The sequence below is a fragment of the Hevea brasiliensis genome, chromosome 18, assembly GCF_030052815.1.
Source record: "Hevea brasiliensis isolate MT/VB/25A 57/8 chromosome 18, ASM3005281v1, whole genome shotgun sequence".
NCBI lineage: Eukaryota > Viridiplantae > Streptophyta > Magnoliopsida > Malpighiales > Euphorbiaceae > Hevea > Hevea brasiliensis.
This window is the reverse complement of record NC_079510.1, coordinates 41,879,682-41,951,770: the sequence shown is the minus strand read 5'-3', so window position 1 is coordinate 41,951,770 and position 72,089 is coordinate 41,879,682. Positions and strand designations below refer to the sequence as shown.

At 33.6% G+C, this 72,089-nt stretch overlaps 3 protein-coding genes and 1 non-coding gene across 4 annotated transcripts; all 4 read right to left on the bottom strand.

Annotated features, from left to right (window-relative positions):
* Positions 1-52,162: 52,162 nt before the first annotated feature.
* Positions 52,163-52,974, bottom strand: LOC110636063 (CASP-like protein 4D1). Its single transcript, XM_058140462.1, has 3 exons — positions 52,731-52,974; positions 52,562-52,617; positions 52,163-52,432 (listed from the first exon to the last, which is right to left on the bottom strand). The coding sequence occupies exons 1-3, from the start codon at positions 52,972-52,974 to the stop codon at positions 52,178-52,180; spliced, it is 555 nt and encodes a 184-aa protein (XP_057996445.1). The 3' UTR covers positions 52,163-52,177.
* Positions 52,975-53,797: 823 nt separating this feature from the next.
* On the bottom strand, positions 53,798-54,520 carry LOC110636064 (CASP-like protein 4D1). The gene is made up of 3 exons (XM_021785593.2): positions 54,375-54,520; positions 54,153-54,288; positions 53,798-54,058 (listed from the first exon to the last, which is right to left on the bottom strand). The coding sequence occupies exons 1-3, from the start codon at positions 54,518-54,520 to the stop codon at positions 53,798-53,800; spliced, it is 543 nt and encodes a 180-aa protein (XP_021641285.2).
* A 1,374-nt stretch (positions 54,521-55,894) lies between these two features.
* Positions 55,895-59,668, bottom strand: LOC110636056 (serine/threonine-protein kinase BRI1-like 2). Its single transcript, XM_021785583.2, has one exon. It carries the CDS (start codon positions 59,487-59,489, stop codon positions 56,082-56,084), a length of 3,408 nt encoding a protein of 1,135 aa, XP_021641275.2. The 5' UTR covers positions 59,490-59,668; the 3' UTR covers positions 55,895-56,081.
* An 11,728-nt stretch (positions 59,669-71,396) lies between these two features.
* Positions 71,397-71,504, bottom strand: LOC131176180 (small nucleolar RNA R71). The gene has a single exon (XR_009146305.1). It is a non-coding gene; the product is annotated as a small nucleolar RNA R71 (small nucleolar RNA).
* Positions 71,505-72,089: the final 585 nt, after the last annotated feature.

The window sequence follows — 72,089 nt, the reverse complement described above, 5'->3', positions numbered from 1 at the left end:
GATGTATGTGAATGTATGCAAGTATATGATATATGCATGCCAATTGGATAATGTGCAAAGTGAGACCATAATAATAATTAAGTCGACCACAAAATCTTCCAAACAAATGATTAAGTTGGAAATGGTATAATTAAGGTAATTATATCATGGCCCTCCATTGAGGTAATTATTTTAAGAAATTTTAAATTCTTGCATGTGATGTATTTATTTAAGAGTTTTTGTTAAGAATAATTGTTAAGCATAAGATGTTATAAATATATAAATAGTTGGTGGCCAATAATGGATGTGCCTGAGGACATTAATATTATTTGCATATTTACTGGCTCAATGGGATCAACTTAACTAATGCATGATAAATCAATAATGGATGTGCCAGAGATTTTGAGCATTAGGGGCTAAATAAATGATTGAACCTCACATAAGATGTGATGGGCAAGGAGTTGCTCACTTATAGTTTATTGTGATTCCAATAATGGATGTGGCTGAGGATAATCAATAAGACTATAAGAATTCAATCACCCACTAGAAATCCATCCAACTAGGATTTTCGTTTTCCTACTTTGGAAGTGTAGGATTCGCCAAGTTAGTGGGAGGACCAATTTGATTAAAAGACCATAATCATTTTGGTTAATTACTTGATACATTTACTAATTAATCTAGTTATTTTCTGCAGTTAATTTTCTGATAATAATGAGTACACAACCATCACCACCATCCAATATCCTTGCGAGCATACTTGATCACAATAGGTTGACGGGACCTAATCTTTCTGATTGGCTAAGAAATTTAAAACTTGTATTGAACCTAGAACGTATCGGATATGTTTTAGACTCAAAGGTTCCTGATCCCTTACCTCTAGAGGCCACTCAAGAGGAACTAGATACTTTGGATAAGTGGAAGGAGCATGATATGAGAGCCAAATGTTACATGCTTGCTTCTATGACTAATGAGTTACAGAAGCAGCATGAAAATATGCATAATGCAAGCGAGATCCTACTTCACCTATAAGAGTTGTATGGTGAGCATAGCAGGAATACTAGGTATGAGATATCTAAACAGCTATTCTGCATGAGAATGTCTGAGGGACAGAATGTAGGAGATCATGTCCATAAGGTGATTTGGCTTATTAAGCAACTGGAACATCTTGACTTTCACATGGATTTCCAACTGCAGACGGATCTGATCTTTCAGTCCCTGCCTGAGTCATTTGGTAATTTTGTAATAAATTTCCATATGACAAAGCAAGAGTGTACTTTGGCTGGGTTGCTTAACATACTGGTTATTGCCCAAAAGACTATGCCGGGCAATAAAGGAAAAGAGGTGGCTTTGATAGCATCTTCTTCTTCTGTTTGAAAGTCTAAAAAGAAGAAGGGCAATAAGAATAAGAAACCTCAAATTCCTAGACCTTCCAAGAAGATAGTCAAATAGAAGGGCAAGATCGAAGTTGACAAAGGCAAGGGAAAGTGTTTCCACTACCAGAAGGATGGGCACTAGAAAAGGAACTGCCTAGAGTATCTTGCTTCTCTGAAGGACAAGAAGGATAAACCTTTAGAAGGTATGTCTGTGTCTTGTTATTTAGATTCTGATGATACTCATAGTTCATTTACAGCTTGGGTTTTAGATATTAGTGCTAGTTCTCATATTACTTTTGATATGCAGGAACTAGTAAGTAGTAGCAGCTTGCAGTCACGAGATATTAGACTCCGGGTTGACAATGGCTCAACTGTTGAAGCTTTAGTCATAGGATCTAAATCTTTATACATGTATGAACATGTTTTTGAAGGAGCAGAAGCGTGAAAAACACAAGTTTATACCATTGAATTCAAAAATTTTCACCTAGGGTCACATGCACCATGCAAAATTTATTTTTATCTATTTGATTTCAATGATAAACAACATATTAAAACTCTTTTAATATGTTTTTGGATCTGTATTTGCCATTTAAGATTTTAAAATTAATCAGATTAATTTTAGAACCCTAGATTAAATCAAGAACGATTACACTAACCTCTTGATGTGCCGCGTGTCCGCGCTTTGAGATTCGTCTTGAGGACACCGATGTTGTCCTCTAGCTTGTCCACACCAAGAACACCTATGGTAGCCCTTGAACAGCTTCTAAAGCCTTTTCTATTAATTAGAAATTCAAGTTCTGCCTTTTAAGAGATTAGAGATGTAAACAGGACACTAGAAACAATTTCTAGTGTTCTTAATTCAAGAGATTGATGGCTAATCTCTTTGAATTGATGAGAGATGAAGAGAAATAGCTGGAGAGGCTCAAAGTGGCGTGACAATTGAGAGGAGAGGCTGCTGGTTATGTTTTCTTTTAATAACCACAATTAAATAGCTAGTTTAACAAATTAAACCCTAGCCACATGTCACCTTTTGATTAGCTCTAGGTTTAAGTGACCCAATCACATTGTGCCAAGTGTCAAACCTATATTTAATCTTGATTTTAATCATCTTACATGATTAAAAACATTTGGCAAGCTTATGTGTTATGCCATGTGTCACCATCTCATGGTGCCACGTGTCACACCGTGAAATGACCAAAATGCCTCGTGTCTTAATTTTGAGTTCTTAACCCAAAATAATTATTTTCTTCTTCTAATTAATTTATATCAAATATAAATTAATTAATTAATCTCTATTAATTAATTTCTCATCAATTAAATTCATATTTAAACACTTTAAATATAAATTTAATTTATACTACACATCCAATAATCTAGATTTGGTTTCAAGTCATGCTAGGACTTTGCAATTTAATTGCAAGCCAAATCTATTTAATTAATCAATTAAACTCTTTAATTAATTAATTAAATCATATTTAAATAGGTGATAACTTGTGTATGTGTGTGACTTACTAGGCTCATCACTAATTGGCAATGAGACATGATATCAACTCTTAATATCATCGAACTCTTTCTTACCATAAATGATTTCTCTAAATCATTTTATGAACCTCATAGACCATGGTTAACACCTAGCATAGCATGCCATGGCCACCCAATTAGTAATAAGATTTACCTTAAATGAACCTATAATCATATGTTACCATGCACTAGAATCTCTCTGTTACAAAATCCCAACTCAAGCTGGAGTCATGGTTAATGTCAAACTCCATTTGCTATGAATATTATGTTCTCTTTTAATTCCAGTTCTTGATTAAAAGATTTTTCTCATCGTAAACTCTTTCTCAATAAATCTATCTGTCTCTGCCAGAACTTGAAACATCAAGAACAATTAAATGAACATAGGATTTTATCTCTATTTACTTAGAGGAACAGATTCCATCTTGATCAACACCTACCTCCATATATAACTAGTAGGAGCCAACACATGCCCATATACCCATACATAGTACAAGTATGAAAGCAAAGATCAAACTCAAACTACATATATACAAGATAACTGTGCTATCTCAGGTCTAAAGATTATATGCACTGATATGATTTATGACAAAACATTGACAAGAGTAAACTCCATGTGCTTGTCATAAGTGTCACTGGTTCGGCCTACTTATCATTTATAAGTGCCTATCATGTTTGTTATATGGCATGAGACTCACCATTCCATCTTATTTATATCTCATATAAATAATTTGGGAACAAACATGAATACAATCTTTCTGGATAAGTCATGTCCTTATTATGAAGTATCCTCGATTGTGAACCTATTTATAATACTTTGTGCTAGAAATATTGTCACTCATATTCTTAACAACTTAAGAATAATATTTCTAACAAAATATCAATGGACCTTTTCTATTACACATAAATATATTATGTAAACGGAAAAGTGGAAATGCCTTTTATTATGAAAATTATGTACAAGATACATACTAAATGATATGCTTTAGGGCATACTACTAACAATCTCCCACTAGCACTAGAGCCATTCATTACAATATCTTAGACCTATCTTCTCAAGATGTCGGTCTAACTGAGTCTGTGACATAGGCTTAGTGAATGGATCAGCTGGATTTTCAGCTGATGCTAATTTCTGCATGGCTACATCGCCTCGCCCAACTATTTCTCTGATAATGTGGTAGCGCCTTTCTATGTGTTTGGATTTCTGGTGAGACCTTGGTTCCTTAGCTCAGATGATCGCTGCTCCATTGTTGTCACAAAGGTAATGGAACCGCTGACTAAATGGAAGGAACTAATGTAAGTTCTCACGAACTTCTTTATCCAAATGACTTCTTTTGCAAAGATTCGATGCAGAATATACTCACCTCGAGAGTGGAATCTGCAATGTGCTCGCTTGGAACTCTTCCAACCGATCGCACCTCCATTACAAATGAACACATATCCAGAGGTAGACTTTCTATCATTGATATCCGATTGGAAATCGAATCGATAACCATCCAATTGCAAGTCTCCACCTCCATAAATCAAGAATAAATCCTAGTTCTTCTCAAGTACTTAAGGATATTCTTGATGACTATCGATGTTCCAAACACGGATTGGATTGATACCGCTAGTCAAACTAACAAAGATATGCGATATCCGGCCTAGTACACAACATTGCATACATTAAACTTCCAATAGCCAAGCATATGGAATCTGGCCATCTTATCTCTTTCTTCAGGTGTCTTTGGAGACATCTCTTTAGAAAGGTGGATACCATGTCTCACTGGTAACAATCCTCTCTTGGAATCAAGCATGTTAAACCTCTTTAACTCCTTTTCCAAGTATAGACTTTGGGATAAACCAATTATTCTTTTCGCTCTATCTCTATAGATGCGAATCCCAAGAATATAGGTTGCCTCCCCTAAGTCTTTCATGGAGAATGTATTTGACAACCATACCTTTATAGTCGTCAACATACCCGTATCATTACCCATCAACGATGTCATCCACATATAAGACAAGGAAAGTGATAGCATCACTAACCTTCTTATATACATATGGCTCATCCTCATTTTTGATAAAACCAAAAGATTTAATGGCTTCATCAAAACGGATGTTCCAACTCCTCGAAGCTTGTTTCAACCCATAAATGGATCGCTTTAGCTTGCATACCTTGGAACCATCTTGGGATTCAAATCCCCTAGGTTGTTCCATGAAAATGTTTTCTTCAATGTATCCATTGTGAAAAGTCGCTTTGACATCCATCCGCCAAATCTCATAATCATAGTGTGCAAGTTGCTAATAAAATCCTAATTGATTTAAGCATGGCAACAAAGCAGAAAGTCTCCTCATAGTCTATTCCTTGCCTTTGGCGAAACCCTTTCGCTACTAGCCTTGCTTTATAGGTCTCTACCTTTCCATCGTAACCAATTTTCTTCTTGAAAACCCATTTGTTCCCTATAGGGACAATACCTTCCTGTGGGTCAACAAGATCCCAAACTTGATTCTTATACATGGAATCAATCTCGGATTTCATAGCATCAATCCATTTTGAAGAGTCTATATCTGATATAGCTTCTTCATAGGTAAGTGGATCATCTCCATGATCTACTTCTTCATGAGTAGACAACTCTTGTTCTTCTTCATGAAGAAAACCATATCTCACTGGTGGGTGAGATACCCTGGTTGTTATACGAGGAACAGCTGTAGATGTTTCATCAATGGGTATAGGTTGACTAGATGGATCTATATCCATATGATCTGTTGGTTGGTCAGAATTCTCCAATTCTAACTCTATTTGCCTTCCTTTGCCTCCTTCTTGAACAAACTGTTGTTCAAGAAATGTGGCATCTCTACGTAGCACACCCTTTGGTGAAGTAGGCAAATAAAAATAATAGCCAAAACGATCTTTTGGATATCCAACAAATCGACCTCTTTCTGATATGGTCTCCAATTTATCGGTGTTCACTTTTTGATATGTCGACAACCCCAAATATTAACATGCTTAAGACTTGGTTTTCTTCCATGCCATATCTCATAAGGTGTGGAAGAAAGCGATTTTGATGGAATCCTATTCGAATATATAAAATCGATTCTAATGCAAATCCCCAAAAGGAGATTGGCATATCAAGATAGCTCATCATACTACGTACCATATCCAATAAGGTACGATTTCTCCTTTCAGATACACCATTCATTGTGGCGTTCTGGAGGAGTCACCGAGAAACAATGCCATGCTCTCTCAAGTATTCATCAAATTCAAGACTCAAATATTCACCTCCACGATCCGATCGAAGAGCTTTAATACTTTTTCTGCTTGATTTTCTACTTGATTTAAATTCCTTAAACTTTTCAAAGGATTCATGTTTGTATTTCATCAAATACAAATACCCAAACCTTGATTTATCATCGAAAGGTAATAAAATAATGAAAGCCCTCTAGCCATTTCTTTAAACGGACCACATACATCACTATGTATTAGTTCCAAAATATTTTCACTCTTAGCCCTTGTCCAACAAAGGGTGATCTAGTCATTTTCCTTGAAGGCAAGATTCACAAGTTGGAGTAGGCTCAGAGCCCAATGAGGATAGAATCCCCATTTTCTCCAATTTTGCAATCCTATCTTCTCGCAACATGACATAACCTTAAGTGCCAAATATATTTTGAACTTGAGTTGGTTTTCACCATGGCATTGTATTCTTTTAGATCACTTGCATTCAATTTGTGTTTGTCATTATTATCAAAATAATAAAGACCATCATTCATATAACCCGAACCAACATATTTATTTCCAAAATAAATATTGCAAACATCATCTGTGAATCAAATTCATAGCCATTTCTAGTCAAACTAGATATAGAAATGATGTTCTTAAAAGCATCAGTACATATAAAATATAATCCAAACACAAAAAAAGTCCAAACATGTAAAAAGATTTAGATACTATCGCTAAAGATTCAACAGTTGAGCCATTTCCAATCAGGAATCTAATATCTTTAGAACGCAAGTCGCCATCGCTTTGCTAGTTCTGCATATCATTAGAAATGTGAGAACTGGCACCAGTATCTAAAACCCAAGCTGTAGATGAGCTATAAGTATCATCAGAATCTAAATAACAAGATATGGACAGACCTTCCGAAGGTGTATCCTTCTTGTCCTTCAGAGAAGCAAGATACTGCGGCGGTTCCTTTTCAGTGCCCATCCTTTTGGCAATGGAAACACTTTCCTTGCCTCCATCGCCTTTAGTCTTCCTTTTCTGCTTAGCTATTTTCTTGGAAGGACCAGGAATCTGAGGTTTCTTTTTCTTATTGCCCTTTTTCTTGTTGGACTTTCCAGCAGAATAAGATGCAACCAAAGCTACCTCTTTTCCTTTATTGCCTGGCATATTCTTTTGGGCAATAACCAGCATGTTGAGTAATTCAGCTAAGGTGCATTCTGTTTAGTCATATGGAAATTTGTCACAAAATTCCCAAAAGACTCGTGAAGGGATGAAGGATCAAATCCGTTTGCGCTTGGAAATCCATGTTGAAGTCAAGATATTCCAACCGCTCAATCACCGAATCATCTTGTGGACATGATCCCCAACATTCTGTCCCTCGGACATCCTCATACAGAATAAGCTGTCTAGATATCTCATACCTAGCATTCTCGCTGTGCTCACCATACAACTCTTGTAGGTGAAGGAGGATCTCACTACTCAGCATGTTCTCATGTTGCTTCTGTAACTCATTACTCATAGAAGCAATCATGTAACACTTAGCTCTCATCTCATGCTCCTTCCACTTGTCCAAAGTTTCATTTTCCTCTGGTGTGGCCTCTGGAGGTAAGGGACTAGGACCATTTGAATCTCGAACATATCCTATATGTTCAAGGTTCAGACAAGTTTCAAATTTCTTAGCCAATCGCATGATTAGGTCCTGTCAACTGTTGTGATCAAGTATGCTTGCAAGGATATTGGATGGTGGTGGTTGTTTTGTGCTCATTTTTATCGTAAAATTAATCGCAGAAAATAACAGATTAATTAATAAATGTATCATGTAATTAACCAAAATGATTATGGTCTTTTAATCAAATTGGTCCTCCCACTAACTTAGCGAATCCTACACTTCCAAAGTAGAAACGGAAATCCTAGTTGGATGGATTTCTAGTGGGTGATTGAATTCTTATAATTCTATTGATCATCCTCAGGTACATCCATTATTGGAATTACAATAAACTATAAGTGAGCAACTCCTTGCCCATCACATCTCATGTGAGGTTCAATCCTTTACCTAGCCTCTAATGCTCAAAATCTCAGGTACATCCATTATTGACTTATCTTGCATTAGTTAAGTTGATCCCATTGAGCCAGTAATTATGTAAATAATTTTAATGTCCTCAGGTACATCCAATATTGGCCACCAAACCATTTACATATTTACAACATCTCATGCTTAACAATTATTCTTAAGAAAATCTCTTAAATTAATTGCATCTCATGCAACTATTTAAAATTTCTTAAAATAATTGCCCCAATGGAGGGCTTATGTTATAATTACTTTAATTATAGCATTTCCAACTTAATCATTTGTTTGGAAGATTTTATAGCCATCCTAATTACTATTAAGGTCTCACCTTGCACATTATCCATTTAGCATGCATATATCATATAATTGCATACATTCCCATACATCTCATGCATTCATGGATAAGCAGTAAATATGGTATGATCATGGACTTTCTAAGGGATTCAATTCTGAGCCACCAAGAATTGAATCAGGGCATTCCTAGGTGCATTTCATTCATTAATTTTACAAGAGTTGCTGAAGGAGTACATAATCAACACTTGATATTGAATTCCTCCCACTGGTCCCACCAATGCTCTTGACCTCCTTGAACTTCTTGCAATCCAATATTACATTGTAATCCTTGGCATACCAAGGCGAATTTACAAGAACTTAAATAAATGAAATTACAACCCAAAAATATTACAAACTTAATAATACATGCCCAAAATAAATTAAAATAAATTAATTAATTTACAATTCCAAAGAAACATAAAAGAAATAAATCCAATCACATTGGTCTTTTATAGTCCATGATCATCCAACATGCATATCACTATTTAACAATTAAATAAAACATACATACTTAAATTAAATTGAATATCTCATATTCAACTTAAAAATCCAGATTTGAATATGATTCAAATAAATTTAAAAATTCAGATTTGAATCTCATTCAAACAAATTTAAAAATTCAGATTTGAATCACATTCAAACAACTTCAAAAATTCAGATTTGAATCACATTCAAATATTTTTTAAAAAATCAGATCTGAATTTTATTGAATCAATTTTAAAAAATCAGATTTAAATATGATTCAAACAACTTTAAAAATTCAGATTTGAATCACATTCAAACAACTTTTAAAATTCAGATTTGAATCACATTCAAACAATTTTTAAAATTCTGATTTGAATCATAATTTAATTGTGTGATTAAAACAACTAATTAAACACTTTAATTAGTCAAAGAATAGGCCTTAGATCATACAACAATTGCAGAATTAAAAGCCAAACCTTGAACCACCCAAGGAACCATTGTTGCCGCCACCAATGGTGGCTTCACCATGTGTGACGCCACATCTCATGATCCAACCAGCAATGAATCTCTTGATCACATGATCAAACACACAATTAAATTATATAATCAACAATCTAAATGGCAAATATAGTGGCTCTGATACCAATTGAAGGAGCAGAAGCGTGAAAAACACAAGTTTATACCATTGAATTCAAAAATTTTCACCTAGGGTCACATGCACCATGCAAAATTTATTTTTATCTATTTGATTTCAATGATAAACAACATATTAAAACTCTTTTAATATGTTTTTGGATCTGTATTTGCCATTTAAGATTTTAAAATTAATCAGATTAATTTTAGAACCCTAGATTAAATCAAGAACGATTACACTAACCTCTTGATGTGCTGCAGCGTGTCTGCGCATTTGAGATTCGTCTTCAGGACACCAGATGTTGTCCCTCTAGCTTGTCCACACCAAGAACACCTATGGCAGCCCTTGAACAGCTTCTAAAGCCTTTTCTATTAATTAGAAATTCAAGTTCTGCCTTTTAAGAGATTAGAGATGTAAACAGGACACTAGAAACAATTTCTAGTGTTCTTAATTCAAGAGATTGATGGCTAATCTCTTTGAATTGATGAGAGATGAAGAGAAATAGCTGGAGAGGCTCAAAGTGGCGTGACAATTGAGAGGAGAGGCTGCTGGTTATGTTTTCTTTTCATAACCACACTTAAATAGCTAGGTTAACACATTAAACCCTAGCCACATGTCACCTTTTGATTAGCTCTAGGTTTAAGTGACCCAATCACATTGTGCCAAGTGTCAAACCTATATTTAATCTTGATTTTAATCATCTTACATGATTAAAAAACATTTGGCAAGCTTATGTGTTATGCCATGTGTCACCATCTCATGGTGCCACGTGTCACACTGTGAAATGACCAAAATGCCCTGTGTCTTAATTTTGAGTTCTTAACCCAAAATAATTATTTTCTTCTTCTAATTAATTTATATCAAATATAAATTAATTAATTAATCTCTATTAATTAATTTCTCATCAATTAAATTCATATTTAAACACTTTAAATATAAATTTAATTTATACTACACATCCAATAATCTAGATTTGGTTTCAAGTCATGCTAGGGACTTTGCAATTTAATTGCAAGCCAAATCTATTTAATTAATCAATTAAACTCTTTAATAATTAATTAAATCATATTTAAATAGGTGATAACTTGTGTATGTGTGTGACTTACTAGGCTCATCACTAATTGGCAATGAGACATGATATCAACTCTTAATATCATCAGAACTCTTTCTTACCATAAATGATTTCTCTAAATCATTTTATGAACCTCATAGACCATGGTTAACACCTAGCATAGCATGCCATGGCCACCCAATTAGTAATAAGATTTACCTTAAATGAACCTATAATCATATGTTACCATGCACTAGAATCTCTCTATTACAAAATCCCAACTCAAGCTGGAGTCATGGTTTATGTCAAACTCCATTTGCTATGAATATTATGTTCTCTTTTAATTCCAGTTCTTGATTAAAAAGATTTTTCTCATCAGAAACTCTTTCTGAATAAATCTATCTGTCCTGGCCAAGAACTTGAAACATCAAGAACAATTAAATGAACATAGGATTTTATCTCTATTTACTTAGAGGAACAGATTCCATCTTGATCAACACCTACCTCCATATATAACTAGTAGGAGCCAACACATGCCCATATACCCATACATAGTACAAGTATGAAAGCAGTATCAAACTCAAACTACCTATATACAAGATAACTGTGCTATCTCAGGTCTAAAGATTATATGCACTGATATGATTTATGACAAAACATTGACAAGAGTAAACTCCATGTGCTTGTCATAAGTGTCACCGGTTGACCTACTTATCATTTATAAGTGCCTATCATGTTTGTTATATGGCATGAGACTCACCATTCCATCTTATTTATATCTCATATAAATAACTTGGGAACAAACATGAATACAATCTTTCTGGATAAGTCATGTCCTTATTATGAAGTATCCTCGATTGTGAACCTATTTATAATACTTTGTGCTAGAAATATTGTCACTCATATTCTTAACAACTTAAGAATAATATTTCTAACAAAATATCAATGGACCTTTTCTATTACACATAAATATATTATGTAAACGGAAAAGTGGAAATGCCTTTTATTATGAAAATTATGTACAAGATACATACTAAATGATATGCTTTAGGGCATACTACTAACAGTTTTGTATTTAAATAATATTTTGTATGTACCTGATGCTTTTAAGAACATCATTTTTATATCTAGTTTGACTAAAAATGGCTATGAATTTCAGTTCACAAATGATGTTTGCAATATTTATTTTGGAAATAAATATGTTGGCTCGGGTTATATGCATGATAGACTTTATTATTTAGATAATAATGTTAAATACAAATCTAATGCAAGCAATTTAAATGAATGAAATGCCATGATGAAAATCAACTCAAGTTCAAAATATATTCGGCACTTAAGATTAGGTCATGTTGCAGAAGATAGGATTGCAAAGCTGGAGAAATTGGAGATTTTATCCTCATTAGGTTCTGAACCTACTCCAACTTGTGAATCCTGCCTCCAAGGCAAAATGACTAGATCACCTTTTGTTAGAAGAGGGTTAAGAGCTGAAAATATTTTGGAATTGATACATAGTGATGTATGTGGTCCATTTAAGGAAATGGCTAGAGGCGATTTTCATTACTTTATTACCTTTACTAATGATAAATCAAGGTTTGGGTATTTGTATTTGATGAAATACAAACATGAATCCTTTGAAAAGTTTAAAGAATTTAAATGTGAAGTAGAAAATCAAACAGAAAAAAGTATTAAAACTCTTCGATCAGATCGTGGAGGTGAATACTTAAGTACTGAATTTGATGAATACTTAAAAGAGCATGGCATTGTCTCCCAACTGACTCCTCTAGGAATGCCACAACTGAATGGTATATCTGAAAGGAGAAATCGTACCCTATTAGATATGGTATGCAGTATGATGAGCCATATTGATATGCCAATCTCCTTTTGGAGATTTGCATTAGAATAAGCTTTGCATATTCTGAATAGGATTCCATCAAAATCAGTTTCTTCCACACCTTATGAGATATGGCATTGAAGAAAACTGAGTCTTAAGCATGTTAAGATTTAGGGTTGTCCAGCTTATACTAAAAAGCTGAACACTGATAAATTGGAAACTAGATCAGAAAAAGGTCGATTTGTTGGATATCCAAAAGAAAGTTTTGGATATTATTTTTATTTGCCTACATCACAAAAGGTTGTGGTAAGCAGAGATGCCATATTTCTTGAACAACAGTTTATTCAAGAAGGTGGCAAAGGAAGGCAAATAGAGTTAGAATTGGAGAATTTTGACCAACCAACAGATCAAATGGATATAGATACATCAAGTCAACCTACACCTATTGATGAAACATCTACAGTAATTCCTCGCAGATCGACTGGGATATCTCACCACCAGTGAGATATGGTTTTCTTGGTGAAGATAAACAAGAGTTGTTTACTCATGAAGAAATAGATCATGGAGATAATCCTCTTACCTATGAAGAAGCTATATCAGATATAGATTCTTCAAAATCGATTGAAGCTATGAAATCCAAAATTGATTCCATGCATACGAATCAAGTTTAGGACCTTGTTGACCCACTTGAAGTTATTGTACCTATAGGGAATAAATGGGTTTTCAAGAAGAAAATTGGTTCTGATGGAAAAATAGAGACCTATAAAGCAAGGCTAGCAGTGAAAGGATTTTGCCAAAGACAAGGAATCTACTATGAGGAGACTTTCTCACCTTTTGCCATGCTTAAATCAATTAGGATTCTATTAGCAATAGCTACATACTATGATTATCAGATTTGGCAAATGGATGTCAAAATAGCTTTTCTCAATGGATACATTGATGAAAACATTTTCATGGAATAACCTAGGAGTTTTGAATCCCAAGATAGTTCCAAGGTGTGCAAGCTAAAGAGATCCATTTATGGGTTAAAACAAGCTTCGAGGAGTTGGAATATCCATTTTGATGAAGCCATTAAGTCATTTGGTTTTATAAAAAATGTGGATGAACCATGTGTATATAAGAAGGTTAGTGATAGTGTTGTCACTTTCCTTGTTTTATATGTGGATGACATTCTGTTGATAGGTAATGACATAGGTATGTTGACAACTATCAAGGTATGGTTATCAAATACATTCTCTATAAAAGACTTAGGGGAGGCAACCTATATTATTGGGAATTCGCATCTATAGAGATAGAGCGAAAAGAATAATTAGTTTATCCCAAAGTCTATACTTGGAAAAGGTGTTAAAGAGATGTAACATGCTTGATTCCAAGAGAGGATTGTTACCAGTAAGACATGGTATCCACCTTTCTAAAGAGATGTCTCCAAAGACACCATAAGAAAGAGATAAAATGGTCAGGATTCCATATGCTTCTGCTATTAGAAGTTTAATATATGCAATGTTGTGTACTAAGCCGGATATCACATATATTGTTAGTTTGACTAGCAGGTTTCAATCTAATCCAGGTTTGGAATATTGGATAGCTGTCAAGAATATCCTTAAGTACTTAAGAAGAACTAAGGATTTATTCTTGATTTATGGAGGTGGTGACTTGCAATTGGATGGTTATAGTGATTCTGATTTTTAATCAGATATCGAATATAGAAAGTCTACCTCTGGGTTTGTGTTCATTTGTAATGGAAGTGTAGTTAGTTGGAAAAGTTCCAAACAGAGTATGACTGCTGATTCTACTACAGAGACCGAGTACATTGCTGCATCAAATGCTGCAAAAGAGGCTGTTTGGATAAAGAAGTTCGTGACAGAAATTGCAGTAGTTCCTTCCATTGAGTTAGTAGTTCCTCTCTACTGTGACAACAACGGAGCGTCATACAGGCTAAGGAATCCCGGTCTCACCAGAAATCCAAATACATAGAAAGGCGCTATCACATTATCAGAGAGATAGTTAGGCGAGGCGATGTAGCCATGTAGAAAATAGCATCAGCTGAAAATTCAGCTAATCCATTCACAAAGCCAATGTCACAAACTCAGTTAGACCGACATCTTGAGAAGATGGGTCTAAGATATTGTAATGAATGACTCTAGTGCTAGTGAGAGATTGTTAGTAGTATGTCCTAGAGCATATCATTTTATATGTATCTTGTACATATTTTATTAATAAAAGGCAATTTCACTTTTTCGTTTACATAATATATTTATGTGTAATAGAAAAGGTCCATTAATATTTTGTTAGAAATTCTATTCTTAAGTTGTTAAGAATATGAGTGACAGTATTTCTAGCACAAAGTATCATAAATTGGTTTACAATCGAGGATACTTCATAAAGGACATGACTTATCAAAAAAGATTATAATCGCGTTTGTTCCTAAGGTATTTATATGAGATATAAATAAGATGGAGTGGTGAGTCTCATGCCACATAACAAACATGATAGGCACTTATACATGATAAGTAGGCCGAGCCAGTGACGCTTATGATAAGCACTTGGAGTTTACTCTTATCAATGTATTGTCATATAATCTTTAGACCTGAGATAACACAATTATCTTGTATATAGGTGGTTTGAGTTTGATACTGCTTTCATACTTGTACTGTGTATGGGTATATAGGCATGTGTTGGCTCCTACTAGTTATATATGGAGATAGGTGTTGATCAAGTTGAAATCTGTTACTCTAAGTAAATAGGGATAAAATCCTATGTTCATTTAATTGTTCTTGATGTTTCAAGTTCCTAGCCAGGACAGACAGATTTAGTTAGAAAAGAGTTTCTGACAAAAAAATCTAATTAATGAAGAACTGGAATTAAAACAGAATATAATAGTCATAGCAAATGGGGTTTGACATTAACCATGACTCCAGCTCGAATTGGGATTTTGTAACGGAAAGATTCTAGTGCATGGTAACATTTGATTAAAGGTTCATTTAAGGTATTCCTTATTACTGATTAGGTGGCCATGGCATACTATGCTAGGTGTCAACAATGGTCTATGAGATGCCTAAAATAATTTAGAGAAATCATTTACAGTAAGAAAGAGTTCTAATGATATTAAGAGTTAATATCATTTCTCATTGCCAATAAGTAATGAGCCTAGTTAAGTTACACATCTACACAAGCTAATCACCATTTAAAATATGATTTAATTGATTAATTAAAGAGTTTAATTAATTAATTAAAGAGGTTTGGTTTACAATAAGATTACAAAGTCCCTAGGATGACTTGAAACCAAATCTAGGTTATTGGATGTATAGTATAAATTAAATTTGTATTTAATTTGATTAAATATGAATTTAATTATAAGAAATTAATTAATAGAGATTAATTAATTAAGTAATTTATATTTGATATAAATTGATTTAAAAAGGAGAAATTATAATTTTGGGTTGAGAACTCAAATTAAAAAGTAAGGGCAAATTGGTCTTTTCACATGATGACATGTGGCACCATAAGATGGTGACACATTGCACCATATGATATTGCTACTTGTCTTCCTATGATGGAAGACCACATATCATGATTTAAATGGAGCTTGACACTTGGCTTCATAGGATTAAATCAAATAATAACTAGATGGGATCTTGTGATGACATGTGGCAAGTGTCATACCCTACTCTTCGTAAGGCATAACATATTCCCATACTACACCTAATAAATTACCGTACTTTGCCTACCGGTAACCCATTAAATATACTACAAGGGATTTTAAAACAATTTCCGTTCATTTTTAAGCTGGTGGGTAAATTTTTTACAAATATTAAAAACCTTTAATTGACACTAAGTCACAAATCAAATTTTTGGATATTTAAAACTACCTTAATTTTTATGAAAATTTTTGCAGAGTGACGGCTATATTTTGAGAAAACAGTTCTTCAAAACCTGAAAAGAAACACACTTCCAATTCAATTTTCAAGCCATATATGGGTTTCAAAACTCAAGAGGAAATTTGAATATCATACTTATTAGGATAAAAACATTACTATTACAAAATATATAAGTAAAGAAATTTTCAAATTAAGATTATAATAATTTGATTTCATTACATACCAAAATAATATTAAAAGAGCTTTTGTACAACTGCTCAAACAATTTACATACATATTATTACATGCATACATCAAAATCTAATGTACAAGGGTATACCTCTAATATACCCGAAGCTAATCCCAATGAGTATTCAATGCGCAACTGCTGAAAATCTCACTCAGCTACTTTATCTTTACTTTCACCTGCGACAGCATACAAAGCTATCGCTAAGTGGTGAACTCAGTGGTGTACAACTATAATTTAAAATATAATATACAATACCTTGCCAAAATTTTAGCAAAGAATTTAGAAATCTTGAAATTCAATCAAAATTCTAAAAATCAAAATATTTATTGCCAATAAAATAAATCATTTGTTAAAATGACTCTGCTTAAGAATTTCAATTTATCAAATCATAATTGAATATTTAAAGTAATTTCAGTAATTTATGGAAACAAATCTTAATTTTAATAAAATCAATTATGCATAAATCCTATTTGAAATCACAATTCTTACTATTCAAAACTCATTCTTTATCTCACTAACTATGCAAGACTAATCTGTAAGAGCCATCTTCGGGGCGATTCTAACTCCCTATGGTCGAGAAGGTCGAATAGGGATTCTAACTCCCTATGGTCGGGGAGGTCAAATCATCGTACACAGTACACACCACAATAATGAAACTTCCTGAAAGTGTCAATGAAAAACTTAGATCTCACATCTAATAAGAGGAGAATCTAAGCCTGTGCATGTACCATGGTAGTCAAAACAAAGCTAACTCCATTGTCTCCTCAATAAATGAGCGAGACTGGTAATAATCTAGTCAAGCATCTATAGTGAGATATAAAACAATATCATGAATTTCTTTATCCTTTTTGTGAGCATAAATCACAACATAATTCAATTCAAAGTCAATTCCAATATCCAATAATTTTTATGCTCATCACAATTCAAAACATAAATTTGTATTTTTTCATGCAAATCGCATTTTAATCACAAATTTTTGATGTTGGATTTATTCAATCCATATCAAAAATAAAATCATAACTTAATCATTTTCCCACAACTAAACTCATTTATACCATAACACATTTCAATAATCATTGAAATAAATTCAATAATTGGTAAACATAATACATGAAGAAACTAAAATCTTTTAATCAAATAAAATATGCAAAACTTTACTAATGTAAAACTAGTTGAGCACAAACCTTTTTGTCAACTAGTTTACTCCAATTTTCGGTTTTTCCTCGAAGATCCCTTTCTAGTCGCTTTTTCAACTAAAACACACAGTTTATAGTGTTTCAGTATCATATCTCATAATAAGTCCATTAATTTATTTCATGCCTACTTAATTGTAGCCTTAAATTTACTTAAAAAAGTATTTTTTGAATTTTGTATTTTTGGGTCACTATTCATTGCACTATTCAAGTTAAAATATTGACTTTTTCCTACTAAATAGGTTTATTAATTCTAATTGCACCTATATACCATATTTTGGGTTTCAATTTTGTTGGCATTATTTGCCAATTCAATTTTTAATTTCCCTAGGTGCAAATCCAAAAATTCAGTTTTGGGTCACTGTTTTATACTGTTTTATTAGTCTAGTTATTGTAGGAATTTGGCTAAATGTCCCTTATCAAAGTTGTTCCTTAATGTCTTAACTTTAATTCCCTTTTTGAATCACTCCATTTGGAGTTTTGTAGCCCAAGTTATGCCTATTTTTCTAAGGCTGGCCGGATTGGTCCAAATCCAGAAATTCTGGACAATTTCTGGTTTTGGTAGTTTTGGTGACCCAATTTTGGGTGGCAATTCGACTTGGCTATGGGCAGAATTTGGATTGGTATTCTTCATAAAAGTTGTAGTACTATGTCATATCTTTCCAATGCCACAAAAATCAGGTCATTTGAACCTTCCTAAATCAAGTTGTAGCCAAATGAATAAACACTGTTCATTTGGTTATTTTTGTACAGTGGCAGTATGCCAATTCCGGGTTTGACTTAATTGTTCACTAACTTAGAGTCACTTTCTGTGTCACACCTTACCCCTCTGTAAGGCATAAAATGATCTCATATAATACCTAATGAACTACCAAACGTCACCTACCGATAACTCATTAAGTACCCTACAAGGGATTTTAAAATAATTTTCTTATTTTTGATAAGTGGTGAGCATTTTCTAATAAGCATTTAAAACATTTAGTTAAAATTAAAACTAGTTAATATTTTTTGTCTAATTTATTTTTCCGTAAATTTTATAAAAATTTTGGCAGGGTTCTATCTGTATTTTGAGAAAACAGTTCTTCAAATACCTGTAAAATGCACTTCTAAAAATTTTTCTCAACCACTACTTCAAATTATCAATCAATCTCAAATCTCAAGATTCCACAATCAATATTTCTCAATTTCCAAAATTCAATAATCCTCAAAATACTAGCAATTCATCTCATTCAAATTAAATAAAATAGTTCCACTCATATTTCATTTGAGACAAAATAATTTATATATATACATCATTACAAAATTTACATCAAAGGAAATTCAAACTAAATTTTTATTATAAACTTCATACAAACTTTGTACCAGCTGCTCAAGACCCATTTTACATGTCCATACATTTATGTGCAATACATACATCAAAAGAAATAGTTACAGTTAGGGTATAAATTATACCCGATGACTTCAAGCTGATAGCTCCTCACACCTCAGCAGCTCAGTCTGCTGCTCCTCTAGTCTTTGTATCTGCGACAGCAATAGAAGCTATCGCTGAGTACTAGGACTCAATGGTGCACAACATACTAAAATAATCTTTATGCAAAACTTAAATCACATTTATTCAAAAGTTTGACTGCACATGAGTATTAAATACAAATCATGCATTATGAGATTTTAATCCCAAATAATTTCATTTTAAAGGATCAAATCATATTTCATAAAACCCACAGTTAGTTCATGCCATTTAAAACAAATAGAATCTCAATAGCCAGAGGCTAAAGAGAAATCACATCACAAGGCTAGCTAGCTCAAATATATGGATATCCATTCACATCCTCTTCTACTGGCACACCTCAACACTTCTCCAGAGAAGGAATCAAAATTCGAAACTAATTACCCCCACTAGTAGTGCTAGTGAGGTGTTCATATATATGGTCATGATACTGTGGTTTCAAAATTTATCTTAACAATTTGCTAAACATTGTCATTTCAAATATACACAATAACTTTCAACAATTTCAATTAAAGCATCATAAATAATGTCTCAATTCACTTTTCAAATCATTCAAAATAATATGCAGAAATAATTTACAAAAATTACACGTGCACAAACCTCAAGCGAGTCGTCTCTTGGCCTTGACTGGGTTCCTCGGGTTCTTTCCTGGTATTCTTTTCAACTGAAACACACAATTTCACAATGTTTCAGTACTAGAACTTGACATAAATCCAAAATAAATTTAGCTTCACTTTTACCTAGCTCTAACGTGCTAAACTCGACGTTCTTGAAATTTTGTGTTTCAGGTTACTATTCATTACACTATTCAAGTCAAATTATTGACTTTCTAAGGCTTAATAGGTATGGGAATTCTAACTTCACCCACATACCACATTTTGATCACTAAATTTATTAGTTTTGGTCATTTTCTCAAAACTTAGGTCTTTTAGGCAAAATTGCCAAATTTTTAGTTTTGGTGTCTAAGGTTGCACTGTTCCATTGGTCATCTTTCTGTTGGAATTTGTCAAAACTTTCTTCATAGAAAATGTTCCCTATTGTCTTAAGTTTATTTTCCTTTTTGAATCACTCCAATTGGAGTTTTTTAGCTCAAGTTATAGCCAAAATATAGTTACTATTTATGCTGCAGAATTTAGTTCTGCAGATTTATTACTCCAACTTCGTTCAGCAATTTGATCAAGCTAAGTGCATAATTTGGTCTAATTTTCTTCATATGAAATGTTCTACTATGTCTTAGGTGTCACGACCCAACCTATGGGCCGGACCGGCACTAGGACCTGGGCCAGCCTAAAGCCCCCGAGGCCCGTAGTAAGCCTAACTGTTCATTAACCCAACTCTAAGGCCCATTGGGCCCAAATTCAAGAAAACAAACGGACAGAGTCCGGCCATAAAATGGACTTTCCAACGGGGAGTTTTCGACTCACCCGACCTGTAAACACAATAAACCATCCATTGGGGAGCTCAGCTCACCCTCCACATACTCATCAACATAATAATAAATGGAAGCTCAGCTCCCTCATCCAATCCATCAAAACAGACTTAAAATATTAAGTTTACAGGTCCAACATGAATATAATATTACAGACCAAATTCAAATAATTACTGCTAACACATGCGGAAATTCTAGGAGTAAATAAAATTACACAAATATCGATAAATAACCTGCGAAGTATAAAAGCAGGTTAACCCAGAATAAATATCCTCTGTGGCTGTAAAAATTTTTGAACAGGAGTGAGCGTTCGACTCAGAGAGTAAAATATCAATCTTAACTATAATCTCTATAACTATCTGAACTAATGCACCCTGTAGAGTGAAATGCAACATAAACAACATTTTCACATCATAACATCAAAAAGGTAATTTGGAGCACTCACACACCTGTAGTATCAATCATAACATATGGGAGTGATCCTATCTGACTCTCTTAAATCCAACTGTGCCGAATTACTCAAGCTCGGACTTCCACTTAATAACCAAATCGAGGTCCCGAATTACTCAAGCGTGACTACCCCTCGAAGGAACGGGTCCCAATTACTCAAGCGTGACTACCCGTCCTATCCATAGTCCAAACCACATCACACGCACGCCAACGCACGCTGCTGCTCCAAATTACCACAACAACATCCATGGTACATCAACGATTATGAATGCAACATAAATCGTGCCTAGAGTTTAACTACATAAATATATGCATATAAGTGATGCATGGGCATCTGAACATATAATAATATCGAAATTATAATTAAAATTAATATTTTACTCACGGACTTGACGACAAATTCATGGCGGTGGGCGGAGGAAGAAAGGCATCGGCTCACCGACAATCATATTACATTTATTTAATACAATCGACTCAATACAAATAAAGAAAAAGACCAATTCGTCCTAAGTCGATTAGAAAATCCGCAGAGTCTCCCTATACCTAGGACCTACCCAACTGCAAAAGGGCTAAAACGCACTTCTATACTCACAATCCATACATCAACAGTTCAATCATATCACACAGCCCCTCCCGGCCCATCAAATCAATCATCCATCACAATACGCAAAATTTCAATTTAGTCCTTATTATTGATCATTTTTGCAAAAAGCGCCAAACAAGCTCTAAAAATTATAAAACTTTGCCCCGCGGTCCTTAGCAATATTACTAAGCTATTGCAAAAAGAATCGTAATTTTCTAAGCTACCACGAATATTTTATGGATTTTTAATCCTATTTAAGCACTAGAAAATTACGTAAAAACTAGGTTCGGGTTTACCTTTGCCGATTCCGACTTCGGGGATGCGCTCGGGACGTCTGACAATGGGGGGCTAGCCAAAACCTCGGCCCAATTCGGAGACTTTTCTGCAGTAGGAAATTCACGTCCGGACAACTGTCGAATTTCCGCGAATTGAGGATACCTACACGAAGCCCAATAATAATATATAAAAAAATCAGGGGTGTTACATTCTTCCCCCCTTACAGAAAATTCGTCCTCGAATTTTACACAAGGCAGAATAAATCACATGATTATACATTGAACAGATAAGGGTACTTGCTACGCATGTCCGTTCTAACTCCAGTGCACTCTTCCTGACTACTCCATAAAACCTTCACCATAGGGATCTGTTTTGATCTTAATTGTCTCACTTGGTAGTCCACTATGGCTACAAGTTGCTCCTCAAATGTCAAGTTCTCTTTTAACTCTATTACATCTGGTTATAGTACATGAGAAGGATCTGGAATGTATTTTCTTAGCATGGAGATGTGAAACACGGGATGAACATGAGAAAGGTTGGGTGGTAGCTCCAACCGGTAGGCAACTGCTCCAACTCTATCCGTAACCTCAAAAGGTCCAATATACTGAGGTGCCAACTTGCCTTTTTCCAAATCTCATGACTCCCTTCATTGGAGAAACCTTCAGGAATACATAGTCGCCCACTGCAAACTCCACATCCCTCCGTCTGGGGTCTTCATAACTCTTACGCCTCGAAAGTTGTTTTGATCGTTCACGATTAAAGGAACTACCAAGTGTCTTGCACTAGGTCTACATCATGCACCTTCGCTTCCCCATTTAGTCCAACACAGAGGAGACCTACACTTTCTTCCATATAGTGCCTCATAGGGTGGCATCCCTATGCTGGAGTGATAACTGTTGTAGGCAAACTCCACCAAAGCTAGCTGCTCATCCCATTGACCTCCAAAATCCAAAACACTCATGCGAAGCATGTCTTCCAGTGTTTGGATTGTCCTTTCATTTGTCCGTGCATGCGAGGGTGGAAAGCCGTACTGAAGTTCAACTGTGTGCCAAGTGCCTCCTGCAACTTTCTCCAAAACCGAGAAGTGAACTGGGGCCCTCTGTCAGATATTATGGAAGCCGGAACTCCATGCAATCTGACTATTTCTCGAATGTAGAGCCGGGCATACTGTGCCACAGAATATGTAGTCTTCACAGGCAAGAAGTGAGCTGATTGGTTAGGCGGTCTACAATTACCCATATCGAATCATATCCTCGCGTGGTACGAGGCAGCCCAGTCACAAAATCCATAGAAATCATTTCCCACTTCCATTCTGGGATAGGGAGCTCTTGCAACTTTCCTGACGGTCTCTGGTGTTCAAACTTCACCTTCTGACAAGTCAAGCACTTGGACACAAAGTCTGCTATGTCTCTCTTCATGCCATTCCACCAATAGCTATCTTTCACATCATGGTACATCTTGGTGGAACCTGGATGGACACTGTAAAGTGTGTAGTGTGCCTCTTGCATGATTTCATTTCTGAGATTGTCCACATCGGGCACACATATCCTAGAACCTTGCACTAGGGCGCCATCATTGGCAAATCCAAACTCACCACCTTCGCCTTGCTGTACTCTCTCTATGATCTTCATCAATTGTTGGTCTCTGTGCTGGGAAACTCTAACTCTGTCCCTCAAGTCTGGCCTCACTGAAAAGTGAGCCAACAATACCCCCTCATCTGACAGATCTAGGATTAAACCTTGATCCATCAACTTATGTACCTCCCGAATCAACGGTCTCTTCTCTACTGAAATGTGCGCCAAATCGCGGAAGATTTTACGCTCGAGCATCCGCCACAACATTGGCCTTCCCAGGTGGTACTTGGATGGTGCAATCATAGTCTTCGAAGCTCCATCCATCTCCTCTGTCTTAAGTTTAAATCCCTCTGCTGGAAGATGTACTTCAAACTTTTGTGGTCGGTGTATATCTCGCACACTTCACCATACTGAGATAGTGTCTCCAGTTTTAAGTGCAAAGACTACAACGCCATTTCCAAATCATGGGTGGGGTAGTTACGCTCATGCCTCTTCACCGCCTTGAAGCATAAGCCACTACCTTTCCATTCTGCATCAAAACACACCTAGGCCAACTCGAGGCGTCACGACAGCGTATCCTTCACCACTCACGGTAGTGTCAACACGAGGCGGTGGTTAGACACTCCTTGAGCTCGGAAACTCACCTCACGATCATCTGTCCAAATGAATGGAACATTCTTCTGGTCAACTTAGTTAGGGGCGCTATCCCGGAGAAATCTTGCACAAAACGCTTTGTAGTAGCCTAAACCAGAAAACTTCGCACCTCGGTGATTGTAGGCCTAAGCCAATCGATTCTGACTTCAATTTTCTTGGGATCCACTTGAATGCCGTCACTAGAAACCACGTGTCCCAAGAATGAGATGCTTTCTAGCCAAAATTCACAATTTGAAAATTTGGCATATAAGCGGTGCTCCTCAACGTCGCAACACCATCCTCAAGTGCCACGTGTTCTTCCTCGGTCCGAGAGTATACGAATGTCATCTATGAATACGATGACAAAGCGGTCCAAAAATGGCTTGAACACCTGTTCATCAAGTCCATGAAGGTCTTTGGTGCATTAGTGAGTCCAAAAGACATCACCAAGAACTCATAATGACCATATCTTGTCTCGAAAGCCGTTTTGGACACGTCCTCATTCCCGATTCTCAAGCGATGGTAGCACGATCGCAAGTCTACCTTGGAAAGAATCTAGCTCCTTGAGTGATCAAACAGATCATCGATCAGGAAGTGGATACTTGTTCTTCAGTCACCTTGTTCGGTATGCGTAGTCGATACACAACCTCAATGACCCATCCTTCTTTCTCACAAATAAAGCAGAGCACCCGGTGAAGTGCTCGGACGTATAAAACCCTTGTCCAACGGCTCTGTAGTTGCTCCTTGACTCTTTCAATTCTGCTGGTGCCATCCTGTAAGGTGGCATCGATATGGGGTTTGTACCCGGACAACATCGATGCAAAACTCTATTTCCCTTCTGGTGGCAACCCCGAAGCTCCTGCAGGAAGACATCCATAAATTCTCTGACAACAGGAACATTTTCCATGCTGACACCTTCTACAGATGTATCTCTCACCAATGCCAAATACCCTTGGCATCCACGCCTCAACATTTCTCTAGCACTAATTGCTGACACCAAATTATATGGAGCCACGCTCCTGTCACCATCAAAACTAAACTCTTCCACACCAGGTATGTGGAAATACACCTTTTTGTTCCTGCGTCTAAGGTGGCATAATGAGTTGCCAACCAATCCATCCCGTGATTACATGAAATCCATTCGGTAGAGGAATCAAGTCTGTGGGAGGATCTTTCCATCCACTACCACCTGGGCTACCGGAAAAACCATATCTACTTCTATGTTGTCACTAAGTGGGGTAGCTACTGACAAAGGGCACTCTAAAGTTGTGGGGTTTCTACCCAACCTCATGGCAAACACAGGGGAGACAAATGAGTGCGTAGCACCCGGATCTATCAAAACACGAGCCTCATAAGAATGTAAGAATACCGCCACAACCGCATTGGAAGCTTGAGCATCCCGGTGGGTCGTGGTGAAAACCCGAGCTTGACCCCTACCGAGTGGCGTAACCCGACATCGACTTCTACCTCGACCGCCTCCAAATCCACGCCCCCTTGTCCTCGGCCATCGATCGTCACGCCATGTTGGAAGTACCGGATACAATCGCGAGGAACATTTGCAAACCTCGTGACCCCATCTGTGGCTCGCCGAACATGGGGCATTCTCTAGCAAAGTGACCGGTTGGCCACACCAAGCATACTCGATCCCATCAAACAAGGTCGAATGTCCTCTTCCACACTGCACAAGGTGCCAAGGAGGATCTGAACTGGACCTAACTATCAATCGTTACCACCGCTGATCCGCACTCGTGCAATCCTCGTGGTCGTGTCTCAAACCACTTCTCTTGCTCCTACCCTTTCCTCTGTAATTACCGCCACCACCGTCCGAGTACCCATGGAAGGGACACCGAGGAACCCTCGCCTGCTTTTCTTTGCTCTTCCATTGTCATCCACAAAGATAGCTAATCTCAATCTGTCTGGCTTGATCAACCACCACATCAAAAGACTGATCCGACATTATGGCCAGGTTCGCATACCTCCTGTCAAGCCCCTTTAGGAATCTTTTCACCTTCATAGTCTCTCAGAGATACTTTGTAGGGGCATATCTGCTCAATTCCAGAAATTCTGTAGCATATTCATCTACGGACCTGCCATTCTGTCTTAAGGCCTCAAAGGCCCACTGCTTCTGATCTCTGAAGCTTTCTGGCACAAACCGATTGATAAAAAGTTCCACAAACTGAGCCCATGTCAAACCCTCCATCCGGGGTAACACGTAGTCATTCATCCATTGTCTAGGCATAGGCCCCATGACATGCTGCACACACTCTATCCATCTTCTATCAGCCAATCATTCTGCTCGCCGTCAGAATCTAAACCGATATGCATCGTCTGACACATCATAAGTACCAGGCACCAACTTCTTAAAATTTATGATCTGTTTGTACGGTTCCCCTCTTGGTGCGGTGGACTGCTGCTGCTGTGGAGGGTGGACCATATACTACGCCATCATGTCGATGGTTCTCTGCAGACCAGCTAGAGTAGCTGCCATGGGGTCCATGGGACCCTGTGCCATGAAAGACTATTCCTGAACTGTGGGTAGCTCTTCTACTTGAGCAGCTCTAGGCCTCCTACCCCGCCTCCTCGCGGCGCCTCATCTGTGGCCGACACCTCGTCAGCACATCCGCTCGTGCGATGGCGCCTCTCCGCTTCTACGCATTTTCGAAATTCCGCAAAGATTAGCCCACAAAATTCAAAATTGCACATTGCACACTCTATAGACTCATATTTACACACAATATATGAAGGTAAACTAGAAGCAAAGACGACAATGCAAGACGAATATGGACCCTATTTTTCCGCATGTGACTCCTATTAGACTTTTCCCAACACTTTAGACAACTTTTCCCTAGGAATCTGGAGCCTAAGCTCTGATACCATATTTGTCACGACCCAACCTATGGGCCGGACCGGCACTAGGACCTGGGCCAGCCTAAAGCCCCCGAGGCCCGTAGTAAGCCTAACTGTTCATTAACCCAACTCTAAGGCCCATTGGGCCCAAATTCAAGAACACAAACGGACAGAGTCCGGCCATAAAATGGACTTTCCAACGGGGAGTTTTCGACTCACCCGACCTGTAAACACAATAAACCAGCCATTGGGGAGCTCACTCACCCTCCACATACTCATCAACATAATAATAAATGGGAGCTCACTCTCATCCAATCCATCAAAACAGACTTAAAATATTAAGTTTACAGTCCAACATGAATATAATATTATGGACCAAATTCAAATAATTATCGCTAACACATGCGGAAATTCTAGGAGTAAATAAAATTACACAAATATCGATAAACAACTGCGAAGTATAAAAGCAGTTAACCTGAATAAATATCCTCCGTGGCTGTAAAATTTTTGAACAGAGGAGCGTCGACTCGAGAGTAAAAAATCAATATTAACAATAATATATATAACTATCTGAACTAATGCACACTGAAGAGAGAAAAGCAACATAAAAAAAATTTTCACATAATAACATCAAAAATGTAATATTGAGAACTCACACAACCAGTAGTATCAATCATAACATATGGGAGCTGATCCCTATACACTCTCTCTTAAATCCAACGTGCCGTAATTACTCAAGCTCGGACTTCCACTTAATAACCAAATCGAGGGTCCCAATTACTCAAGCCGTGACTACCCCTCGAAGGAACGGGTCCCAGCGAATTACTCAAGCCGTGACTACCCCGTCCTATCCATAGTCCAAACCACATCACACGCACGCCAACGCACGCACACTGCTCCAAATTACCACAACAACATCTATGGTACATCAACAGTTATGAATGCAATATAAATCGTGCCTAGAGTTTAACTACATAAATATATGCATATAAGTGATGCATGGGCATGCTGAACATATAATAATATCGAAATTATAATTAAAATTAATATTTTACTCACAGACTTGACGACAAATTAGTGGCGGAGGAAGAAGGCATCGGCTCACCTGACAATCATATTACATTTATTTAATACAATCTGACTCAATACAAATAAAGAAAAAGACCAATTACGTCCTAAGTCGTGCCGAAAATCCGGCAGAGTCTCCCCTATACCTAGGACCTACCCAACCTGCAAAAGGGCTAAAAACGCACTTCTATACTCACAATCCATACATCAACAGTTCAATCATATCACACAGCCCCTCCTGGGCCCATCAAATCAATCATCCATCACAATACGCAAAATTTCAATTTAGTCCTTATTATTGATCATTTTTGCAAAAACTGCCCAAACAAGCTCTAAAAATTATAAAACTTTGCCCCGCGGTCCTTAGCAATATTACTAAGCTATTGCAAAAAGAATCGTAATTTTCTAAGCTACCACGAATATTTTATGGATTTTTAATCCTATTTAAGCACTAGAAAATTACGTAAAAACTAGGTTCGGGTTTACCTTTGCCGATTCCGACTTCGGGGACGCGCTCGGGACGTCTGACAATGGAGAGCTAGCCAAAACCTCGCCCACCCGAGACTTTTCCTGTTCTGCCGGAAATTCACAGATCCGGACAACTGTCGAATTTCCGCGAATTGAGGATACCTACACGAAGCCCAATAATAATATATAAAAAAATCAGGGGTGTTACATTAGGTTTCCATCAGTTCAAGAATCACCTAAATCAGAGTTTTTTAGAGAGAGTTATAGCCATTGAAACTTTACTATTCATATGGCAAATCTGCAGTTCTGTAGATTTAGTAACTCAATTTTGCTCAGTAATTTGATTGGGTTAGTGGCATAATTTGGATTTATGTTCTCCATGAAAGTTTTAGGTCTATATCTCATCTAACCACTGGTAAAATTTCAGGTCATTTTGACCTGCCTAGCTCGAGTTATGACCAAATGAACAAACACTATTCATTTGGTCAGTTTATACTAGGCAGCCTGCAATTTTCTAACTTTGGTCAATTTGTTCACTAGGTTTTGGTCACTTTTTGAGCATGCTTCCTGAATGAAAATTGTGTCATTTAGTGTCTATTTTCATCCCAAAGTGGTCCCATACCAATTGGACTTGTAAAATTTCATTTTTGGTCCTTCAAAGTTGACTTTTGGTCATAGTGCATACCCAATCCGAATTTGGCTTTGATTCAAACACTTCTAACACACTTAATTAGGTCACAAATGACCATTTCTCACCTTAAACTATGTCAAAGACATCATTTAGCACTTCTTAAATCTTCTTTTCTAGGGTAACTTAGAAGCTTTTTAAGATTTAGGGTTGAAATTTATGGGGGAAGAACTAAATTTTTCAAGCTTTAAAAGCTTGTTAATGGAGGAAAGTGAGGGTGAGGGAGAGAGAGGTGAGTGACGGGTTAAGAGATAAATTTTCTCTTTTTTTTTTCTTTTCTTTATGCTTCTTTTATGTCTTATGAAAGACCAAAAATCTAATTAATTAAATTCACAAATTCTTATTTTTATGGCATTATGCATGATATCATGCATGATGTCATCACCTTTTTAACTTTTTAATTTTCTTTCTTTTTTTTATTTTTCTATTAATTCTTTAATTTAATTCTCGATTCCAAAATTTTCTTTTCTCCGATTTTATTTGACAGTTAGGTCAGAAGTCAACTCTCGGGGTCAATTGACCAAATTGCCCCTTGCCGGTTCATTCCGGTTTGCAAATAATTCAATATTTCTTTCGGCTCCCTGACCTAATTATTTGACTGACTTAACGGTTTTTTTCATGATTTTCTCTTTTTCACTGTGTTCATAAGGGTTCTAAGGACCGCAACGTCACATTTTACGGTTCGAAATTTGAGTTTAAAACAACTTCGCAGTCCTTCCCGAGAAGGTCACCCATCGATGTGACTCTCGGCTCGTTTAACTTTTTATGTTTTGTTTTTCTTATTTATACTTAACTAATTGGCAATTACTAATTATTTGTGTTTATGGCTTATCTAGTTGTTTTAAGTGTGGTTCTAATCTCCTTAATTATCAGGACCGACACGGGTCACCGGAACAGTGAAATATACCAGGCTATGTAAATAGGGGTGTTACATTCTGAGTATGATTTCTACATGAAAAATGTGTCTTTATGTGTCTAATTTCATCTCTAATTAGCCTCACACAAATTGGAGTGGCAGAATTACAGTTTTGATCCCTGAAAGGGACCTAGGTTAAGCTATCCAGTAGTGACCCCTCACCAATCCGAATTTGACTTAACTTCTCTCAATTCAAACATATTCTAAATTATACCAATTAACCATTTTAAATCTCACTTAGGTGAAGGTACATCAATTTACTAAATTTTCAAATTTTCTTCCCAAATCCTAAGGGTCAAGAACCCTAATTTCTCTAAATGTTGTAATTTACGCAATTCACACATATAAATCACCTATCCATCATGTTTAATTGAATAAAGCAACATGTAACACTCTCACTGTAGCAATTCCGTACATTCTACTGTTCTGATGACCAGTGTCGGTCCGGACAGCTAAAATGTCTGGAAAAATATCTAAACTAAAGTGAGGAATCATAATTAACTCAAATATTAATAATAAAAATTTAGAAAAAAAATTTAGAAATAAAATACAACCAAGTTAAACGAGCTGGTGCCCTAGCGATGGGTAACCCAGTGGAAAGTTGCGGTTCTCGTAACTAGGAGCCCTAGACCCAGGAGAAAATTCATAAAATAAATTTTGGGACACCAGAGAAGGGTCATTGAGGTTTCTATGGCATTAGAATGCCAAGAAAATGTTTAGAAAAACTTTTCAATCGGTACAAACAATTTTGGTCTGCTAAGCCAAATAGAGGGCATTTTGATCATTTCGCCTTCAGAGGTGACTTTTGGCCGACTTGTCTAGTTAAGTAAATAATTAGTATGACATAAAATGTGAATAAATATTACTAAAAATTAAATTGAAAATGAGTAGAGGAGAAAAGAAAAGAAAATGAGATAAAATGTCCATTTATGACATCATTATGATGTCATTAAGCAAATCCCACCAATCATATTTAACTAACATTTAAATTAACTAATAAAAAGAGAAAAGAATACAGCAAAAATAGAAAAAATCAGCAGCCATCACCTTCCTTCAACCAGCCGTTTCCTCTCTTCTCACCCAAACCACCATTGAAGCTCCACTAAAGCTCCCAATCTCACCAAATCTTACTTGAAACCCGTACCTAGCTTCACAAAAAATTAACCTAGCAACTTGAACATCCTCTAGGCAGCCAAAAGAGGAAGGAAAAAGAGAGTTTAGTTGGCTTGAAATTCTACTCCAACAAGGTTAGTGTCCAATTCTTGTTCCTTTTGTTTTAATTCATGTTCAATGGCATAAATTATATAGGAAATATAAGAAAATAAAAAAAACAAGTGTGTGTGTACACCTTATAAATTTTGGCAGCTAGGGTTAGCTAGGGTTTGATGATTTTGCTTGGTAAAAAAATGGTTATGAGCAACCTTTGGTAGTGGATGAGGGATTGAACATAATTAAGTAAATGAAATGCAAGAATTGTGCATGTATGAAATGAAAAAAATTGGACACTTGAACAATTCTAGGATTTGCTCATGTGATAGTTTATTAACCTTGTGACCATTTGAATGTGTGTGAGGAGGAAAGGAAGTGAGTTGTGGCTTGGTATTTGAGTTTGGGTGAGATGCCTTGGCTGACCTGCAAGACTGAGTGTTAGTCCAGTAGGTTTAGGTAGCTATAAATGGATTTGTAGAGGTTCAATTGGTGCAAGGCCAATTGGAAATGAAACTAGACACATAATGGCACAACTTTAGTGAAGAAACCCTACCCAGAAAACCAAACTAAGTTGATCTAAAAATTGTCCTAATCCGGGTGACTTGCATTCTGCCTGGGCAAAATGATCAAATGAACAGTGTTTATTCATTTGATTATAAATCAGTGTAGAAAGGTCCAATTGACCTGAAATTTTACCAGAAGAAATCTGAGACATAGACCTACAACTTTCATGAGGAACACAAATTCTGACCATAACCTAGTCAAATTGCCAACCAAACTTAGGTTACCAAATCTGGTAGAACCAGTTTTGCCCAGAATTTTGGATTCTATCCAATCCGGCCAGTTATGGTGTTTAGGCCATAACTTGAGCTACAAAACTCCAAATAGAGTGATTCAAAAAAAGAAATGTAACTAGACACAATAAGGAACAACTTTCATGAAGACAATTTTTCCAAATTCCTACTGTACAAATGACTAATAGAATAGTAAACTTAGTGCTTGAAATCTGAAAATTATGAATAACAAACACTAAGCTTAGAAATGGTATTGGCAACCAATACGAACAATTTTAGAATGCAAAACGTGGTATGTTGGGACTATTAGAATCAATGTACTTATTATCTATGCAAAAGTCAATATTTTAGTTGACTAATGAAATGAATAGTAACACTTAAACTTCAATTTCAAGAATTGTGAAATTTAAAAGTGTAACATGCCCTAGTACACCTAGCAAGATTGGTTTTGATAGGTTAGCATGCCAATAGGGTACAGTTAGCAGTACTGCACATGGCATTATGCCATTCTGTGATTTCATGGCTTTTAGGTATTCTGACATTGTGATGATACTTGGCCTTGTGCCTAATATTTATTATAGTTCATTAGCTGTTCTGTTGCACACCGAGAGATACATATATAACCAATGGTGTACGGCCAGAGATACTTGATACCCAGTGCTAATTTACACATTTATCTAGTCTAGTCATCCAGTATAGGTTACTTGGACAACCAAAAATGAAAGAGGATAAATTTAATAAAATAATAAATATAACAAGTACAAAACAAATAAAACTATAAATAATTATCGAAAAATAGTCTGCATAAGATATCAGAACATTTACTGTATATTTATTTTCTGTTATTTCTTTTATTTCTATTATTGGCACCACTAAGCATTATTGCTTAGCGCGTTACTTTTTGCCACGCGTAGTTTCGGGAGAGACCGATAGAGAGCCCAGTATACCACAAACTGGGTGAGACCATCTGCAGCTCTACATGGTGTCCATGTCACCTCACCGTCTTCAGTGCATTGGTAGGACACTAGGTTTCATTTTGGTATTATGTAATCAAACTTTTATTTTCTCATGTATAATTAAGACTTATGTAATGTATTTTGATATTAATATAAATAGTGCAAATTGTGTTTATGAATGGAACATTGAGTATTTATTTATGACTTGTATATGAATATTATGTGAAATGAATGAATGAGAAATGAAAATATTGTTGAAAAATATTGAGACATTGTTGATGAAATGAAGTTTGGGAATGATTGAAAACATATTAGAAGTGTTTTTCACAGGTTCCGAAGAACTATTTTCTCCATTTTTAGCCGGTACTCTGCTGGATTTTCTATAAAATTTGTGAAACCTCAAATAAATTTATGATTTCAATAAATGACTTAAATGAATTATATTTTACTTCATAACTATGAAAGAAATAAATTAGGAAGAATAAAAATGATTGAAATAAAATAGGGTATTCCGATACACTGTGTGACATATCTTACTCTGCTATACTGTAGACGGGTACGGGGTGTCACATTTAATGGTATCAGAGCACGGTTTAGGCATTTCTAGGCCTAGAACTAGTCCATACCATGCATTGCATTTGTAAGAGTCGAGGTGACACTAATGCAAATCTGTTTGTCTTTGTTATTTTGAATAGGATATGGACCCCACATCTCAGAGGGCAGTTGAGGAGGAAGTGGAGAGTCACGCTCCACCTGCAGCAACTGAGACTGGGGGTAGGGGAGAACCTGCTCTACCAGCTCCATCAGAGTCTGCTCAGCCTCCACAGGCCATGTTCCAGCAAATGGCCTAGTTCTTCTGACAAATGGCTGGGGTAATGCCACCACCTCCACAGCAAAAATCACATCTGGAAAGATTAAGAAAATTAGTGGATTTCTTTGGGAAAAGAGAAGATGATTTTGTTGCAGCCAAAAACTGGTTGAACAGAACAGGAAGGGTTTTAAAACAACTCGACTGTACTCCAGAGCAAAATCTAGAAGCTGTTATATCTCTGTTGCAAGATGATGCCTACCAATGGTGGGATACAGTGTCTAGTAAAGTGCAGCCAGAATTAATAACTTGGGACTTCTTCCTCTTAGAATTCAAGAAGAAATATGTGGGTAGTGTATACCTAGAAGAGAGAAGAAGAGAGTTCATTAACCTGAGATAGAGACAGCTGACAGTGACAGAGTATGAAAAGGAATTTGTCAGATTGAGTCATTAAGGAAGGGAGATAGTCCCTAATGAAGCCGAGAGGTGTAAGAGATTTGAAGAGGGATTAAATGATAACATAAAGATCATGATCACTGCCTTGGGAATCACAAACTTCACCAAGTTAATGGAAGCTACAATAAAAGTTGAAAAAGTAAGAATAAGTGAGCAGACCAGAAGGGAGAGACAGCAGAAGAGGTGCTCGGGTCAGTCTAGCTCATCTCCTGCACCTGGAAAGAAGTTCAAAGGTCCACCTGCACAGAGTTCAGGTCAACCATGAGGTCAGAGTCAGTCCCAGGGGCTCAGGCCATAGTTTACCACTAGGAGAGGTCAGTCCACACCATCAGTGGGTAGCTCTCCAGGGACGGGGTTCAGGGGACCAGCCTCAGCATCTTCTACATGTCCGCATTGCCTGAAGTGGCATAAGGGGGAGTGTTGGAGAGTAACAGGTGCCTGCTTAAGGTGTGGGTCGACAGAACATCAGTTAAGGAATCGCCACGCAGAATCGCATACTTGCTCCAACACAAGCAGCATGCACTGCTCCTGCACCTTAAAGGGATAGGAAATCTGGTAAATCTAAGGCAGTGGGACTATCACAGAGACCTGCATCTGAGCTAGCAGAAAGGCCAGAGGTCAGAGCACCTGCCAGAGCCTATGTCATAAGAGCTCAGGAGGAGCAAGATGCCCCGGATGTCATCAGGGGTACGTTCTCCCTCGACAATATATCTATGCATGCATTGGTGGATCCAGGATCCACTCATTCATACATCTACATCAATCTACCCATAGAAAGGGGGATATTAGTAGGGGAGAGTGACCAAGACATTCTAGTCACTAATCCATTGGGCCACAATGTAGTGGTGAACAAAGTATACAAGGGTTGCCCGTTAAGAATTCAAGGGTATGAATTCTTGGCAGACCTGATTGAGTTGCCTTTCCATGAGTTTAACGTGATTTTGGGAATGGACTGGTTGTCACGTCATCAGGCAATGGTTGATTGTAAACTGAAGAGGATTTCTTTGAAAACTCCTGAGGGAAATGAGATCACAGTTGTGGGGAAAAGGACAGATTTCTTGTCCAATGTCATCTCAGCCACAGTTGCAAGAAAACTGATGAGAAAAGGCTATGAAGCCTACCTAGCACATGTGGTGGATACTAGGCAGGCTAAGCTAGATCTGTGTGACATACCCATAGTAAGAGACTTCCCAGATGTGTTTCCTGAAGAATTGCCTGACTTGCCACCAGAAAGGCAAGTCGAATTTGCTATTGAGATACTGCTGGGTACAGCACCAATCTCTATTGCTCCTTATAGGATGACACCCACAAAATTGAAAGAACTGAAAATTCAGTTGCAGGAGTTGCTGGATAAGGGGTTTATATGCCCCAGTGTGTCACCATGGGGAGCTCCAGTGCTGTTTGTGAAGAAGAAGGACGAAACTTTAAGGTTATGCATTGATTACTGGTAGTTGAATAAAGTGACAGTGAAGAACAAATATCCGTTGCCTAGAATTGATTATCTGTTTGATCAGTTGAAAGAAGCAGGAGTATTTTCTAAAATTAATCTTAGATTAGGGTATCATCAGTTGAGGGTGAACGATGCAGATGTGCCAAAGACTGCATTCAGGACCCGGTATGGGCATTATGAGTTCCTGGTGATGCCCTTTAGCCTAACAAATGCACCAGTGACATTCATGGACCTTATGAACTGTATCTTCTATCTATATCTAGATTAGTTCATAGTGGTCTTTATTGATGATATTTTGGTGTATTCCAAGACTAGGGAAGAACATGATGAGCATTTGAGGATTGTTCTGCAAACCCTGACAGAAAAGAAGCTATATGCTAAGTTATCCAAGTGTGACTTCTGGTTAAATAAGATTGCATTCCTTGGACACATAGTGTCAGCTGATGGGATTAGAGTGGATCCCAAGAAAATAGAAGCAGTGATGGAATGGAAGCCTCCCAGAAATATAACTGAGATCAGAAGCTTCTTGGGGCTAGCTGGGTATTACAAAAGATTTGTGAAGGGATTTTCTTTAATAGCTGCTCCAATTACCAAATTGTTACACAAGAATGTCAGATTTGACTGGAATGATAAGTGTCAGGCCAGTTTTGAGAAGTTGAAGGCTATGTTGACAGAGGCACTAGTGTTAATACAACCAGTGTCGGGAAAGGACTTTGTGGTCTACAGTGATGCCTCACATAATGGGTTAGGGTGTGTATTAATGCAAGAGGGGAAGGTGGTCGCCTATGCTTCCAGGCAGCTAAGGCCACATGAACAGAATTGCACTACCCATGATCTAGAACTTTCAGCAATTATCTTCGCACTGAAGATATGGAGGCACTACTTGTATGGTGAAAAGTGTTACATTTACAGATACCACAAAAGTCTGAAATACTTGCCAACCCAGAAGGAGCTCAACCTCAGACAGAGGCGATGGATTGAGTTCCTGAAGGACTATGATTGTGTGATTGACTACTAACCTAAGAAGGCAAATGTAGTTGCTGTTGCTTTGAGCAAAAAATCTATCACAGCTTTGAGATCATTGAATGCCCGTCTATTCTTGGCTTTAGATGGAGCTATTTTGGCTGAGTTACAAGTGAGGCCAAACCTGCCACAGCAGATTTTAGATGGTCAGAAGGCCGATGAGAAGCTAAAGGCTATTTTGAATAAAATCTCAGAAGGGAAGACAACTGACTATAAGGTGAAAGCAGATGGGTGTCTGTACTACAAAGGAAGAGTATGTGTACCAGATGATGGGGAATTGAAGCCAGTATTCTAAAAGAGGCACACACCACTATTTATGCTATGCACCCAGGAAGTACAAAAATGTATCATGACTTGAAGCTTCATTATTGGTGGCCTGGTATGAAGAAAGACATAGCTGACTATATGACTAAATGCTTGACATGCCAGCAAGTCAAGGAAGAACATCAAGTTCCATCAGATTTGCTACAGCCTATATGCATACCTGAATGGAAATGGGATCGGGTCACCATGGATTTTGTAAGTGGTCTACCTCTCACCCAGAGGAAGCATGGCGCAGTATGGGTGATAGTAGATAGATTGACGAAGTCAGCACACTTTTTGCCAGTTAGGACTGACTACTCACTGGAGAAGTTAGCAGAATTGTGTATCAATGAGATAGTTAGACTGCATGGAATTCCACTCTCCATCATATCTGATCGAGACCTAAGGTTTACATCGAGATTTTGGAAGAAGTTGCATGAATCCTTGGGTACACAACTCCACTTCAGCACAGCTTTTCATCCTCAGACAGATGGGCAATCAGAAAGAGTAATCCAGGTAAACAATTGAAATCAATTGAATTGATACAAATATTGAACTGAAATGATAATAATAACATGAAATATATGGTAAGTCCTTGAGGATATGCTGAGGAGTTGTGTCATTGAGTTTGAGGGAAGTTGGGATAGATACCTCCCACTGGCAGAATTTGCATACAACAATAGCTACCAAGCTAGCATCCAAATGGTCCCGTATGAAGCATTGTATGGGAGGAAATGTAGAACTCCAGTGTGTTGGACTGAATTAGGCGAAGATAAACTAGTAGGGCCAGACTTGGTGAAACAGACTGAGGAGAAGGTAAAGCTAATCAAAGCCAATCTAAAGGTTGCCTCAGACAGATAAAAATCCTATGCCGACCTGAAGAGAAAAGAAATAGAATATGTGGTTGGCGATAAAGTGTTCCTCAAGGTGTCACCGTGGAAGAAGGTACTGAGATTTGCAGGAAAAAGTAAGTTGAGCCCTAGATTCATTGGCCCATATGAGGTCATTGAACGTGTGGGTCCAGTGGCCTATAGGCTAGCTTTACCACTAAAGCTGGACAAGATCCATAATGTGTTCCACGTATCTATGCTAAGAAGATACTGCTCAGGTCCTTCATATGTCATCTCCATGGAAGAAATTGAAGTACAACTAGACTTGACATATGAAGAAGAACCCATACGGATCCTGACTCGGGAAGTGAAAGAGTTGAGGAATAAGCAGATTCCACTTGTGAAAGTGCTTTGGAGGCACCACAACATCGAGGAGGCTACTTGGGAAAGGGAAGAGACGATGAGGCAACAGTTCCCTCAACTGTTTGCATCAGGTAAATTTTGAAGAAGAAATTTAAATTAGAGGGGAAGAGTTGTATCACCCTCACTGTAGCAATTCCGTACATTCTACTATTTCAGTGACCGGTGTTGATCTGGATAGCTGAAATGTCTAGAAAAATATCTAAACTAAAGTGAGGAACCATAATTAATTCAAATATTAATAAAAAAAATTTAGAAAAAATTTTAGAAATAAAATACAACCAAGTTAAACGAGTCGGTGCCCTAGCGATGGGTAACCCAATGGGAAGTTGCGGTTCTCGCAACTAGGAGCCATAAACCTGGGAGAAAATTCATAAATTAATTTCTGGGACTCCAGAGAAGGGTCATTGAGGTTTCTATGACATTAGAATGCCAAGAAAATGTTTAGAAAAATTTTTCAATTGTTACAAACAATTTTAGTCTGTTAAGCAAATAGAGGGCATTTTGGTCATTTCGCCTTCAGAGGTATTTTTGGCCGACTTGTCTAGTTAAGTAAATAATTATTATGACATAAAATGTGAATAAATATTGCTAAAAATTAAATTGAAAATGAGTAGAGGAGAAAAGAAAAGAAAATGAGATAAAAGATCCATTTATGACATCATTATGATGTCATTAAGCAAATCCCACCAATCATATTTAACTAACATTTAAATTAACTAATAAAAAGGGAAGAGAATACAACAAAAATAAAAAAAAAATCAGCAACCATCACCTTCCTTCAACCAGCCGTTTCCTCTCTTCTCACCCAAACCACCATTGAAGCTCCACTAAAGCTCCCAATCTCACTAAATCTCACTTGAAACCCGTACCTAGCTTCACAAAAAACTAACCTAGCAACTTGAACATCCTCTAGGCAGCCAAAAGAGGAAGAAAAAAGAGAGTTTAGTTGGCTTGAAATTCTGCTCCAATAAGGTTAGTGTCCAATTCTTGTTCCTTTTGTTTTAATTCATGTTCAATGGCATGAATTGTGTAAGAAATATAAAAAAATAAAACAAACAAGTGTGTGTGTACACCTTATAAATTTTGGCAGCTAGGGTTAGCTAGGGTTTGATGATTTTGCTTGGTAGAAAAATGGTTATGAGCAACCTTTGGTAGTGGATGAGGGATTGAACATAATTAAGTAAATGAAATGCAAGAATTGTGCATGTATGAAATGAAAAAAATTGGACACTTGAACAATTCTAGGGTTTGCTCATGTGATAGTTTATTAACCTTGTAATGGTCAATTAGTGACCATTTGAATGTGTATGAGGAGGAAAGGAAGTGAGTTGTGGCTTGGTATTTGAGTTTGGGTGAGATGCCTTGGCTGACTTGCAGGACTGAGTGTGAGTCTAGCAGGTTTAGGTAGCTATAAATGGAGTTGTAGACGTTCAATTGGTGCAAGGCCAATTGGACATGAAACTAGACACATAATGGCACAACTTTGGTGAAGAAATCCTGCCCAGAAAACCAAACCAAGTTGACCTAAAAATTGTCCTAATCCGGGTGACTTGCATTCTTCCTGGGCAAAATGACCAAATGAACAGTGTTTATTCATTTGATCATAAATCAGTGTAGAAAGGTCTAATTGACCTGAAATTTTACCAGAAGAAATTTGAGACATAGACCTACAACTTTCATGGGAACACAAATCCAAATTCTGACCATAACCTAGTTAAATTGCCAACCAAACTTAGGTTACTAAATCTAGCAGAACTAGTTTTGCCAAGAATTTTGGATTCTGTCCAATCTAGCCAGTTATGGTGTTTAGGCCATAATTTGAGCTACAAAACTCCAAATAGAGTGATTCAAAAAAAAATGTAACTAAACACAATAAGGAACAACTTTCATGAAGACAATTTTGCCAAATTCCTACTGTATAAATGACTAATGGAATAGCAAACTTAGTGCTTGAAATCTGAAAATTATGAATAACAAACACTAAGCTTAGAAATGGTATTGGCAACCAATACCAACAATTTTAGAATGCAAAATGTGGTATGTTGGGACTATTAGAATCAATGTACCTATTGTCTATGCAAAAGTTAACATTTTAGTTGACTAGAGAAATGAATAGTAACACTTAAACTTCAATTTCAAGAATTATGAAATTTAAAAGTGTAACATACCCTAGTACACCTAGCAAGATTGGTTTTGATAGGTTGGCATGCCAATAGGGTTCAGTTAGCAGTACTGCACATGACATTATGCCATTCTGTGATTTCATGGCTTTTAGTCATTCTGACATTGTGATGATACTTGGCCTTGTGCCTAATATTTATTATAGTTCATTAGCTATTCTGTTGCACACCGAGAGATACATATGTAACCAATGGTGTGACGGCCAGAGGTACTTGATACCCAATGCCAGTTTACCCATTTATCTAGTCTAGTCATCCAGTATAGGTTACTTGGACAACCAAAAATGAAAGAGGATAAATTTAATGAAATAATGAATATAACAAGTACAAAACAAATAAGACTACAAATAATTATCGAAAAATGGTCTGCATAAGATATCAGAACATTTACTGCATATTTATTTTCTATTATTTCTTTTATTTCTATTATTGGGACCACTAAGCATTATTGCTTAGCGCGTTGCTTTTTGCCACGTGTAGATTCGGGAGAGACTAATAGAGAGCCCAGTAGACCACAAACTGGGTGAGACTATCTGCAGCTCTGCATAGTGTCCGTGTCACCTCACCGTCTTCAGTGCATTATTAAGACACTAGGTTTCATTTTGGTATTATGTAATCAAACTTTTATTTTCTCATGTATAATTAAGACTCATGTAATGTATTTTGATATTAATGTAAATAGTAAAAATTGTGTTTATGAATGGAACATTGAGTATTTATTTATGACTTGTATATGAATATTATGTGAAATGAATGAATGAGAAATGGAAATATTGTTGAAAAATATTGAGACATTGTTAATGAAATGAAGTTTGAGAATGATTGAAAACATATTGGAAGTGTTTTTCACAGGTTCCGAAGAACTGTTTTCTCCATTTTTAGTCAGTACTCTGCCGGATTTTCTATAAAATTTATGGAACCTCAAATAAATTTATGATTTCAATAAATGACTTAAATGAATTATACTTTACTTCATAACTATGAAAGAAATAAATTAGGAAGAATAAAAATGATTGAAATAAAATAGGGTGTTCCGATACACTGTGTAACATATCTTACTTGGCTATACTATAGACGGGTACGGGATGTCATACAACATCACTTCCACTTGTCCCTAGCATAACCGAAATTCCCTAATGGTCCACCACACTTGATTTTATTAAATTTTTCCACAATTTCAAGCTTAACTCATACACATAAAACATAATTTTAAAGAGAAATTAAGTGTTTAATTACTAACCTTTGTATAACTTTTCAATCTTCAATTTCTTCAACTTTTTCTTCTTTCTTTCTCCTTCAATCTTCTTTCCAAGGCTCAATTACTAGTTTTCTTTAAGGAACGTAGGGGATTTAGGGTTGAAATTAGGGTTTAGGAAGCTTAACCATAAGCTTCCATGGTGGAAATTGAGAGAAATTTGTGAGAGAGAGAGATGAGTGAAGTGTGGCGGCAAAAAGATGTGAAAGAAGACTAAAATTATGCTTTTAATTTTCATTTTATTTTCTTTATACTTATCCACAATTTGTTAATTAAATTATAATTACTTTTTTGATGTCATGTTTACCTCATTAGGATGATGTCATAAAAATTTTTTTCTTTTCTTTTCCTTTATTTTTCCATAGTTCTTTAATTTAATTCTATATTCCAAAATTTTTATTTCTCATATTTTATTAGACAGTTAGGTCGTGAGTCACCTCTAAGGGTGACTTGACCAATTTTCCCCTTGCCGATCTGATCTGGTTTACCAATAATACTGTATTTCTTCTGAAACTCTGACCTAATTATTTGATCTGGTTCTCAACCTTTTCTATGATTTTCACATTTTTCCCAGCTCTGCAATTTTTCCTAGGACTGCAGTGTCACAATGCCCGGTACGAAAATAGAGTTATAACTAATCTTGCAGTCACTTTTTGGTGCAGTCACTTTTCGGTACGGTCACCCATCGCTGTGACCCTCAACTCATTTAACCTTTTATGTTCTATTTTTCTGATCTATATTTAACCTTCTAGTAATCACTATTAATTCTTGTTCAGGGCTTTTCTAGATGACTTAAACATGGTTCTAATCCTCTTAATTGTTCGAACTGACACCGGTCACCTGACAAGTGATTTACATAGGACTATGCATATAGGGGTGTTATAGCAAGGGAGTTAGGGTTTGACCTAAGTATATAAAGAGAGGTTATAAAGAAAAATTAGCCACTCACTCTTCCTCTCTTCATTTTGGATGGCAACATGGAATTCTCTTTTCCTCTTCAATTTCTCAATTAATTCAAAGGGAAAAACTTATATTTCCTCTTGAATTAAATTATTAGAAAGTGTTTCTAATACCCAATACATTCATACAACCTTCACAAAGCATAAACCCCATCTCAAAATTGGTTGACAAGGCTTGAGAAGCCAATCTAAGGGTTGCCATTGCTACTTTGGTGTGTGCTTGTGGTGGACAAACTAAAGGGACAATATTTGGGGTCCTAAGAACATCCTAAGATTGCATCAATTTTGCATCAAGAGGTTAGTACCTAAAAATCTCTCTTTTAGTTAGGGTTTAATTGAATTAAATGTTAATTCATAATCTTTAATGGCAAATGAAATTTTAATGCATGCTAAAATATGTTTTGGTATTTAATTGGGCATGGGAAATTGATTAGGTTCATAAGAAACTTGGTATGGTACATGTAACCTTAGAAATAATTTTTTAAATTTAAGGTTCTAATGCCTAATAATCATGCTTCCACTCCTTCACTACCCCCTACCTCGATTCTCTCTCTTCTTCCCCCTCCCTTCCTTCTTCCTTTCTTCATTGAAGTTAAACCAGTGGTTGCGAGACTCTTCGACATTAGCAATGAGTGCCGGCAACTACCAGACACCGACAGTCATGGCGAATGATGGCTAGCATGGCAAGATAGAGGAGAGAGAGAGGTGGAAGGGATGTGCAATGTGTCTACTTTACTAGCCAATTCTGGCCATTTTTGGCAACCATCCTACTGGCTTTGGGTGGCGATGGCTTCCTTGCACAACTAGCTTCAATTTATGACCAACAGCACCTGGAATTATTACTGGAGGAAAGAGATCCGACGAGAGAGAGAGAGGAGAGAGAAAATGGGTGACAACAGCTTTTCAGCCATTTTTTGGATAATCTGACCATTTGATCGACAATCCGATACGGTTGAGCTTAGTACGCCGAACTCTTTGGGATGGGACCAAACCCCACTCCGATCGGACATTGGTTGGAAAAGGCGATCATCAAATGGTCTAGATCGCTCAGAGCGATCGGATCAATGATAACTCACAAGCACTTAGGACTGAGTTTTCAGCTTGGTCTGGACTCCCAATGGGCCAACCCAAAAGATGGTCATGTTTGCAGTCATTTCTAGCATTTTTAGACGCTCCAAACGCATTTCAGGTAGTAGATTTCGCAAAAGTGATCGGTGCCAGCCATCTTCTCCTTCCAGCTGGATCAACTACAATCAAGTCAACTAGTCTGTGAGTTAGATATTAATTTTTTTTTTTATAATTTCAATATTATTTATATAATTGGCATGTTCAAGCATTTTTATAAATATTTATTTATTTATGCATATAATTAGTTAAAATATGTTAAAGCAGTTAAAATATGTTAAGGGCATTCCTGTTGTTACATATTTATTTATTGATAATTATTTGTGATCGACGCTTAAGAATAAATTAGAGTTGCGTGTGCATGCATTATATATATATATATATATATATATATATATATATATATATATATATATATAATTGGATAGGTAGTCGCGGTTTGAGCAAGTCTCACTAGAATCCTGTCCTTTTGAAAATGGAAAGTTGAGGTAAGGAATAACTTGAGTTGATCTCGCTAGCCCTCTTACTTGGATTTAAGTGAAAGTCAGACTTGAGTTAAGCTCGCTGACAAGATTTGGATTGAGAGAACTATATAGGGGATCAGTTCCTATATTTATATATTAATATAATGCATTGGATGCATGAGTAACTCCAAATTATCTTCTTGTATGAATATTGAGTAAATTGTTTATATATGTGTTGGATGTGCATTATATGGTAGAATTGCGCTAATTTTTTTAGGTGGTTATAGAAATTTCATCTATAATCAATATCTAAACTCTATGAGTCGAATGCTCATTCTTATTCAAATATTTTTTCCTAGGTTACAGGAAGAGCAAGTTTATTTTTTGGGTCTAACCTATATTTTTCTCCGCATGTTGTGGTGTTTCTTAGTTAGTAGTTTTTATTGTGTCTATTTATTTATTTATTTACTAAAACTACGCTGTGACACTAGTTTATAAATATATTATATTAATCAATGAAAACTAATGGTAACAAATGGTTTGTACCTGTTGTGTATCAGATTTGAAATAGGTTCCACAAGTAGTGAATTTTTCGGTAGATATTGAGTTGAGTTGACCCAAATTAATGTATAATATTTTATTTTGTTTTGTTTTGTATGTTGGGCCTTAAATTTTTTTGGATCTAGTCATAGATTTGGGAGAAGTAAGACTTACTACGAGTTTCAAAGGTTTTACGTTGATTCAAGTCCTAATGTCGATCTAATCTATAGAGTTGGTCATGATAATTTTCGTATTTTAATAAAATTATCAAAATCTAAAAAATGAAAAATAATTTTCTCTTTTAAAAAAGTCATTTTAAAAGAAAATGACTTAACTTTCTCTTTAACCAAAAAAATATTTTATATTGATTGATTTTTCTAAGTACCCTAAATAATAAAAAAAAATAAAAATATTTTTCGTGAAACAAATAAAATCTTAAATTAATTAATTTTTAACAAAATTCTTATTTCATTACTCGTTTATGTCAAGAACCTTCCATGTACATATTTTTTTTGTCCTTACTAATATAGCTTTTCTCTTCATTAATTTCTTTTTTCTTTCTAATAGTTTAAATTCTATCTCATAGTTTAAACTTTAAATTTGTTAGATGAAGTGTCCTCTCACAAACGCGCACATTACTTAACCCCACAAATATTTTACACTTTTTCAGATTTTTATATGTTAAATTTAAAAAAATAAATAAATATTTTATTTGTATTTTGGGAGCAAACTAAATGCAGCTATGTAATGGCTTGTTTGGTAGTAACGGTAGTGTTGAGTTTGCATGTTTCTATTTAGCCTTTTGGAGGCTTGCATAGAGAAAATGTACCAGACGTAATTTTATTCTAAAAATTAGCTTAAAGAGAGGAGATTTGTCTCAGTCTTATATTAAGACAAATACCTTATTCCAAACTAATGTGGGACAATACACCCACTCACGCTCAGGCATAAACATATGGAGCATGAAGTTTGCTAGCACACAAATCTGCGGATGATTCAATATTAAAGTAGAGTAGGCTTTAATACCATACAGAGAAAATAGACTAGACCTAACTTTATCTTGAAAGTTAGTTCAAATCTTATATGTAGTACAAATACCTTATTTCAAATTAATGTGAGACAACAATTTAATTATTTTCTAAAAAAAGGGAAAATAATGAACAACATTAAGTCTTGATATTAAAAGCAAAATTCTTGAGAAAATGGGCTGGCTCTAATTCACTCTAAAAGACTAGCTCAAGGGGAGGAATATCGAAGGAGCATAAGTATCGAAAGGACACATTACATTTATCCTAAATCGATATAGAATATCATACACCTTTTTCATTCTCATGACTGAATACATGGAATCATCTTGAAAAAATAGATGAGACCTAACTCACCTTTAAAAGCTAATTCAAGGGAAAGAAGTACCGAAAAGGCATATTACCCTTATCTCATATGGATGTGAGATATCTGATATCACACATCTCCTTCATACACATGACTAAATATTTGAAGCGTAAAATATTTATGGAAAGCTCAATATTAATTGATAATACTCTAATACTATGGTAATATAGATCAACCCTAATTTCTCCTCAAAAGCTAATTTAAAAATAAAAATGGAGTGGCTAAGATTTTATAAAAGACATTATTCCTATCACAAACTAATGTAATATTAAAAAAAATTTACATATTATCTTAAAAAATCAGTCAGACATGAGAATATTGAAATAAATGGGAATAATAATAATAATAATAATAATAATAATAATAATAATATACCTACAAAAGTTAGATGTGGAAAAAGAGAGATTGCCAAGGCGTCCTAATCTTCATTGAAAGCATAGAAAATCTCTTCCACATGGAATGGCAACAGTGGGAAGAGAGATGGAAAGGGACTACCCCACCCTTAAGAAAGGTACTGCCATGGACATATTTATACATATCGACAAACATATCCTCATCCTCCTTTGCATTCCCTTCTCCATTGCCATGATGGGACTATAGCTTTTTCTAGGAAAATTATTTCCCTTCTATGCACAATTTCATCCTACACTTTTAGAATATGACATCAACGGTTCCTGTATCTTTTCATTTTTTTTTTTTCATTTATAATTAAATTTTGCCACCAAACCCTTAATATCACCAAATATTTTGTTATCTCATGCAAGGGATGAAAACTACCACTCATTTTGTACAAATTAATCTTTCTTACCACTAGACGTTTGTTTTATAAAAAATAATTTGTGTATAAAATATAGTTTTTGTTATTTAGTATATATATATATATATATATATACCATTATTTTTTATGTTCATAATTTCATTTAATAAATATTGAATTTAAAAGTATTACTATGTCATTAAATATTTATTATTAAAAAAAAATCCATTTTTTATGATTAAAATTTTATGTATCAAGTGGTGCTTACCATTTAACTTCTTTTAACATCAATTTTGTTTTTTTAATTTTCTACTAGCAAGTAAAATTTTTTCCTAAAATTTATTTTTCATCTTAATATTTTTTTATACTATATATGAAACGGTGTTTTTAAAATAAAAAAAATTAAATATTCAATTTTTTTTAGTTGAGGAATTGAGGAAATGGAGACTCGAATATGGGTCTGTCAAAGTAAATGATATACTTTCGGTTACTAAATAGACCATGCATAAATATTCAATTATTATTTTATTTACTTTTAATTAGTTTTTGATAATTTTTTGGATAAATTAATATATAGAGGTTTCAAAAGTACTAAAAACTTATGTATAATTACTAAAACAGTAAAACTCATTTAAACTCTAGAAATTTTTATATGAACTCAATTAATCCATCCTTGTGCTTGTGTTCTAACTATTAATATAAAGCCAAGTATGTTGTTTAAATAATTTTGGACGATAATTTTAATAACTTTAAATGATAATTTGAGGATTTTTATTATTTATAAATATGTGTATGTGATATAATGTAATTAAGTGATTAATTATTCATATACTAGCTGGTAATCAGATTCATTCTTCATTGAGCAACTCATTATCCTTCACTTTTCTGCCAACTAGGAATTGTCCATGTTAATGCACATAATTATTAATAATTTTAATTTATATATTTTTTTAATTTTAATATATAAAAATAATATAATATCTTAAATTTTTTTATTAATTATTTTATATTTCATTTTATTACTTTTTATCTCTCAAATCTTTTATTTTAAATTTCATAATAAAAATAATTAAAATCTATTTATATATAATATAGATATATATATATATATATAATTCATTTATGTTAATATATTATATACTTATTGTAGTATTAAAAATATGATTATTAAATAATTGATAATTTACATATAATAGAGAATTTGCTTAACAATACCATTAAAAAAAAATGCTACATGACAATATTAACCCCTTAGAATATCTACCTATTTTAAATAGATAAATTAGGGCCTGTTTGATTTAACTGTTGAATACAGTTGATAACTGGTAGCTAATAGCTGTTGCTGTTAGTTGATGACAGCTGATTTATGTTAAGTGTTTGATAAAATTATATTTAACTGTTACTGTTAATATGTGAAATGACTAATAAGGATATATATCATATAATTTATTTTATTATTGAAATAAATATAAAATTATAAATTTATTATATTATATTATTTATTTTATTATTAAATTAATATATTATATTATTTATTATGTTATTAAAATATATAAATATTATTAATTTATTATATTATATCAGATATTTTATTATTGAAATAAGAAAATAATTAAATTTTTTAAAAAATAATTAAATAAATTAAAAAATGTAGACAAAATAATAAAGTAATTATTATTATTTGTTGATAAAGAAAAAACTTACAATACTTATAATTAATTTTAGGTTTTTAAATATAAATAAATATTTTTATTTTATGTTATTAATAAAAAAATATTTTAACAAAGTTGAAATGTTAATTAAAATGCTAAAATTATAAATGAAAAAGATAAAAATATTAATAATATTAATTTTCGAGTTAAATAAATAATAATAATATATTCAAAATAAAAAATAAAATTAAATCAGCTATCAAGAGAAACAATTTTAAAAATAGAACTAATATAAACTATAACTTATGGGTACCAATCATCTACTGCGTACAACAGATGAACCAAATAGTCCCTCAGTCAGCTTCCAATCACAGCTGTTGTGTGGACAACTAAAATCAAAGGTTGTCCACTAATATAGGAAACTAACTATATAGTGGTTTAGTTCACGCAAATTATGTATTATTTTATTTTACTATTATATTTTTATATTTTAAAATTATATTATTCTACTGAATATAATAAATATATTTTAAATTTATATTAAAATTTTAAATAATTATATATCTATAAAATTAAATTAAATTTTATTTTTTAAATTTTTCTTCAAATATCATTTCATAAAATGTGACAATAATAATTTTATAGTATAAATTCAATTAAAATAGATATGATTTAAAAGAATATATTTATAATAATATAATAATAAATATATTATCTTAAGTTTTATTCTAATATTCAAAAAATAATAAAAATAAATAATCATTTCCTAATTTATAATCTTTATTTTTCTTCTTCTATTGATTTTTTGTAAGGTCTAAAATTGAATTTATGTACTTCTAAAATTTATTTTTTTTATATTTTTAAAATTAAAATTTTTATACTTCTCAATATTTATAAATCTTAATTATTTTCCTATACAATATTTTGTATTTTTTAAAGTAACGTTGAGCTAACTATATAATTAAATTATTGATTATAAAAAATTTATATAAATTATTAAAAAGTTATATATTTAATGGCATACCTTTTTGTTATAATTATTTGATAATTAAAAATTAAATTAATTTACCATTGCTATGGAGAAGATTTTAAATTTTCATTATTTAATAAAACAGTTATGAAAACTTTTAAAAATTAATCTTGTTATTATAAATCAACAAATTGGCAATTCTACTAAGAATATATGAGGAACGCTTTGTATTTTTAACATAACTATTTAAATAATTCTTATTTAATTTTTAATGATAAGCTTAAAAACAAATTATGTTATAAAATTTTTGAACTTAAAAGTTAGATATGTATTTTAAAAGAAGATAAAAATATATATATAATTTATTTTTAAATTTTAAAATAATTTGATTAAAAAAAATTTTTATTTTTTAAAATTGCATGCTATATGGTGTGGAGTAATTATATGGTAAGTCAGTGATTTCATGTAGGATGCATACATGAAATGGCAAACCACTAATAAGTTTACATGTAAATAAATTTAGTTACAATATGTACAAACTACTTGGTAGTTATTTATTTTGGGGTCCATTCTTTTTACTTACAAAATCACTTTTATTTATATGTCTAAATGTTATTTGCTTGCCATTCTTCATAGGATTGTCTACATCAAATTACCATTTTATTATATAATTTTCCATATGCTAAGAGCTTTTTCATTGGACGGTTGTTGGCATTCGATTAACAAATCTATAAAAGAATTCTTTTTATATTGCCTTTTTCAGATAAATTACTACTTCAAAATAAAAACTAAAAATTAATGATTTTAAATTAAAATTTTTCTTATTTAAATCAAATTTATTATAAATCTAAAATATAAAATGTGTGATAAAATATACTTATTAAATATATGGATCATATACATTTATATTTTGAATTCATGATAAACCCAATTTAAATAAAAATTTCCCAATAAATCATGCATATGTGTTTCTTCATCTAACCTTGATAAACCCTCCAATGGAAAACAGGAAATGATAAAAAATTAGAAAAAAAATTCTAAGATTTTTATGAAAGAATTTTTTAGATATTTTAAAAAATAAAAATTCAAAGGAAAAGAATAAGAAAGAAAAAGCTCCATGGGCCAAGATTTTCAGGCTAACCAAGCCTCCTTCTCATTTTTTTTTTTCTTTTTAGGCATTTTGGCGATTTCCTGTACTCGTATAAATTAAATTCTAGAACTTGTAATGGCAATTATATTTTTTCTCGTACAAAAACTAAGAAATTTCACAGGGAAAGAAAAATCCTCTCCCTAAGCTCTCAAAAATTTTGCTTTAACCCTGTGCCTTTATGGGCTACTGCAGGCTCTTCCATGGCCGGAAGTGGCCCAAATTTACTGATTTTTTCTTTAATAAAATGGCTTCTACATCATGATGATGGGGTTATCTGAAAGATGATGTTTTCTATTTCTTATTGGTAGGGTTTGGTTCTTCCTTCTTGGGTACCTTTTCGTTTTCTTTCGAACTTATTTTTCACCATATTTCTTATCTCTCTTATTTTTCAAATGATAATTCTTACATACATAGACTATATTAATATTTTTATATTAATCTATTAACCAAAAATAAATTTATATTTAATAGATATATAAATAAAAATTAAGGTGTTTAATATCAAAACAAAAATTTAAAGTTCCATCAGAATTTTCACTAAAAATATAAAAGATCAATTATATATTTGGCCAAATTTATTTTACATTTTGTTGAATTATAATTATATATATACACCTTTTGCACTATAAAATAGACATTTCACTTAGTTGGTAGTTCAATGCCTTAATTTTTTTTGGTTCCATTTTGTTTTATATCTTATAGATCAAGATGTTTTAACTACACATTTTAACTCAATGATATTAATGAAGTAATTTATAAAATTATGAAATTTTAAGTTTCAAATTAAAATCCAATTAAAATACTATAGATTATGTTGTGGGTGAATTTCAAAGAACACTAAATCATGGGCAAGGCTAAATTTTTTTTTTTCTAATTTAGGAGGACCAAAGTTATATATAAAATTGATTTGAAAGTTTATTAATTATATTCATTGTCTATATATTTTGAGGAGTCAATGTTATACATTTAAAAATTACTATAATAAAGTGTAATTAATTAATTTATTTATAATTTTTTTAAAGGTGTCAATGTTATAAAAACTTATCAATTATATAATAAAAAATACATAAAATAATATAATTATTTTTGGAGCCAATAACTAAAATAAACTAATTTTTATTAAGTAAAAAGAAATTTTAGAACGTGAGGTGGTTAGGCTTCCCTAGCTCCCTTCTCTTTCAGAAAAGGGACATGCACTTTAAATAACAAGAAATTTAGAAAAGGAAAAGAGAGGACGAACATGAACATCTCGATAATTGATAGGAAAAGAGGCACATTAATTTAATTTTATTTAGTTTTGGGTTCTCCTGGAAAGGGCCAGAGATGATATGAAAGAAGAAACTCCAAAGTAAAGGAAACCCAAGAGGAGGAGGGTTGCAGAGACATATCCCAAGTTGAAGAAATCGTCGAGCTCTGATTGAATATCAGCAATAGTTTTGTAGCCTAGTTTTTGAAGTATATCATCCAGATTGTCAAGGTTTTTCTTAAGATCGTAAGTTGCTCCAAATCCTGCACCAACTCCACTGGCCAGTAGGGATAATACCACCTGCATGCATGTTCATTTTCCAACCTCAACACACTTCTCTTATACAAATTTTAGAAATTAATAATACACCTTTGGGAAGTAGGCAAACAAATAAAATAAGGATATAAAATAATAGAAATTCTAACCAACCTTGTCACTAAAAAGGTTGAAGTAAATTAGGCCACCATAGCCTACCAGGTGTTTCCCTGCACTTACATGGTAGCATGTATCTGCCATTTTCTCAGAAACATGCATGGACCTTCACCTTAACAGGCTATGTAAATGTTTAGAAGAGAAATGCTAATTAATTTATAGTTACCTGTAGAAGTAGATATGTAAATGTTTAGAAGAGAAATGTTAATTAATTTATAATTAATTACCTGCAGGAGTAAGATATACTTCATGCGAATTGTGACTTCCTTTGATGATAAAACAGGTTTAAAAGTGGCAGAATCGGTTATAAGAACAGTAAGAGATGTCAACAGCAAAATCATTGTAACAAGTCTCAAAATAAATGCTACTATCGGCAGTCTGGCCTTGTTAAAGGCCTCTGGTTCGGACATTGCTGTTTAATTTTGAATGTGCATATTATTCTAAGCGTTTGCTTGTTCTTATATATAGGAAAAATTAGCATTTTATATTTTTCTAAAAAAAAACTAATTTAGATAAACAATGATTGATTTGAGATAGTACCTATGAACTTCTCCATCGATATGATTCCTCAATTACACTTACCAATTTTCATAGATTAAGAAACAGTAACAGATAAAGACATTAAATAAATCCAAAATGGATTGAATGTGGCCATTTCGATAAAATGAAAAAAATAATAATTTTTTTTTTAATTTCAATATGTTTAAGGTATAATTTTTATCCACTTTCACCTCGGTTTATCCTCCAACATTGTGTCAAACTCAGGACAGCACTGCCTTTGCGGACCCTCCTTAATTAATTTGAACTATGCTAATTAATACTTCGTTAATTGCATACAGAAAGAAACAATATTTGATTACCAATTAATTTGAAGTCACAAAAGAATAATTTAATAATGGTCTGTGTGTTGGTAATAATAAAATTGAATTTGTACTAAAACATTTCATTATTAAAATTCCAATAGAACTTTATATAGTTGAGCAATTAATCTGTTGATTGCCTTCAATCAAAAGCCCAATCCAAGTATACATAGTATGGACATGTGAGTGGACTTAGTAAAACCAAGGGATCAGGCCTGCACTAGTGGCCCTTCTTTCTAATCAAACCAAACCGAAGGGAGCCTTATTTAATAAATTTCTATTTCTATTTCCATGCAATTAAAAAATATAATAATAAATAGATTTCATGGATGGACCCAAGGAGCTTCAACTCTTCATATGGTGGGAGATGATTTCACCCGAGGAAGAAACCCTTGCTTGAACTGGTTCTGTTGATGGATGATAATACAGAAAGTATTGCCACGCAAAAAAATCCAAGGAACAAGAGGCCTGTGGCAATGTTAGCTCTGTCAAGGAACTTCAAGCTCTTCGATTCCTGTTCTTGAATTAAAGGGCTAGCTGCGAATTTTCTGAGGACTTCTTTAACTATTCTCTTTAACTCGAATGAAACTGCAAAACCAGCTCCTACACCAGTAGCCAATAGGAATGCAACTATCTGAAAAAAAAAAATTAATTAATTGACCAGAAATAAAATTTCTATAGCTATATATAAGAATTAATGTCCAAAAAAAATTGAAAAAATATAGCACCTTGTCACCAAAGAAATCAAGATTTGGCAGGAAATCATTTCGGATCAACCTTTTACCCTTGAATGAATAGTATACTCCAAATGGTATCTGAATTGTCATATACAGTGATCCAACACAAGCCGTTGCAAGAACATACCTGAAAATTTTCTTACAATTTTTTGAAAATTATAAAGAAATTAATAGACAGATAAGACTACCAGATAGATAGACTCTTATTGTTACCTGTAGGCAATGATGTCCTTGAAACTGGTTTTTCCGCCATTAACAGAAGTAAATTTGTTGGTGACCAGCACAACAATTGAAGCAACTAAAGCCCCAAGAGTGAGCAACCTTAAAATACAAGATATCCGTACTGACTTTGGAGCCATAGATGAACCGTGGTTTCTATCTATATGCTTCTATGTTATTTCTTAAGTTGATTATCTTCATATATATATATATATATATATATATATATATATATATATATAAAGTTCACAATATTGGTTTGATCATTGATATTCCAATATTTCGGCATAATTTGGCCTTTATGTTATACATTGGTTAAAATGTTAACTAAGTGCTAGGAGCAAAGAAAAAGCAAAACCAGCACAATGTTTTTGCAGTGATTGAGAACTGCAACAAGATTTTATTATTTTATTTCTTATTTTCTGACAATTCTTGAATGGCTTCAAACTAGATTTTAGCATCTAACTAGAGATAATTATGTGGATTAGTCATATATGCATTTAAACCGAGCTTAAATTTGAAATTTTATAATTTTAAAAATTATTTTATTATTATTATTATTACCAACTCAACTAAGCCTTATATCATTTGAATTCATATCATAAGATATGATGAAATTTTTACGGTGGTTGTCACCTATCGCAACCCTCCTCTTTTATTTGAGCTTGGGACCGGCTAAATTCAAACTATTTAGGCGGAGTTATTATTATTATCTTAAAATTAAATTAATAAATATTAGTTTAGTGGTATTAAAGTTATCCCTAAATTTGTAAAATCTTGAGTTCATATTATTGTCAAAATCAATTATATTAAAAAAATTATAAAATTAAAAATTTTGTATGGATAAAGTTAAACACTTTAATCTTGTTCGACAATATTAACTATTTTAATAATTGTTAGCTATTTTAATAGTTATCAATTAATTTACCAGCTGTTAGCTGGTAGATATCAACTATAAACAGTAGTTAGTTATTTATATAGTCGTTAAAACAAGTGATCAGTAAAAATAGTTATTGTTATATTAGTGGTGATACCTAAAAGTTGGAAGGATAACTTTTCATAAACTATTCTCTCAACTTTTAAATACTAATATAAATACTATGCCACCAAACAATATAAATAAGAGAGATAGTATTTTAACCCTAATCAAAATATTAAATGTTACCGAAAAAACTATTACTAAATAGGCCTTTATATTCTTTTTAGCGATTTTTTTGTTTATGTTCATCAATAGATAAATTAAAATTGAATACAGGAAAAAAAAAAGGTACAAATGAAGAATACCCAGCTATCCAATTCGTCTAAAATAATCTTTTCATATTGCAATGAAATTGATATTATTTATGATCAAATAAAAAGAGAATCAATCAATGTGCTGGGTTGCACATTTCACAAAAATTATAAAACAATAGTGATGATGTCCATGGAAGGAGGTAGTAGCCTACCGCTATTGAAATGTTGTGGTGTTGATTTTATCCAAAAACGCCTTTACAGCTACAGTTCTGAAACATTGCTTTAGGGAAAGCTTAAATATGCTCATGCTTAATTTACTGTTAGGCACTAGTCAACAAAGCAAAAATTAAAAAAAAAAATTGCAAATTACATACAAAAGAGCTCTTAAAAACTTGGCATAAGAATCTTAGAAAACCTTATCTTCTTACACTAATCAGGAGCAATTAACAAGCAATAAATACCCATTTTTCAACCACTGTTGCTGCTTCCATTGGCTGATCCTGGCATCAGCTCTCTTAACAAGGCCACAACTTGCAACATGTTTGGCCTCTTGGAAGGAAAATCATCCACACACTGCAATGATATCTCCAAGTACGTAACCATTTCGTTAACTTCTTCTGCTTCAGCTTCATCAGTTCCTTTAGTGACAGAAAGCAATTCAGGGTCTATCACTTCCATCTGTTTCCCTTCACTTGCCTTCATTTTCACCCAACCCACCAAGTTAGTGTCACCAAAATCCTCCTTATCTGTTGGGCGTTTTCCTGTCAGGAGTTCCAATAGAACAACCCCACACGAATATACATCTCCTTTTGCAGTGCACCTGAAGCTTTGGTAGTACTCTGGAGGGACATAGCCAGGTGTTCCCGCCAGTGTGCTTACACTAAGATGGGTGTCGAGTGCGTTTATGAGCCTTGCCATTCCAAAATCTGAGACTCTTGCTTCCAATTCATGGTCCAGGAGCACATTACTTGATTTCATGTCTCGGTGAATTATGTGTGGGATGCAGTTGTGGTGTAAGAAACAGAGTCCCTTGGCTGCACCTCTTGCAATCTTTTTCCTTTCATCCCAAGTTAGAACTCTCCTGTCTCGTGTCCTTACTGTTCCATGGAGCATCTCATCCAGGCTTCCATACTCCATAAACTCGTAGACAAGTAGTCTCTCCTCTCCAACTTTGCAGTAACCAAGTAAAGGGACAAGGTTTCTATGCTTTATCTTCCCTAGAGTTTCCATTTCAGCCATGAATTCTCGATCTCCTTGGCAGCTCAATCTTATGAGCTTCTTGATTGCAACACTTGATCCATCCTTCAATGTGGCCTTGAACACCTCTCCAAACCCACCACCGCCAATTAGACTTGCTTGAGAGAAGCCATTGGTAGCCTCAATGAGTTGGGAGAACTTGAGCTTCGTTAGCTGCCTTTGGAAAGTAGCTACATTGATGCTTAGTGGCTCCTTCTCTTTGTCAATCTTCCATGTAGTGGCTGCGTGTGATGCCTGCAAGCTATTAAGCATCTTCACTTCCTCTGCTTCCTTATGCTTCACTCGCATTGCTACTGCCCACCCAATCAAAATGCATAGAGAAGCAACCGAAATGAGGATTCCTAAAACAATGCTATTAGCCTTTGATGCTGCTGCAGTCTTCCGGCCTCCTCTGCCATCATCCAGGGTTGGAGTTGATGTTGCTTGACCATTCCCGCCATGGCAGTCAGGTAATGGAACCCCACAGAGTCCAGGATTATGTGAATACTGTGTCACAGGGAGAGTACTGAGCTGCCCTCTCTGTGGAATTTCCCCTGTTAATTCATTATAGGACAGATCAATTTGGACCAAGAAAGACAAGTTTGAGAATGAATCTGGGATTTGGCCTTGCAATCTGTTATGTGATGCGTCAAACACTCCCAAATTCTTGAGCTGACCAAGTGATGGAGGGATCTCTCCTGATAGCTGGTTGTGTGCTAACACAAGAACTTGCAAGGCCATCATTTCACCAATTTCATCTGGGATCTTCCCTCGAAGCTCGTTGTAAGAAAGATCCAGATACTCCAGTGTTTGGTATTGTGTAAAAAGGCTAAGGACTGGTCCTGTATATAATCTTGCGAAATCACAAGTCTTCAGTGTTGGAACTTGCATAAATCTTTCTGGTCTGATACCAGCAAATTCCAATAAACCTCCAACTCCTTGACATGAATTACCCACATTTCTTACAAACACCAAAGTGTTCCCAGATGGAATTCCACCCAGTGCTTTTGCCCCAAGCTGTCGGCCAAGTCGAGGCGGGATTTCCCCAGTGAGCCTATTGCTGCCCAGGTCTAACCAAACCAAGCTGCTGCAGTTTCCAAGCTCTGTTGGTATCTCTCCACTCAAGGTGTTATTTCCAAGCTGCAGAACAGCTAACCGTGATAGAAGGCCAAATTCCTGTGGGATTTTGCCTGTGATCCGATTGCTTGTAAGAGATATCCATTCAAGATTACTGCAACTGAATAATTCAACTGGAATTTCACCACTAAGGTGATTGTTATTGAGAATGAGATCTTTTAGGTTTCTGCATTTCCCCAATTCTGGTGGAATTCTCCCTTCCAAGCCATTAAACCAAGCTATAAGCTGCTCGAGGTTCTCAAGTTTCCCAAGCTCAGGAGGGATCGAACCATTAAGGTAGTTTATGCTAAAATCAAGTGCCTTTAACTTGGAACATTGCGATAATTGAGCAGGGATTTCTCCAGTGATAAGGTTATCTGGCATTCTCAGCTCCTCAAGAGAAGCTGCACCTGGACATATGTCTGGTGGGATGATACCAGAAAATTTATTGGAACTAAGATCCACAATTCTTAAATTTTTGCAGTATGATATGGAAGCCGGAAATGATCCAGAGATGAGGTTGAAACTTAACAACAATCTCTCTAGTGAATTAAGGCTTTGAAGGATAGAATCCGGAAAAGAACCTGAGATATTATTGTTGGACAAATCAAGAAGTTGAAGCAAAGAACACGAGGAGAAGTTGACAGGAATAGAGCCTGAAATGTTGTTGAAAGAAAGCTTAAGCTCTAGAAGAGAATTACAGGCATTTGCCAACTCAGAAGGGATCCAACCGGTGAGATGGTTATGGGAGAGATCCAATCTTTGTAAGCCACTGAGTTCACCAAAAGATTTTGGGATCTCTCCTGTAAGCATATTGGTGGACAAATTCAAAGTCTTCAGATTTTTGCAATTTGAGAGGAAGGGAGGAATGGAATCCACTAAATGGTTTCCAGATAAATCAAGTTGCAACAAGGAATTGCAAGAGTTTTCAATTTTCAAACCCGAAATTGAGCCCGTAAAGTTGTTATAGGAAAGGTCAAGGACCTGTAGTTTGTCAGAATTGGACAAGAGATCATCAGGCAAAAAACCTGTTAAATTATTATGAGAAAGATTCAGGTAAAAAAGATTCCGGTTCTCGGAGAAAAAATTCTCAGGAACCACACCTACAAGTCCAGCAGAAGATAATTCAAGAAATTGCAGTGCATGTGGGAGATGAAGCAAAGAAGTTGAATTTACAGCAAAAAGATTTGAAGATAATTTCAAGGCAGATAACATATCAAGAGAAGCTAAAGGATCAAAAGATATAACCCCAACAAGATTACCCCCGGTAAGATCAAGCTGAGTGACTCTCCCAAAAGAGCAAGTAACTCCATACCAGGCACAGGGACTGCTATTAAGCTGCCATCCAGACAAAACTCCGTTTGGGTCCTTCTGGATCATCTTCTTGAACTTAAGTAGGCCTTTAGCGTCGGTCTTAATCGAAGTACCAACACCTTGATCGGCTACAGAAACCGAAGCCAACACAGTGAAGAGAAGAAGTGCAAGTACAAGATGATGGAAAAACTGAACTGAATTGTTCTCCATTGAAGAAACAAGAATTGAGGAACAGAATTTTGGGAGAGAGAGAGAGAGAGAGAAATAGAACCGATAGAGAGAATCGTAGATAGAGAGAGAGAGAGTGGTGAATATGATGAGAATTTGTTGTTGATGTTGCAAAGATTTCAAAGAGCCTAAAGCTTTTCCAAAAGGAATTGCTTTTTTTTTCTATTATGTTTTATAAAATGGAAAAGGAGGGAACGTGGGGGACAAATAACATGAGAATAGGAATTTGGAATTTTTATCCCATTTTTTCAAAACAGAGCACCAGGTATTGGATTGTTAGACTACGGATTTGATGTTATATGTCTACGAAAAATGAAACAAGGTGTGAATTTACATAGCAAAGAAACAGAGGAATGACCGAATGAGGAATATAGTGAGAAGATTGATTTGATTTTTGGTCAAAAGGGTAAGGACCCACAGACGGACAGGGTCTGTCTTAAAATCGGCTGCTTTTGGAAATGGAGGGAAAAAAAACATTTGGACTGTGTTTGATCCGAGAGTCACTGTCTGTCAGTGAAGCGTGAGAGAATGTTTTCTTTCTTGGTATATCATATATGGGAGAGATATAAATACAGTGTTGCTTAGGTGACTTTACGTTTCAGAATTCAGGTACCCATCTGCACCATAATGATTGCCTCTCCTATATAAAATGATTTTTTTCCCCTATCTTTTTTTAAAAGTTGTATCTGTCGTGGACATGTGTATGTATACATACACTTAGATTCTGCAGCTGAGGCATTTTCTTGGTCCCAGTTGACCAAAGTGTGAATTTGCCTTCTCTAGACAAGAGGAAGGCAAGTTTTTGCTAGCGGCTAGTAATTCTTGAGCGGTGGTAGAGTTGGCAAAAGTGGGGTTGAACGGTTCGAATGATAGTTAAGGATAAACATGCGTAAGGTCTGATTCTGAGCTAAAATTGAAATCAAGACTCTGTTTTGATTTTGAAAATCGGAGACTGAAACCACAAGTTTTTCTCATTTTAGTTTTAGTTTTGATTTTAATTTTAGTTTGATTCCAATTCAATTTTAATCTTGTTGAATAAAATTTATCTGATTACAGTCATAATGTGTTTAATTTTTTTAAAAAAATTTTAAGAAAAAAAAAATCAATTTTTGTCACTAAAATGGAGCAAACTAATGAAAATCTGTTCAATTTGATTGAGTTAATTTTGACAAGAATATCAATTTATTAACATATTCAATAATTAAGCACTAAATAGTCAGGTTTTTAAATAGTAGATACGAACATATTAATTTTGACACAGCTCGAGAATTTTATTTTTTTATAAAATACCCTTTATTCATTTCATGTAATTTATTGGAGATTTCAATAAGTTTTCTTTTTTTCCAATTTTCAATCGAAAATACGCAATCTTATAGAGTAGAGGTAGTGACTAATTTGATTCTTATTTAATGGTGAAGAATTTATTTTATCATTTATATATTTAAATATTTTTTTCCGTGTGTTGTGCCATTGCAGTCTCCTTCATTTTTATGGGCTTCAATATATATATATATATATATATATATATATCGAAAATACGCAATCTTATAGAGTAGAGGTAGTGACTAATTTGATTCTTATTTAATGGTGAAGAATTTATTTTATCATTTATATATTTAAATATTTTTTTCCGTGTGTTGTGCCATTGCAGTCTCCTTCATTTTTATGGGCTTCAATATATATATATATATATATATATATATATATAGCAGAGCCAAAAAGTTATGTAATTTAATCAAATATATAATTACTTAAAAAAATTTACTTAAACTTAATTTATCATAATTTTAAAATACAGAAATATAAATAATGCGAGTTAAAATTCATAACAAACAAGATTTTACAGGCAATGGAAAGATTTATAAAGGAGATCACGTTGCAATGTGGCCTCAAATATTGAGATATGAAAGAAGGGGAATCAAAATCAATGATACAGTTCGATACCATCGGTTTTGTGATGCTCATATCCACTAAAAAATAATAAATTACACCATGTGAAGAGGTTTAAAAATAATAATAATAAAACAAATACACATAGCTACAGAGACCCACAAAAGGAACAACATCAATGAGGCGGCATGGGCAAATGGCAAAATTTTCGTGGGAGGTGATGATGCCTTCCTTCTTTAATTTGCTTTTCTTGATAAGAGAGCTGAAGCAGCTGCTCATATATTGGGTGTTCATCCCCCATAACCTTCGTTCATTTGCCTCTAAGCCATTCGTCTTGTTGATTAATGTTGTACTTTAGTGCTGGTTGTGGCCTTTTGGTAATTGGGACCACTCCTTTTCTCCTTTTTATTTACGTGATATTGAATTCACTTCTAAATTCATCTCATATGATATCAAATAATGGCTTCAACATTTAGAGGTATGATGAGTTGATGACATATTTTACATAATCTATCATTATAGTTGTAAAAATATTTTAAATTTTAATTTGAATATATTAGAGATTTCCGTAATTATTTATAAGAAAATAATTTTTTTCTCTAAATATGTACATGCTGATGTGTATAATATTCTTTATTTAAAATATATATGAGATACACTATTTCTCAATAATAATAAATTAGATAAGTTGATGAAATATTAATTAAAATAAAATATTATATTTATTAATTTACTATGCTTATATTAATTTAACATTAACATATTAATATTATTCATTCATAACATAAATTTAATATTTATAAAATAATATTAATAAATTATACCACCAGATCACCAAGGTTGTGATTCCAAGCGTGCTCCATGATTATCTATGTGAGCTTGTATATTTTTATTTCACTTTCAACTCTGCCGTATGAATTTTAATATTAAAAAATAATAATATTAAATGACAACCCGTGCAATGCGCAGATACATAACTACTGTTTGTGCAAAGCAGAGCCCAAGGATTGGATAAGAGAAAGTCAGTCTAATAAAAATGAAAACTCATAGAATAGAATTGCATTATTTTAAATTTTAAAATAAAAAAATGCTTTTATTAAATAAATTAGACGTTCTTTAGGAAGAATTTATTTGGATGCGATTATATGTATTTTGAGAAGTTTTACTTCTAATTCTCAAATTGTTTTTGTTCATTTAATTTCGATTAATATTTTGATTTGATTTTTTATCATTTTAAAAATAATTTTAATATTATTAATTTAAATTTATTAATGTTCTTATTTTTCTTTGAATGCGGGGAAGAAATCTTTGTACAAATTTTATTATAAAAAGAAAAAAAGAAAACTTCCGTAAGTATTTAATTACAAAAGTAGTACAATATTTTTTAAATAATTCATTAATGTTCAAGTGTGTATTACATTAATTGTATTAAATTTTTCTTATTTTGAGATTCCATTACCATTCTATATCACTAAAAAAAAAATTATCAACCAATCAAATTGATTGCTAACTTATTAAAATTAAATTTTGATCAATTTAACAATTAATTTAATAATCAATTCAATCGATTACAATAAGATTAGTTACAAATAACAGCTTACAATCGAATCGGTTACTAAATTAATTAAATTCAAAAAATAAAATTTTTGATAAAAAAAATTAGATACTACTAAGAACCAAAACATAATAGGTTACTAAAAGTTGATATTTTTAATTTTATAATTTTGTAACTATTTTACAAATCAATTACTATTTATAATTGATTTAGCAACCGGAAAGTCAGTTGTCGATTTAAAAAAATTATAAAAAAAATTAAATTTTAAATAACAAATAAAAAATTCAAATAAATAAGTTTTTCAAAAAATTATTAAAAAAATAAATTATTAATAAAAATTAATACTAAAAAATTAATATAAAAATATTATAAAAACAAACTACTAATAATAACTATTAACCAAAATACTAACAAAAAAATTAAATATAAAAGATATTTATAAGACAAATTATAAAAAAAAAATACTATATATATTATAATAAAAAAAACTATAAATTAATAGTATAAATAAATTATTGACAAAAAAAATTTGTATAAAAATTTTTATCTTATGTCAAAGAAAAACCAAATTAAATAAAAAAGATGAGGATGAAAGAAAAAGAAGATGGGAAAGAAAAAGATGATAAATAAGAAAATAGATAAGAAAGAAAAAAAATATAAAGAAAATGGATTATAAAGGAAAAAATGATGAATAAAATAGAAGATAATGAAAAAAATGAGAGAAAGAAAATGAGTAGTGAGGAAAGAAATGAGTTATGGTTTATATAAGTGAATCAACAACTAATTCAATCGGTTGCTAATTATTTTTAAAAATTGGAAGGAATTTTTGCAGGGAAATTTTACAATCAATTAGATTTTCGATTACAAAATCAGATATTAATAACAATTGATTTCGTTTGGTTTCAAAAACCTGTTACAGTTGGCAATCGATTCGCAAAACAGTTGCAAATTAATGAGAAAAAAAAAAGAAACAAAAAAATTGAGTTTGAATTTTTGGTGTGAGATTTTGCAACCGATTCGCAATCAATTACTATTAACAATCGATTTCATTCGGTTCCATAAATCAGCTGCTAATAACAACCAATTCGCAAAATGAATGCAAATAAAAAAAAAGGCGGGAATTTTCCCTCCTAAAATTTAACAACCAACTCATAATCAATTTTAAAATTGAGAGTTTTTTATAGAATGCTCTAAATTTAGCAACCAATTTTAGCAACTTATTTTTTAATTGGTGATAATTCAAGGGTTGATGGTCATATGAGGTATTGACATGTGGCAAAGAAATTTGAGTCAATATGAATGAACAGGTATTTTTTGGCTTAGTACGACTACTTTACTATGGCATCATTCTGTAATAGCTTTTCTTAGGAAGAATTCTATTGGAACATAATGAAAGCTAAGTAAAATCTTATCTCCCCAGTTGAGGAACCTTATCTATTGGACCTAGTAGAGGGCCAATATTTGCTTGACACGTGTAAAATTTCCACAAGTGACCCATCTAAATCAATGGTATACACTTTAGAGTCTAATTAAATGATTTTCAAGGTAATGATAGCTTCGACATACACAAGTTGATTGTGACAGAGAATGGTTAGTTGAGTTGACATAACAGCCTATCTAACTTGTTTATTGGAGGTAAGTGTGTGCTGACCTGTTAGCGGAAGACAATTTGACTCCTAACCAGTTGGAGGATCGAAGAACTAAAATTTTATTTTTGCGTTTATCTCTACTTATATTCTCTTAGGTTTAATACAGATCTTTAGTGGATTTTCTAACTTGGGAGGTCTACATTGTAGATTTAATTCTAAAGTTTAGGTGGGCCAATAAGATCCAACTCTTTTTCATAGCTTATGATTATAGTACGACCACCTCTAATTGTATTCAGGGCAAATGATCTCCCTCATAGGAGTATGAGGACTTTTACGTCTACACCCTTCTCGTATTAGGATCACTTCTGATTTCTTATTCGTATGATACACGTATCATTCATTTAGAGGCTCGTTTATGTTATGGTATACCAATTAGTTACTAATAGCAATCGATTTTAAAATTGATTATTGATTGTATATTTTAGATTTTTTTAATATTGATTAGTAACTGATTTAGTAATCTATTATAATTCAGTTGCTAATAGCAACCGATTTTTAAATCAATTGTTAATTTTTTTACAATAACTATTTTATTAAAAAAAATGAAACTACAAATAAATTGTGAAATCTATTGCTAATCATTAGCAACCAATTTCAGTCGAATGCAAGTCTTTTTTTTTTGTCTTGTTGTTTGTATTATAATGATTTGTTTAATTATATTGCATCTCCAAGTTAAATAAAATATTAACTATTTTTTTTTCACGCATTAGCCTATTTACTATGAGGATATTTATCTTAATTTATAAATTGGTTAAATTAACTTATAAACTTACTTCTTTATTTATAATATTTTTTTGCATTTATAAGTTTAAAAAATAAGTTGAGGAAATAAGCTTTTTATTTTAATATTTATAAGTTAATTTGACCAAATATTTTACCATATTATCATTATTTAATTTTTAAAATTTCACCATATATTTTATGTAATATCTTTTTTAATAATTTTAACAATAAATATACTTATAAACTATTTTTATAAAAAAAAATAGTTACTTATCAATTACTTATAAGTATTTACTTATAATTAAACATGTAATTATTTAAAAATTTAAATGCTTAAAAGCTAATTGTCATAAGCAAGCCAAACACCCTCAATGTATGCATGCCATCATTAAAAGGAAAGTTCATTTAAAGAAAAAAAAACTTATTTTATCTCTATTTAATATATAAAATATATTAAGAATTAAATTATTATATTATTTAAAATAAATAAAATTACACATGTAAATTTAATTCAAGTTTATATTTTATATTATCGATTTTTTGTTATACCATATTAATCAATTCTATAAAGTTTGAATAATGCTTTAGAAATTTTAATTAACAAAAATAAAATAAATTATAATTTACACAACACTCTGGTGATTGATATACTAGTTTTTATTTAATTATGTCAAAAAAAAACTATCAAATACATGTTGTATTCAATTGGAGCCAGTATCCCACATCGATTATAAAGTTTACGTGTGTGTTATGTAATAATAAAAATTTTGTCAAAATCACTATGGTTTTAATAATAACTTATTATTGTCATTGACTTGTGTATGTGTGTGTTCTAATTTTTCTAAAAAAAAATAATAGTGATATTATTAAAATCTTACTAAATTTGATGATGAAATTATGAAAAATTAAATTTTCATTTAACCATAATATTAAAATCATAGCAAAGTTTAATGATATGACCCTAAGAATAATTTACTTAATTATGAATTGATCTACATGGATTAAAAGAGAAGTGAGTCGTTGGCCCAATAACACAGCAATTAAGTACTTATCTCATAATAATATCAAATTAAACCAAAAAGTTTTTTACTTAATAATTTTATGAAAAAATTATTTATTTCTATGAAGAAATTAAATAAGACATTAGATCTGGAGATTAACAAATTAAAAAAGAATCCGATCAATATGGTTGATACCATATTGATCATATAGTAATTGAGACACTTATCTTAATAATTTTAGGGTAAGTGGGAGACCTAGCAGCCCGATAATCCGTTATTATCTGTAAGTGCATGCTTCCAACTTCATAAAATTAGAAAAAGGAGAAAATTAATAATCACAATTTTCTTGAACTCTTCCTGCTTTCTTTCTTCTTGGCACTACAATCGCACCAAAGTAGAGGAGAGAAGAAACCTCTCCATTATCATGATTGTTGAGGATTGCATTTTGACCGTTAGGAAAAGTTGTTTTAAGTTTTGCTATTATTAGGTTTATTATTAGTGCTCATCTTTCATAATTACCTTCATGGGTCCATATGAGGATAAGGCTTCACCATATATGCTCACAAGTCTAAAGATGTCCTCAAACACCCTTATTAACAATTACTCCCTGACCACTGAGTCAGGGATAACATTCAATGAGATGAATAATTGAATAACAATTTGTAAATTATTAAAATTTCATGATTTTTTATTTAATACATATTTTTATTTTTATTATTTTCAAAATTAATTAATTACTTTCATTAACTCCTAATTTTTTTTTCAATGGTTCTACTTCAATTATCATATATAAGTTAGCTTTTAAATTATCATATTATAAAATATTTTATTTCAATTGATGATGGATAGTATATGGAATTAAATATTTTATTTTATTTGATCATATAAAAAGAAGCAAAAAATCTTGCTTTTGCCAAATGCACACGCATGGAGTCATCTTCTTTTATATATATATATATATATATATATATATATATCTGAAGCATGGAGTCGATTCAAATTAATTTAGTTGGATTGTCTAATCCTTTGATAATTAATTAACTTCTAACCCTCACAAGTAACCGATTCTCTTCATTTTGTACTTGTGCATACTTCATGAAAAATTAAAAATCTAAATAACTTAAGAGCGAAAAATAATTAAAGAGAAAAAGAAATGCAGAACATATTATAATTAATAGCAAGCTAAAGATATATCCAAGAAATAAATTATTTTACAAGATATTGAATTCAAAGTTTAAACATATGAACATGCATGCTCTTAAAATCATTATTAAGTTGATCCTATAAAGATCATATGGAAAAACCCTAATATCCTGATCATATAAATTGTGATACTTTCAGGTATTAGAGTCAAAAAGTAACTAAAAAATGATTACTAAATGGGACTTTTTTTAGGAATAAAAAAAAATCGTGCTTTAGAAATTACAACTAGTCAAAAGGCTATATAGCTACCAAGAAATTATAGGATAATTTACTTTATGGGGTTATTATCATTATTATTATTATTATTTATTTTTTCCATAATTTAGGTTTTTTTTTTTTCTTTTCAAAATTGCTGTTGGTGCGTGACTTTTGATGCTGAAAAGGGCAGAGTTGAATAGAAGAGAAGAGGCAGTAACCAGGAAGACCATATATTGTCGTCCATGGCACGCCAAGGGGCCAAGCCAGGGCCAACCCTTTTGTATCACTTCCCACTAATTAGATTTTTATGCAGAATCCAAATGATTGGTAATCACCTCAAAATATGCATTCCCTTTTGTCTCTTTATCTCTCTCCCAGCTCCAATCCCTAAATTTCCTCTGTATGTTTTGTGTGTGAAGATTAGCAATTTGGCATAGAAATCAAAGTTAATGTCAGATCGAGAAAGCATCCAACCTCATTTCAAGAAATTATTAATATTCCATGTTAACACATTAGGATAAAAATAATGTATTCTTTATAAAGTGTAGACACTCTTTTCTTTTTAAAATTTTTAAAAGTGAATTAAACATGATTTTTCTTCAAAAAAATATTAAAATTTTTTAATTAATGTAGGACATCTTATAAGTATTTTACCCTCTAAATGTACTTGTAAACTAAATTGTTACTGGTGCACTTCTTTGGCTAATTTTTTTGTGGATTTAATTTAATTACTTGTGCCGTTCCATTTACACCAGCACATTAAAAAGTAAACAAATTTACATTTAAAAAATTAACCCATTGGTAATATTATCAAATCATATCATATACTAAACAAATCAAAATGAGTAAATGAGGCATAACCCTTAAATAATCCAATCCTTCTCATAATCATTTTAAGATTGAAAAATTTTTGTTTAGACCTAGTCTATTATGGACTCAATAAATATGTGGGATTCATATATTTAATATTTCATAATACATCTTATATATTAGATTTATAATTGATCAGGTTTAGACAAGAAAAATTCTTTAAGATCTATGTAATACCTAGCTATTGAGTAAATTATCTTGTGTGCAAGAATTAATTTCCCACCTAATTTGATAAAGCAAAGGGCAAATTTTCTATCTCTTGCCATAAGCGAAATTCACATATAGACAGTAACGTACAAGTTTCTTAGATATTCAATTTAAAATCCAAGATGTAACCATCATAACGCTCCCTGTTGTTGTTCAAACTCCAGTGAATCAATCTTAGGACTTAAGCACTTGCCATTAACAAATCTAAGCTTCAAATTCGACCCTAAAGCTATTTTTATAGCTCTATGATGCATACATTTTACATAATCATTTAGGTTTAATTTCATAGCCATTTTATTTGATTATTAGTCATTTTTAGCTAATTTCATTAGTTAATTAGTTAGTTTTTCATAATTGTCAATTTTGGATTAATTTGTAATTTTTACTTTATTTTGTAGAAAAAATGGTGTTTTGGAAGGACTAAAAAGAAATTTTGCCATTGAGGAGTGATCTCTACAGCCAAAGATGTCAAAAACAAGTTTCAAAGTTGAAATATGCATTGGCCAAATTGCGCATAACTTGTCGCATAAGCCATGCAGATCTGCATAAGGAGAAAAATCACTGTTCCAATACCTGCCGAATTGTGCATAAGGAGAGTGCATGGCTTATGCGGATTCACGCCCCCTTATGCAATCTCACGGAATTGTGCATAACCTATGCACCTGGTCATGCAGTTTCGCATAAGTGAGCCAAAAACCAGTGAAAGCGCATAAGGGATGCATGACTTATGCGGTCCATATCTGATCCACAAAGATTTCATTAATGAGCTGGCAGAAGATTCCCTCAGAAAATCCCTCCTAAAACACACCATTTTAGGGCTCTATGTCAGAAAATGCTATAAATAGCCCCATTTCCCATTTTAGAAAGGGGGGAAGAAAGAGAAGGAAGAGGAGAAGAAGGAGCAGCAGCAATTGAAGAGACACAATCACCTCCCACACCATTTTCAACCAAATTTGAGGATTCCTTTCTTTTCTTACATTTTTCCTACATTTCTAGTGTTGAGCTTTTTGTTTCTTAGCTTAGATTAAAGTTTTATTTCCATATTAAATCAGAATATCTTTTAAACATTATGGATAGTGAGTAGTTTTACTTTGATTCTGGAGTAAGGGATGTAATATTTAGTTATTTTTGTGGATTTGAACTGAGTTAGTCCCAATTTAATGAATTTATGAGGTTTAATCCATTTCTTGTGTGCTTATTCACATACTTAATGAAGGGCCCCATTAAGTTATGTTCTTAATCCTTGGTTGAAGCACCGAAAGGAGAAAACCAAGTGATAGTTAATCAAGAAATTGGACTTAATTAACTTAGATATAGAAATAGACTAAGGGTTAAGAGGGTTTTAATAGATTGATTAAAGAACCTAATGGGTCTTGGTTAATTTTAACTTCACGAAAGTAAGATTAAGTTAATTAAGGCACTCTTTGTCTCACTCGAAAGAGTTTTCAAAGGATTTTAGAATTAATCTCCTTTAAACCCATAAATTTCATGGATTGGGCTAGCTAGGAAAAATCCCAAAATGACTTAAATATGAACCCTTAACTCCAGAATCGTCTTTCATCAATTATTGCTTGGAATTTTACTTTTAAGTGTTTAGTTTAATCTCATTTTATTAATTTTCATTATTATCAATTTCTTTATTTTGCGAATTATTAAATTAGTCATTGTTTAAATTTAGTTTTGCATTTTCATACCTTATGCTTCAAATTCCTAAATTTCTTTTATTAATTTGATTAAAATACAATTTTAACATATTTTATTTTATATCAAAAATTCAATCATTAACACAACTCCTCGTGGGAACGATATTTTTTTCTATACTACTTGAACGACCTGTGCACTTGCGGTTGGGACACATCAAGTTTTTGGCGCCGTTGCCGGGGAGTTGTTTGTTTAAGATTGAATTCTTTATTATTTTAGTTGTTTATAGTTTTATCTTTGTTATCTTTTCATTTTGTGTTTGTTTGTTCTTTTTCAGGTACTTTTAATCTTTTATGAGAAGAGCTAGAAGCACAAGTGACACATCCTTATTGTTCAACCCTGAAATTGAGAAGTTTTGTAAAGCCAACAAGAAAGAAACCAGAAAAAGAAAAGAAGCTTTGAGAGCAGCTAAAATTGAACAAGAAATGGCTGAAGAAAGAGTTGGAATCGGTGGTGATAATGTTGAAAATGATCGAAACAATGAAAATGCAGCTCATGGTGAAGAAGTTGTAAATGCTAATGTGCCTAAGGGAAGTATGATGGATCACGCATTTCCTCATTTTGATGATTTAAGAGAGAGTATAGCAAGACCAAGAATTGATGCAAACAGTTATAAGATGGATTTTGGAGTACTACAAATGATTCAGAATTCTCAATTCGGAGGTCATCTTTCAGAAAATCCTCATACTCATCTTAAGAAGTTTGTTATGATCTGTGACATGAAAAAGCAACCAGGAGTATCTGATGATGCAGCAAGGCTAAAATTGTTTCCATTCTCTTTGAAAGATAGAGCATTGGATTGGCTTGATTCTTTACCTCACAACTCAATTACAAATTGGGAGCAGCTCACTGATGCATTTCTTGCCCAATACTTTCCACCTGGAAAAACTCAAGAGTTGAGGAATCAAATGATTGCTTTTAGACCAAGAGAAGATGAGACTCTTTATGAGTCATGGATGAGATGGAAGGAATTGGAGAGACAATGTCCACATCATGCCATTCCTAAATGGATGATAAACCAGAATTTTTACACAAATGTCACTCCTGCTATCAGAGGAATCACTGATGCTCAAACTGGAGTGGAATTCATCATTAAGCATGAAGATGAAGCTTATGAGTTATTAGAGAAAATAGTAAAGAACAGTCATCTATGGAGTAATCCAAGAGGGTCAACTCCAACTCAAAAAAGGCAAGTTGCTGGAATGTATGAGCTTGATCCATTCAACATGATCAATGCCAAATTTGATGCACTCACTAATGTCCTTGCTAAGAAAATGGAGGATTTAAGTATGCTAGTCAGTTCATCATCATGTTCTGGAAGTTCTCAACAAGTTACTTATGCAGAAGGAACAATAAGTTGTGGAGTAGATTATCCTTCATATGCTTGGAGGAATCATCCCAATTTTTCATGGGAGAATCAGCAAAATCAAGCTTCAACTCAAAACTTTCCACCACAACAATAAGGGCATCAATACCAACAACCTAGGCAACAACCACCTAGTTTTCAGCAAAAGAATGCAAATCCTGCACCTTTACCAAGACAGCAAGAACAAAGTTCCACCACAGAGGCTTTATTACAACAAAT

Excerpts from the sequence above, each read along its gene's own strand:
- LOC110636063 (XM_058140462.1), bottom strand. The coding sequence starts at position 52,974 with ATGTCCGAACCAGAGGCCTTTAACAAGGCCAGACTGCCGATAGTAGCA. Across the intron at positions 52,618-52,730 it reads TTACATATCTACTTCTACAG|GGAAACACCTGGTAGGCTAT; the intron begins GTAACTATAAAT and ends ATGTAAGTGCAG. Across the intron at positions 52,433-52,561 it reads TCAACCTTTTTAGTGACAAG|GTGGTATTATCCCTACTGGC; the intron begins GTTGGTTAGAAT and ends ACATGCATGCAG.
- LOC110636064 (XM_021785593.2), bottom strand. The coding sequence starts at position 54,520 with ATGGCTCCAAAGTCAGTACGGATATCTTGTATTTTAAGGTTGCTCACT. Across the intron at positions 54,289-54,374 it reads AAGGACATCATTGCCTACAG|GTATGTTCTTGCAACGGCTT; the intron begins GTAACAATAAGA and ends GAAAATTTTCAG. Across the intron at positions 54,059-54,152 it reads TTGATTTCTTTGGTGACAAG|ATAGTTGCATTCCTATTGGC; the intron begins GTGCTATATTTT and ends TTTTTTTTTCAG.
- LOC110636056 (XM_021785583.2), bottom strand. The coding sequence starts at position 59,489 with ATGGAGAACAATTCAGTTCAGTTTTTCCATCATCTTGTACTTGCACTT.